The sequence below is a fragment of the Triticum aestivum genome, chromosome 2A (genome assembly GCF_018294505.1).
Source record: "Triticum aestivum cultivar Chinese Spring chromosome 2A, IWGSC CS RefSeq v2.1, whole genome shotgun sequence".
Lineage (NCBI taxonomy): Eukaryota > Viridiplantae > Streptophyta > Magnoliopsida > Poales > Poaceae > Triticum > Triticum aestivum.
In genome coordinates, this window is record NC_057797.1 from 592,715,147 (window position 1) to 592,787,235 (window position 72,089).

The 72,089-nt window shown below is 44.6% G+C and overlaps 2 protein-coding genes and 1 pseudogene across 5 annotated transcripts; 1 reads left to right on the forward strand and 2 right to left on the reverse strand.

Annotated features, from left to right (window-relative positions):
- The first annotated feature begins 23,376 nt into the window (after positions 1–23,376).
- On the forward strand, positions 23,377–26,179 carry LOC123191766 (proteinaceous RNase P 1, chloroplastic/mitochondrial-like; annotated as a pseudogene).
- Positions 26,180–34,704: 8,525 nt separating this feature from the next.
- LOC123189625 (uncharacterized) lies at positions 34,705–35,835 on the reverse strand. Of its 4 annotated transcripts, none has more exons than XR_006495912.1 (4): positions 35,579–35,832; positions 35,329–35,391; positions 35,025–35,232; positions 34,705–34,949 (listed from the first exon to the last, which is right to left on the reverse strand). XR_006495912.1 is itself a non-coding variant. In XM_044602082.1 (4 exons), the coding sequence occupies exons 2-4, from the start codon at positions 35,389–35,391 to the stop codon at positions 34,869–34,871; spliced, it is 348 nt and encodes a 115-aa protein (XP_044458017.1). In that variant the 5' UTR covers positions 35,492–35,830; the 3' UTR covers positions 34,705–34,868. The 4 variants fall into 4 exon arrangements, 2 of the variants coding, with proteins under 2 accessions (XP_044458017.1, XP_044458018.1); XM_044602082.1 differs by having other exon boundaries at positions 35,029–35,232; positions 35,492–35,830; XR_006495911.1 differs by having other exon boundaries at positions 35,025–35,391; positions 35,492–35,835.
- Positions 35,836–38,330: 2,495 nt separating this feature from the next.
- On the reverse strand, positions 38,331–48,155 carry LOC123189624 (probable E3 ubiquitin-protein ligase ARI8). The gene is made up of 15 exons (XM_044602081.1): positions 47,669–48,155; positions 45,679–45,803; positions 44,829–44,931; positions 44,188–44,278; positions 42,221–42,393; positions 41,804–41,908; positions 41,642–41,730; positions 40,908–41,015; positions 40,728–40,818; positions 40,558–40,647; positions 39,883–39,930; positions 39,706–39,777; positions 39,524–39,623; positions 39,319–39,445; positions 38,331–39,004 (listed from the first exon to the last, which is right to left on the reverse strand). The coding sequence occupies exons 1-15, from the start codon at positions 47,831–47,833 to the stop codon at positions 38,722–38,724; spliced, it is 1,770 nt and encodes a 589-aa protein (XP_044458016.1). The 5' UTR covers positions 47,834–48,155; the 3' UTR covers positions 38,331–38,721.
- Between the last annotated feature and the right edge of the window lie 23,934 nt (positions 48,156–72,089).

Below are 72,089 nucleotides of genomic sequence, written 5' to 3' on the forward strand. Positions count from 1 at the left end.
CACCACATTAAGTACTATTGCAAACCCATTCATATTTTATTATTGCATTATACCTACTGTATTCTAACTTTACCATGTCTTATACCCCCCGATGCAATCCATAGATTCATCAAAATAAGCACACAATGCAACGAAAACAGAATTTGTCAAAAACAAAACAGTTTGTAGTAATCTGGATTTTGATGATACTTCTGTAACTCCAAAAGTTCTGAAAAATTAGGAAAACATAGAAAATTTGAATATCAATCTTGTGTAAAAAATCCAAATTTTATCACACTTATGTCATTTTTAACAATTCTGCTACTAGGCGCAAAAGTTTCTGTTTTCCAACAAGATCAAATCAACTATCACCCAACATGATCATAAAGGCTTTACTAGGCACAAACACTAATTGAAACATAAAAACACAATCATAACTATATCATAATTGTGTGAACAGATAAAACAGAAAGAAAAGGAGAAAAAAATATTTTATTCATTGGGTTGCCTCCCAACAAGTGTTATTGTTTTATGACCCTAGCTAGGCATAATGCATAGATTCAAGTATTGTCATCTTTGGTTTTTGCCACCTTTGCGAGGGCTTTCTCAAACCTGGGAGGCTCTTTAAACTTCCCAATATTATCAAGAAAAGAGACCAACTTAAGATCTAAAATATCCAACCGCTTATTGCAAAGTGTAATCAAAGTATTCAAGTGATTGAGGTTTCCAATAATATGTTTGAGGGGTTCATTAGATTTTTCCAACTCAACCAATTTTTTCTGTAAATCACCCAATTTTTCTAATATTGAATCCCTTCTTATGTAAAAGTAAACCCCTTTTTGGTGGTGGAACTCCTAATATCCCATATATTATTTCATAGGCAACATTAGCATCAATTTCAACAAAATCCCCTTTAGCGGCAAAATCCAAGAGTTGCCTATGATGCAGGGTTAAACCTATATAAAAATTACGAATCAAAATATGTGCATATCCTTTTCTATTGCAGATGTGGTAAGATTCTATCAACCTATACCAAGGATCTTTCAAATTTTCTCCTTGCTTCTGTTTGAAGTATAAAACTTCAAAATCCGGTTACAAGGAAGGGGTAGTCATGTTGACGAGATCATCAAAGCAAAAGGCAAATGAAAAGAAGGCGAATAGAAATATTTTTTTGCTTTTCGCAAAAACGTTTTAGAAGTGGGGGAGATGAAAACGAGAGGCAAATGGCAAATAATGTAAATTGCAAGGAGATGAGATTTGTGATTGGGTACCTCATAGATGTTGATGATGTCTCCCCGGCAACGGCGCCAGAAATTCTTCCTGATTGCTTGTATCTGTGTTGGTATTTCACCGAAGAGGAGAGGATGATGTAGCACAACAACGGTAAGTATTTCCCTTAATTATGAAGCCAAGGTTATCAATCTAGTAGGAGAACCAAGCAACACTATGTAAACAGCACATGCACACAAATAACAAATACTTGCAACCCAATGCGTAAGAGGGGTTGTCAATCCCTCCGTGGTATTGAGATAGATTAAATTGTATGAGATTGGATAAATAGATCTAGAAAAAATGAAATAAAATAAATAAATAAAAAGTGCAGCATGGTATTTTTGGGTTTTTGGAACAATAGATCTGAAAACAATATGATAGGAAATAGACCTGGGGCCCGTAGATTTCACTAGTGGCTTCTCTCGAGAAAATAGCATACAATGGGTAAACAAATTACTGTTGGGAAATTGATAGAAGAGCAAATAATTATGATGATATCCAAGTCAATGATCATGTATATAGGCATCACGTCCAAGATTAGTAGACCGACTCCTGCCTGCATCTACTACTATTACTCCGCTATCCAGCATGCATCTAGTGTATTAAGTTCATGGAGAAACGGAGTAATGCAATACGAATGATGACATGATGTAGACAAGATCTATTCATGTAGGAATAGGCCCCATCTTTTTATCCTTAATGGCAACGATACATGTGTGTCATGTTTCCTTCTATCACTGAGAATAAGCATCGCAAGATCGAATCCATCACAAAGCACCTCTTCCCATTGCAAGAAAAATCAATCTAGTTGGCCAAACCAAACTGAAGTTTCAGAGAAGAAATACGAGGCTATAAAGATAATGCATATAAGAGTTAGAAGAAGACTCAAATAATATTCATAGATAGATCTGAATAAACTCACAATTCATCGGATCCTAACAAACACACCGCAAAAAGTCATTACATCAAATAGATCTCCAAGAACATCGAGGAGAACATTGTATTGAGAATTAAAAAGAGAGAAGAAGCCATCTAGCTACTGCCTACAGACCTGTAGGTCTGTGGTAAACTACTCACGCATCATCGGAGGAGCACCAATGAGGATGATGAACCCCTCCGTGATCGTTTCCCCCTCCAGCAAGGAGCCAGAAAAGGGATCTAGATTGGATCGCGTGGTTCTGGAACTTGTGGCAGCTAGAATTGTTTTTCATCGACTCTGCTAGGGTTTCTGGAATTTTTGGGTATTTATAGAGCTGAGAGGCGGTTGAGAGGACAACCGTGGGCCCCACTACCCACCAGAGCGCGCTAGGGGCCTCTGGCACGCCCTTGTACCCTTGTGGCCCCCATAGGCCTCCCCTCCTGCACTTCCTTGGCTCCCAAGTTATCTTCTGGGCAGAAAAAAATCTCCAAAAAGTTTCGCTGCGTTTGGACTCCGTTTGATATGGATATTCTATGAAGTAAAAAACAAGCAAAAAATAGCAACTAACACTGGGCACTATGTCAATAGGTTAGTCCCCAAAAATGATATAAAGTTGCTATAAATGAATATAAAACATCCAAGAATGATAATATAACAGCATGTAACAATCAAAAATTATAAATACGTTGGAGACGTATCATTACTCCCCTCACTTTACCACGGAGATGTGACCAAGTTTGCTACAGCAAACTTTCCTTGATACCTCCCATCAATCCAGGATCCTTCTAATGATCCATCACCTCCCGAGGGACCCATGATGTAAGGATAACGCGCTAGACAACATTTGCCACACTCTCGTGCCCTCCCCTCACCATGCCACGTGGTGGCCGCGTTGTGTGCATGTCTGTGCACGTGCTCTGGCCGCTGTGACTGTGCTCTGTGCGTTGGGTCGCGTCGTTCCAGCAGTGTTCGCGCGTCCGCTGGTGCCGTCCATCCTCCTCTTCCTCCCACGTATCTTGCTGGACCCCTCCCCCTCTTGTAGCTCCCTCGTCGGTGCTAGCCGCCGCGTGCACACAGGTGTGCAGTGCGCCGACCGCTCCTGCACACGCTCATCTTCTTCCTCCCCGTCCCTTGGCGCCGTCCTCTGCTCCGGTGGACCTCCCCTGCCTCTCATCCGTCGCTTCACCACCCACGCATTCGCAGCTCGCCTCCAGCTCCAGCCACGCGTCCGCGGCAGTGTCCAGCTCGCCCCCCCCCCCCATCCCTGGCTATATAAGCTATCCCTGACCTTGCCTCTCTTCACTAACCTCACTCACCACCTCCTAATTGCCCTCTGGAGCTCGGCAGTAAGGCCGGAGAGGCCATCTTCCCCAACTCCGGCGAGGCGCCTCGCCGCTCGGCCTCTGCTCTGGCCAGTCCCCCTCCGGTGCCACTCTGCCCCTGCCGACACCACCATCGACCTCACTGGAGTCCACTTACCCTCCCCAACCTCTCTTCTTCTCGTATCATCGCCGGACCCGCCAACGGCCGAAGCCCACCATCGCTGGAGACGACGAATCCGACGTCGTTCGACCACCTCCCAACGAGCCACAGGTACGGGTGTGCTCGCCATCATTCGCCCGTTTCATCCCCAGCGTCTCCCAGCTCCGATGTGGCCTCCTCGCCACCGTCCATCGCCGGTGATCCCCGTCATGCTTTGCCTCTCCCTCTTTCTCTTTAAAACCTGCACACCGGCCCCACTCGTCAGCCTCTCATTCCCCCTCCGAACCGTTTTTCTAGTGGAAGCGTATTCCCAGAATACGCCTTCGACGTCACCCTCTAGAGATTTTCCAGAAAATCATTTGAATTCATTTTTAATCTAGTTTGACCACAACTTTGACCTTGAATATCTCCTAAACTACAAGTCCAAATGAATTGATTCTTTTTGCATTGTTTTTATTTTGAGCTCCTTTATTTTCTAGTAGAGTTTGGTATTTTCATCTTCTATCTGGAATTTCTGGATAGTAGAAAATGCATTATGTGGTATTTATAAATGTCTACAAAAATATTTTCCAGAGTGTTTTGATGTGTGTTATGAAGACCAGGAGCATTTCCATCACTCCCTTGGAGCAAGGCAAGCCACACCCTCCAATTGCATGATTGCAATGCAATGCCATGGTTTATTTAATTAAATTTGCTTAAAATTTGCATTAGTTAAATATGATTTATTCATGGCATTTCTTGAAGTGATATTTTATCTTGCTATTGCCATGATGATGCTTGGATTTCTAGGACTAATGCCTTGCAGATTAGGATGATATATTGTCATTGGATTATTAGGAGCAATATTTATTTTTGTTATGATCATATGGGATATTATGTTTTGGAGTATGATTTGGACTTGATGCTATCATATTGATGTATGGTTAACTATCTTGCTATTGGATTAGTAGCATCATAGTCCTTGGATTCATCATGATTGTAGTGAATATGCTACCCTTGGAGTTTATTATGATATGACTATACTATTCATTGGATTATTGGATGGATATGGTTATAACTTGGATTACAGGTTGATATATGATATTGGAGTAACAGTTATCATAGATATTTCTTAGGGACAACTTCCATCATTTTGTTAGTCAGGTGCCACCAAATCAAGCTCACCAGTGCAGCCACACTTGCCTGGATGGGGAGGCCCTAATGCGTTCTATTTTCATGCCTCTCGTTGGTTCCTCCAACTAGGGAAGGTTATGTGCGCGCTACCATGATCAGGTAGGCGGCCATAAGCCTTGTGTGCCCAAGTTGTATGGATCCATTGTCCCTATTTGGGACCTTTTGTTTTGCCACGATGGTGGCCGGCCACGAAGGTGGCAGGTGTCCAGAGTGGCATCTGGGGCCACCCATGACTTAGCCCAAAGGGGAGTTGGTCAGAGTGGCCGGGAGAGTGTCATGCAATGGATTGGTTTTGTTGGAACACCGGTTGGTCCACCTGAATGGGAACACGAGGCCATGGGTTCTATGGTGTGGGTACAGTGTACTAACCTCTGTAGAGTGTTTAAACTATGATAGTCGCGTCCTCGGTCATGGACACGGTTTGTACTAGGTCACATCGTTCGATCAACACTCACAATGATGGAATGACTTATGAGATGACTTATATTTGTATGTGAGCAAGTTACAGTTGGGCAGGATGCCGATGATGATGTGGATGATCTTGAGGATGATCATTTAGTTTGCGATGTGATCATGCGGTGATCACTAGGAGGTTCTAATCACGAGGTGATCGAGATGATATATTGCTTGGCCAGATACTGATGTCTACTATGCAACTTTATTCTTGTAGACACGTGTTGGGCCTCCAAGCGCAGAGTTTTGTAGGACAGTAGCAATTTTCCCTCAAGTGGATGACCTAAGGTTTATCAATCCGTGAGAGGTGTAGGATGAAGATGGTCTCTCTCAAATGACCCTGCAACCAAATACAAGAGATCTCTTGTGTCCCCAACACACCCAATACAATGGCAAATTGTATAGGTGCACTAGTTCGGCGAAGAGATGGTGATAAAAGTGTAATATGGATGGTAGAAATATATTTTTATAATATGAATAAATAAAAACAGCAAGGTAGCAAATAGTAAATGGGCACAAAAACGGTATTGCAATGCTTAAAAACAAGGCCTAGTGTCCGTACTTTCACTAGTGCAACCTCTCAACGGTGCTAACATAGTTGGATCATATAATTATCCCTCAAAGTGCAACCAAGAATCACTCCCGAGTTCCTATTAGTGCAGAACAAAAGATAGGAATTGTTTGTAGGGTACGAGACCACCTCAAAGCTATTATTTCCGCTCGATCTATTCAAGAGTTCATACTAAAATAACACAAAGCTATTTTTCTCCGATAGAAACTTTGGGGTCTCTTTGTAGTTCTTTGTGTGGATTGAGCATTATGAATATGATTACGCTTTGGTGTTATTCTAGTACAAACTCTAGGATAGGTCGAATGGATAAAAACGTGCATCAACCCCTATGCATAGATTACCCCAATATCACCACGGGAATCCGCAAGTTGAGTGCCATAATGTATATCAAGTGAATCAATAAGATACCCCATTGTCACCTTAAGTATTCATACCGCAAGACATACATCATGTGTTCTCAAATCTAAACATTCAATCCGACATGACAAAACTTCAAAGGGTAAAGATTCAATTCATCACAACAAGAGTATAGACGGGAGAAACATCATATGATCCATATATATTAACAAAGCCCATGACATACATCACGAGAGAGAGAGAGAGAGAGAGAGATTAAACACATAGCTACTGGTACAAAACCTCAACCCCGATGGTGGACTACTCCCTCCTCATCATGGTGGCCGCCGGGATGATGAAGATGGCCACCGGAGATGATCCCCCCCCCCTCCGGCAGGGTGCCAGAACGGGTCTAGATTGGTTTTTGGTGGCTACGGAGCCTTGCGGCGGCGGAAATTCTGATCTAGGTTAACCCTGAGGGGTTTCGGGATATTTGGGAATTTATAGTGCAAAGAAGGGGTACGGGAGGCCATCGAGGTGGGCACAACCCACCTGGGCGTGCCAGGGGGCCCTGGCGCGCCCTGGTGGGTTGTGCCACCTCGGGGCACCCCCAGGTGCAGCTCTGGCCCAATGGATTCCTTATGGTCCAAAAAATCTCCGTAAAGTTTCGTTGCATTTGGACTCCGTTTGATATTGATTTCCTACGATGTAAAAAACAAGCAAAAAACAACAACTAGCACTTGGCACTAGGTCAATAGGTTAGTCCCAAAAAATGATATAAACTTGCTATAAATGATTGTAAAACATCCAAGAATGATAATATATTGGCATGAATACATCATAAATTATAGATACGTTGGAGACGTATCAGCATCCCCAAGCTTAATTCCTACTCGTCCTAGAGTAGGTAAATGATAAAAGAAATAATTTATGAAGTGTGAATGCTAGAAAAGTGCATAAGTTTGATCAATGATAATTTCAATCACTTTTCCTAGCATCATAACAGCAATTATTTCTTATAAAACTTCTCATGTTATAGTGGCAACCCATTCACATGTTAAGGTTCAAACAATGAATTCTCTTGAAACCCAACAACCTATGTTTTCAGTCACCAAGCAATTGCAACTCAACTTATTCAATAGAGTTTAAGTAAGAGCTCCACATACTCAACCATCATATAGTCTTCTATGATTAATAACACTCACTGCATACACATGAGCAAAACGTTTCAACCAGACACATAGAAAGATAGGGGCTTATTGTTTTGCCTCCCAACGTAATCATCTCAAGGGTGATGTCAACAATAATAACTCATGCTACCAATATTCAACTGGACATATGTGCCTAGATCTTTCCTCACCACATGATGCTTACCAAAAGAGAAAATAAAAAGGAATGGAGAGGAATACTTTGACTCTTTGCATAAAAGTAAATACTAAAAAGTAAAAGATAGGCCCTTCGCAGAGGGAAGCAGAGGTTGCCATGCGCTTATTTGTTTATATGCTCAATCCCTTAGTGCAAAAGAACGTCACGTCATATTGCCCCTTGTGATAGCAACCTTTATTATGCAGTCTGTCGCTTTTATTGCTTTACCATCACAAGTTCATACAACGCTCAATTTTCTCTTACACTAAATGATCTTACACTTTTAGAAGCAATTTTTATTGCCTTATTGCACCAATGACAACTTACTTGAAGGATCTTACTCAATCCTTAGGTAGGTATGGTGGAATCTTGGAAATAAGATTTGGGTTTAAGGGTTTTTGGATGCACAAGTAGTATCTCTACTTGGTGCGGAATTTTTGGCTAGCAAAGATGGGGGGCAAGCACCACATGTTGAAGGATCTATGACACTATAACTTCTATGTGAATATGAACAAACATAAACCATTACGTTGTCTTCCTTGTCCAACGTCAAAAATTTTGGCATATAATATTTTGATGGGGGCTCACAATCACAAAAGATTTCCATGATAGTGTATTTATATGTGAAAGTTCTCTTCCTTATACAAATTATTCGGGAATTGCTTGTATGACCAATATTGTGATTGTCAAGCCTCAAAAGATTTCACTTTCTAAACCCAATGTGAGGCTACCACTAGGCATGAAATGATTTCAACTTCATGACATTCAATTTATTCAACAATTTACTCATAGGATATAAGTGAAGCACAAGAGTAAATGACATAGGAAAGAGCTTCGTTGACGGGATGTGGATGCCGCTTACTTAGCCTCCATGGTAACTATTTGAGGACTCTATTTTATTTAAAAACTTTCAGATCTAAGTATTTCATTAAAACAACAAGCAAAACAAAATAAAATGACATTCTAAGAATATCACACATCATGTGAAGAAGCAAAAACTTAGGCTCAACCGATACTAACCGATAATTGTTGAAGAAGAAAGGTGGGATGCCTACCGGGGCATCCCCAAGCTTACATGCTTCATACCTCTTGAAATATTATCTTGGGATGCCTAGGGCATCTCCAAGCTTGAGCTTTTGTGTCTCCTTAATTCCTTTTATATCACAGTTTCCCTAAATCTTAACAACTTCATCCACACAAAACTCAACTAGAACTCGTGAGATAAGTTAGTATAAACCAATGCAAAAACCTTATCATTCTCTACTGTAGAAAATCAGTAAAATTATTATTCAACATTGCATACTAAATGTCTCTGCATATTTAATACTCCTATCCTCAAATAGAATCATTAAACAAGCAAACATATGCAAACAATGCAAACATAACAGCAGTCTGCCAAAATAGTACAGTCTGTAAAGAATGCAAGAGTATCGATACTTCTTAAACTCCAAATATTATGAAAATTTACCACACTGTAGAAAATTTATCAGAGCTTATTTTGCAAAAAGTTACAACATTTTATCACATTATGACTTTTCTAGGGAATTTTTGCAACAACGGTAAACTTTCTGTTTTCAAACAGCAACATGTATACTTGCGGAAATAAGCATGGCAAAGGCTATCATTGCCACTTTTATTGAAATAAAAGATGAAAAACATTATTATAAATAACAGCAAGCAAATCCTAACAAACTAAATTGATGCTCCAAGCAAAACACATATCATGTGACGAATGAAAACATAGCTCGAAGTGAGGTTACCGATAATGTTGGAGACGAAAGAGGGGATGCCTTCCGGGGCATCCCCAAGCTTAGTTGCTTGGATCTTCCTTGAATATTTCCTTGGGTATGCCTTGGGAATACCCAATCTTAGGTTCTTCTCACTCCTTATTCTCCTCATATCGATGTCTCACCCAAAACTTGAAAACTTCAATCACACAAAACTTAACGAAACTTTGTGAAATAGGTTAGTATGATAAAGAGCAAACCATTCCATTTTTGGTACTGTCAAAGACAAGATTCATAATTATTCTCACACAATGCTTACTTTATCATATCATTTCTACAATTTATATTAAGCAATATAAGACATAGAAACTAGAAACAAGCAAACTATGCATTGAAAACAAAATCTGTCAAAAACAGAACAGTCTGTAGTAATTTGTACTCAAACCATACGTATGCTACTCCAAAAATTATGAAAATTTAGGAAAATCTGATCAATTTGTCTATTAATCTTCTGCAAAAAGAATCAGAATTTTATCACGCTTCTGTTAAAAATGAGAATTGTTTTCCTGAGCGCAAAAGTTTCTGTTTTTTAGCAAGATCAAATCAACTATCACCGTAAGCCATCCCAAAGGTCTTACTTGGCACTTTATTGAAACAAAAGCAATAAAACATGATTACTATAGTAGCCTAATCATGTGAACACACAAAAACCGTAGGTAAAAGTGTTGGGTTGTCTCCCAACAAGCGCTTTTCTTTAATGCCTTTTAGCTAGGCATGATGATTTTAATGATGCTCGCATAAAAGATAAGAATTGAAACATGAAGAGAGCATCATGAAGCATATGACTAGCACATTTAGGTCTAACCCACTTACTATGCATAGGGTTTTTCGAGCAAACAACTTAGAATCAACTAGCATAGGAAGGCAAAACAAGTGCAACTTCAAAACAATCAACACAAAGAGAAGAAACTTGATATTATTGAGATATGTAAGAGCATAAGTTCCTCTCTCATAATAATTTTCAGGGACATCATGAATGGATTCAACAATATAACTATCACATACAACACTCTTTTCATGATGCACAAGCATAGAAGATTATCTCTTTATGGCATACATGTCATCATAATAATCATCATAGATAGCAACCTTATTGTCATAGTCAATTGAAACCTCTTCCAAAATAGTGGATGTATCACGAAATAAAGTCATGACCTCTCCAAATCCACTTTCATCAATGTTTTAATAAGGTTCAACACCCTCCAAAATAGTGGGATCACTACTACCTAGAGTTGACACTCTTCCAAACCCACTTTCATCGATGTAATCATCATAAATAGGGGGCATGCTATCATCATAATAAATTTTCTTATCGAAAGTAGAAGGAATCAAAGGATCATATTCATTAAGAAAAGCATCCCCAACCTTAGGACAAGCATTATTTCCAGCAAATAAATCTTCAAACATATCATACTCATCAAACATAGCATCCCTAAGCTTGTGGTTTTGCATATCATCACAAACATTCTTATCAATAGCATGAATGGCACCAATAGTATAGCAAACATTATTATCATATTCTTCCAAGCAAGTGCTAAAAAGATTTTCAAGATCATAAGGGATATCGTTGTCTTCCCAATCATAATCATCACAACAAGCAATAGGCATAACAAAATCATCATCACTATCATAATCCTCCATCAACATATTTGATTCACTTTCATGAGGCACGATGGTGATGGGAGCAACATTATTTGGGAGAGGTACATTTTTACCTCTATTCTTTCTTATTTTCTTCTTCTTCACCACACCATGTGTGGGTTTAATTAATTTTCTCAAGCTTCTTGTTGAAGAGATTGATTGGATAGGAAGCTCCTCCTCGTTACCTGATTCATCATAATAAACACTAGGAGGGTATTGGGAAATATTTTCCCTTTCATTGGTACTCTCTTCATATTCTATTGGTTTTCTTGACTTTGGATAGTTGGCAATATAAGGATTCTCAATGAAATTTACCGAACAAAACATATAAATCTCCTCTTGATCAAAATCAAGAAATCTCTCCGGATTTGGAAAACTCTTAGTTATATGTTTCATTTCTTCATACACCAAAAGAAGACTAAGCTCTTTATGATGCTCAAGGGTAATCAAGTTATCACAATTTTTGGATACGATTTGATCATGAAACAATTTGCATCGGAGATTTAAATGACCACGTTCATTGCAAAGTTCACAAGGATGATGAAAAAAATTACATCTTTCAGCATAATCATCTAGCCTCTCTTGCAACCTTTTCATTTCTAAATATTTACGCTTCTTACAAAATCTATCTTCCCTTTTTGGTGTGCAAAGGCACTCCCAATTCACTCCACAAAAAGTGACATGCTTATAAGAAACATTTTTGTCATGACTTGTGCAATCATCGTTAGCATTTTGGATATTCAAAGAATTCACACTAACAACATTGCAATCATGCTCATCATTCAAATAATGTGTGCCAAGAATTTTATTGACTTCTTCTAACAATTGAGCACAATTTTCCGAACTATCATTTTCAAGGAAGATATTATAAAGATGATCAATAATATGATGCAACCTCAATTCCATTTTTGTGTAGTTTTCTTTTTATAAACCAAACTAGTGATAAAACAAGAAACTAAAAGATTTGATTGCAAGATCTAAAGATATACCTTCAAGCACTCACCTCCCCGGCAACGGCGCCAGAAAAGAGCTTGATGTCTACTACACAACTTTATTTTTGTAGACACGTGTTGGGCCTCCAAGCGCAGAGTTTTGTAGGACAGTAGCAATTTTCCCTAAAGTGGATGACCTAAGGTTTATCAATCCGTGAGAGGTGTAGGATGAAGATGGTCTCTCTCAAATGACCCTACAACCAAATACAAGAAATCTCTTGTGTCCCCAACACACCCAATACAATGGCAAATTGTATAGGTGAACTAGTTCGGCGAAGAGATGGTGATAAAAGTGTAATATGGATGGTAGAAATATATTTTTATAATCTGAATAAATAGAAATAGCAAGGTAGCAAATAGTAAACGGGCACAAAAACGGTATTGCAATGCTTAAAAACAAGGCCTAGGGTCCGTACTTTCACTACTGCAACCTCTCAACGGTGCTAACATAGTTGGATCATATAATTGTCCCTCAAAGTGCAACAAAGAATCACTCCCGAGTTCCTATTAGCGGAGAACAAAAGATAGAAATTGTTTGTAGGGTACGAGACCACCTCAAAGCTATTCTTTCCGCTCGATCTATTCAAGAGTTCATACTAAAATAACGCAAAGCTATTTTTCCGTTCGATCTATCCTAGAGTTCATACTAGAATAACACCAAAGCATAATCATATTCATAATGCTCAATCCACACAAAAAACTACAAAGAGACCCCAAAGTTTCTATCGGAGAAAAGATAATAAAAACGTGCATCAACCCCTATGCATAGATTACCCCAATATCACCGTAGGAATCCACAAGTTGAGTGCCATAACGTATATCAAGTGAGTCAATAAGATACCCCATTGTCACCTCAAGTATTCATACCGCAAGACATACATCATGTGTTCTTAAATCTAAGCATTCAATCCGACATGACAAAACTTCAAAGGGTAAAGATTCAATTCATCACAACAATAGTATAGAGGGGAGAAACATCATATGATCCATCTATATTAACAAAGCCCATGATATAGATCATGAGAGAGAGAGAGAGAGAGATTAAACACATAGCTATTGGTACAAACCCTTAGCCCTGAGGGTGGACTACTCCCTCCTCATCATGATGGCCGCCGGGATGATGAAGATGGCCACCGGAGATGATTCCTCCCTCCGGCAGGGTGCCGGAATGGGTCTAGATTGGTTTTCGGTGGCTACGGAGCCTTGCAGTGGCGGAACTTCTGAGCTAGGTTAACCCCGAGGGGTTTCGGAATATTTGGGAATTTATAGTGCAAAGAAGGGGTACGGGAGGCCACTTGAGGTGGGCACAACCCACCTGGGCGTGCCCTGGTGGGTTGTGCCCCCCTCGAGGCACCCCCAGGTGCAGCTCTGGCCCAATGGGTTCCTTCTGGTCCAAAAAATCTCCATAAAGTTTCGTTGCGTTTGGACTCCATTTGATATTGATTTCCTGCGATGTAAAAAACAAGAAAAAAAAACAGCAACTGGCACTTGACACTGGGTCAATAGGTTAGTCCCTAAAAATGATATAAAGTTGCTATAAATGATTGTAAAACATCCAAGAATGATAATATATTGGCATGACTACTTCATAAATTATAGATACGTTGGAGTCATACCAGATAGCCAAGAGTGAAATGGTTCACCAGTTATTCTAGCATTACCATATCATGCTTAGTAGTTGCTTCCTCATCATAGTAGTGTTAATAATTTAACCTTTTAATGCTATGTTGTTGTCTTCTCTTGATGCTTTTGGTTGTTGTGAGCTTGCGAGTACATTCAAAGTACTCACCTTGCATGTCATGCCAGTTGCAGGTGATGCGGTAATTGATTTCCTGTCAAGGATACCGAGCGTGCGAGCTAAATTGTGTCCCAACCAGAGTCCCTGTGGAGTGGAGTTCATCACCGTCATTGTTGTTCCGCTTCTAGAAGTTATTCCGCTGCTACGAGTTGTTCCGCTGCTAGCTTAGAGCTACCTTAGCAGGCATAGTGTCGTTGTGTCGATGTAATCCTCTGTAACATCGGGTCCTTTGTGCCCTTATCCTTTGTAATAAGAGCCAATGTGTTCTATACCAAGCAGTGTCGTATTCTAGAAGACTTGATCTCTAGGCTGGAATACAGGGTGTTTCGGTCCCTCTGAGCCAGGGTGCCATAATTAATCATGGTGTAGTCATTTAAATTAATGATTTCCCTGTTATGATTGGCCTTGTCATTATTTTTATGCGTGAAGATCTCCATTGCACCAATCAAATTAGGTAGGCCATTCGTAAGGACCATTAAAGCTAGCATTAATGTTTTTTATGGAAATGTCAGATTTGATCTTTCATCAAAGGATCTGTTTATTAAACATTTCCCCAGGAAAAAGAAGATGAAGATATACACACGATACTGTATCACCCTAAACGCCAGGAGCTATAGACTATGTGCCAGCGCTCATGGTGACTCCGAGTTAGGTCAAATTTTGACACTTTGAACATGAGTTGGACTATTTTTATTGTATGGGAATTCCATCTGCCTCATATATAGATGAGATGTGCGGGCGGATTAAACAACACACAAACGTCACATCAATCTTCCACTTTATACTTTTATACTCCTTTGTCTTTTTTGGCATTGAAACAGGGTTTAATTGATTAAGGATCTGAAATCAACCTGTAGGGCAGTTCGCTATTAACTTAGGATGTTTCTCGACCCAGCTCCCAAATAAGTCAAGGGTGGAAGCAAGCTTAGTACATTCATCTGCTGAGTTGTTTGCACTTCTCCTAATATGCTAGGCGAAAAAAGGAATAGGTGCTTTAGACTGGTCATGAAATTAGGTATGCCAAGAAGAAACACATGGATTCTTTATGCCCAAAACCTTGATTCGAGTAACCATTTATTTGGTACCGCTCAAGGAGCGGTAACTGCAAGTTACCAAATCTTCTTGGGGGATTCCATCCACAAACTCTAATTTAGCAGAAAATGAAATGAAATGGTCGACCCATACATAGACGGCAATCCACGCGGATATATGCTGTAGAATATATTCCATAGAGAGCATAGTTCAATGGTAAAACATCTCCTTGCCAATGACAAGATACGAGTTTAACTCTCGTCGTTGTGATGCAATCATATCCCACCTTATCTGGGTATGAATATTTCTTGGTTTCACATTTGTGTCTTGTACATTCATAATTATACCATGCTTTCTTTAGGCCGTCCACAAGACCCGTTTTTGTACCGCCATACAATTACAACCTATCTTTGCTCAATGGCTACAAAAAGACAACACAAACATAAAAGATCAAACTCTAATTTAGTTATGGAGTGAGATGTTTTTCTACTTGAAAAAGGTTCGCTTCTTTGATATCCTTGAGGAGCATGTGTCATTATATGCACCAACAAATGATGACAATGATGAGGTGTTTTAAGAGAGTAGGAACTTCCATGCGAGGTGTAGAGGTTAACAACATCTAGACAGTCCTCCTGCATGGTGACGTGAGAGAGGCCTCAAAGATGAGCAAAACTATCACATTCATAAATACCTAGCATCTCGACAATAAGAGGATTAGCCACACTTGGCAGAGATTTGCACCAAGCACTAGCAAAGCTCACATGTTATCTAGCCACACCGCGAGAACCACCCTTTGAAATTCATAGTGATTAGGACCATAAGTTTTATCCTCGCCCATCCTCTTCAGGTGTTCCCAACATTGGCAAGTGGGTAACTTGCTTCGCTCCGCCAACAATTCAAGCAAACACGGAATTTCCTATGCCCATGTCACTTATTACAGAGGATCGAACACCCCACTACCATGCCTCCAACAGTTTTTGGACAGCCAGATCGAGTACATTATGGAGATAATTGTACACCAATCCCTATCATTGAGCATATGGTCCATTAGAATATATTTTCCACGTGTCTAGGTGCGTCTTGGGATTTTTAGTTGGAACCAATGCTGAGTTGCATTCTAGAAACTGTTCGCAAACCAATGATGCAATGCATGTATCAAGTTTTCATCCATAGCCGGGAACACTTTGGAACGTCCTATTTCTTTGATATGGTGGTATTTCAATGTGCAAAAATCTGGAAGGATGTCGAGAAGCACTCTCCACCAAAATAGGGTGCATGTATCAATTTTAAATTAAGCCCCGCTTAGTCACTATGGTTCAAGAAAACTAATTTCGAGGCTCTGCATCAGAGGATGCCACCATGCTTTTACACACTTTTACCTAACTATGTGATATGACACGTATAAAAGACTGTGAACCAGACCCTTTGAAGCTATGTCTATTTCCTTTCTCTTTGAGAGGAAAAGAAAAGGAATGGATTCTAGCTTTTCCTAGAGGAACTAGAACCTCATGGAGTTTGTGTTATAGCATGTTTTTATCTAAGATTTGTCCCCTGCAAAAATTATGCAACTCTATCTCAGATCATAGGTTTTAAGCACGAATACCGCGAGCCACTAGTGCTTGCATGGGACCGCATGAAGGAGGCTATAAGAAATTTCCCCGTCCATGGGATGGAAGAATGATTCTTCATATATTTATAGTGCTCTTAATCCCATGTCAAAAATTATTCTTGTTACAGCTGCAGGAGGTATCATTATGGGAAGACCGGCTGTGAAGGCCAGGAAATTATTATATGATATGCAAGAGAACCATTCCCAATGGCATGTGGAGAGGTCTACCACAAGAAAGGTTAGTTCTATCTCCGAAGAGAAAAATGAAGAGTTGGACACCAAGGATCGATGAATTAATCAACACCATAAGAGGTAAAGAAGAGATAAATGTGAATTCCATTACCAATACCAATGTTAATGATGTTACTCCCTCCATCCATATATATAAGGCCTAATACATTTTTCAAGGTTTTCCTTTGAGTATTTATAAGATTAATAATATATGAGATGTATAATGTGAAAATTATATCATTAGAAGCTCATTCCACATGCTAATTTGACGGTGTGTGAGGGAGTCCTGGATTAGGGGTGTTCGGGTAGCCGGGCTATACCTTCAGTTGGACTCCAGGACTACGAAGATACAAGATTGAAGACTTCGTCCCGTGTCCGGATGGGACTTTCCTTGGCGTGGAAGGCAAGCTTGGCGATGCGGATATTCAAGATCTCCTACCATTGTAACCGACTTTGTGTAACCCTAACCCTCTCCGGTGTCTATATAAACCGGAGGGTTTTAATCCGTAGGACAACTTCATCATACAACAATCATACCATAGACTAACTTCTAGGGTTTAGCCTCCTTGATCTCGTGGTAGATCTACTCTTGTAATACCCATATCATCAATATTAATCAAGCAGGACGTAGGGTTTTACCTCCATCAAGAGGGCCCGAACCTGGGTAATACATCGTGTTCCTTGCCTCCTGTTACCATCCGGCCTAGACGCACAGTTCGGGACCCCCTACCCGAGATCCGCCGGTTTTGACACCGACAGTGTGCTTTGTGTAACTTGCATGTCATATCTTATTGCTCTAGAATGTGGTCAAAGTTAGCCTCAAAAATGCATCATGCATTATATATATGGAGGGAGGGAGTAACTTTATTGTTTGCAACAACTATAATTCTAGATGAAAAAATCTTGGGTATGCTCCTAAGCCCGGTATCCAATTAATAATGGAGCACCTAATAATTTAATTGGAACGAGCAATGGTAATAGAAGTTCTTTGACGGAACTCTAAAAACTTTAGAACTACTCAAAATGAGCTGGAAAAAACATTTACTAAAATCTTAAAGAATCGTGATGGCTTACTCGGTCAAATGGCCGATAGGATTGTTGGACTCACTAACGATATGCGTGTTGTAGAATAAATGACTTGTAGCATGGAAGCACGTGTTGCTAAAACTGCAGAGAGCCAAAGAGTGATTCTAGCCAAGTTTGCTGGGAAGACGGAACCTAATCCAGTTGAGGGTGTCAAGATGATGAGAAATAGCGAAGAATTTTCTAGGAGCTCGGCAAGTGTTAATATCAGAACCTTCATATTTTGGAACAAACTTTGTAAAGATGTTGACTCTCAAGCATCTGCTCCCCGACGTATCAAACGACGAGGCGTAAAAACACTTTGTTGATCAAGTTGCATATAAGGTACGTGAATTGGATGCTAAAAATAAAAAGCTATATGGTTAGCTTCTGACCAAACAAGAGGATATATTCGAGACAACAAGTGATCTAGGTTCAGTGCTTTATGTGATCTAGGTGTTTGTTTTTGTACTATCCCCAAATCCGTTTATGATAATCTCAATCTTGGTTCGTTTGTTACTACTGAAATTAAGTTGAATATGGCAAATCCTACCTAAATTAATGATTGCCATCTCATTATTGTTATGCCTAAACATCCCATTGCACCAACCACACTAGGTAGGCTGTTCTTAAGGACCATTAAACCTACCATTAACGTTTTTGAAGAAAATATGAGATTTGAGCTTCCGTCAAATGGTCCTTTTATTAAACACTTCCCCGGGGGAAATAAGATGAAGATATACATAGGAAATCGTATAACTCTAAGTGTCTAGCTCCTTGGCGTCGAGGTGGACTGGGGACGACGCTGGAGCGTGGTGACGATGGTGGTGGACCGACGATGGTGCCGGAGCATGGTGATGATGGTGATGGATCGGCGACGGTGCGGGACTGTGGTGATGATGGTGGTGGATCGATGATGGAGACGGAGCTTGGTGATGGTGGTGGTGGCTCGGTGAGTGGGCCGGAGCATGGTGATGATGGTGGTGGCCCGACGAGTGGGCCGGAGCATGGTGATGTTGGTGGTGTCCCGCGTGGGCGGGAGCAGGCGCCGGCGCTGGCCCGTGATGGCGATGATGGCTTGGCGCCGGGGCAAGATGGCCATGATGGTGAGTGGGGCTTGGTGCTTGAGCCGGCGCGTGCTGGTGCTCCTTGTGCGCCAAGGAGAGCGCGGCCAGCGTGGCCAGCACCAGAGCCATCACCACAGCGGTTGGCGACAGAGAAGTCGCCATGGCGATAAGATTTGAGAGTGGTGGTGGTGGTGGTATTGCTATTGTGGCAGTCGGAGAGCGCGTCTATATATAGCGATGAGCATGCGTATTTGAAAGACGGGAGCGGGTCGTCGTATTTACTATAGCAAATATTCAATCTTCGCATTAATGCTTACTATAAAAATGTGATTTTGATTTATTCATTTCTGATTGTCGAATTCTCTACACAGGAAGGAAATAAATTGGTGCCATTTATTCGTATCACTGGCAGCATTACAGTATGAAGATATGGACATATGCCTGTGACCTGTCGAATATCGTGTGAGCCGTTGAGTATATATACGATATTTATATTGCTGCTGGCAGAATATCTCGACCATTTATTAGAAAATCATAATCATGACATGATTGATATTATACACATCAACCTGAAAAATAGAGGAAAAGATCTACGGTGCTTACAGAAGACTGGAGGCATCACAGGCAACTGTCGAGGCCCAAGGGGTTGTATGATTCGTCGAGGTGTTGGCTGGAGCCAACCCAAATGTATTGCACGTTGGATCAACCGATGGCTCTGGGCATGCCGTGCAACGAACCCAAAAAACTCCTTTAGGGTGACCTGTAAGATTGTTGGACTAACAACGGTGTGCATGCTTTAGAATAAAGAACTCATAGCATGGAGGCACATTTTGCAAAAAATTGCAAACATTGATTCTAGCCAAGTTTGCTGGAAAGCCGGAACCTAATCCCGTTGAGAGTGTCCAGACAATGGATGTGAGTCATTGGACAATCTTCTTTTTTTTTTTTTGCAAACACCCCCACTGCAAGAAAATGGCACATCCATGATATTGTGGCCCGAACGAAAATATTTTCTATCATGAAAATGACACTTTCATGATGATAATTGACAGAGAAAAAAACATGTGTCATCATGGATGTGGTGGACACCTAGTTCTATGACCAAAAATGGGATTTACGTCCTGAGCGGGCCAGAGGCGCATCTGCATGGCGTTTTTTGGGCAGAACCCGAGCGAGTCCATCACTTATTGAACCCGATCGATGGATCTCTCGTCTTACTGAACCCGGGCGATCCCTGCTGCTCTGGCGACACGGGGCGAGTGATACGTCTCAAACGTATGTATAATTTTTTATTGTTTCATGCTATTATATTATTCATGAAAGTTTCGGGAATTTCGAAAAAAAATGTTAGTTCTCTGGAACCACAGCCCCAAATCCCAAATGTGGTATTTTTATGCAAGTGCTCTGCACACGATTGCTAACACACGATTTGTGCCCGACGAGATTACAAATCACACATATTAAAGGAACTAGGTAATCCGATGGTGTACGAACGTTGTCTCCGATGGTGTACGAACGTTGTCGTGCGTGGAATCATCATGTGCATAGCAGTGCTCGTATTTTTATGTTATTTAGTCCACTCAATCTTTCTTCATACAACTTTCCTAATCCTCATCTATCCATGAAACGTTGTAGGCATTTCAAAACAGGAAGACGTAACCCATCCATGCTACGCTATTTTTAGTACACTATACAATTGCCGGTGCGTTGTGGCGTTGCAATGGGAGTATAATCATTCTACTAGTACAAATGCTCATTCTACTAGTACAAATGCTCGTGCGTTGCACCGGGCGAAATATTAAATATAACTTTACACCGGGTGATTCTTTTTGGTATGAAATAGTCTTTAATTAATTTTATTTTTTGTTATTCAGAAAAACATGAATATTTATTTTGTTTTGAGAAGGTGTTTTTTTATTTCAAGAATATTTTTTAAATGGAATCATTTTTACAGTGATGAACATTTTTTGGAATATAATATTTCATTTGTAATTTGTTTTGCACTATTTTTTGGGCTTGGCTCATTGAAAACTTGACCGACACACACACAGAGAACACGCATGAACTCGATCTTTCTTCCCGTTTCCCATTCTTCTTCCCCTCTGTTAGGATAGAGCCGATGCCTCCTCCCTTGTCCCCGTCGTTCTCGGAGGATGAGGGCAGGAAGAATAGCGCTTCTAGCGGCCGCACCATCGTGTCCTTCGCCCACACCGCCATATCAACCGGACCTTGGGTGGCTCCCTCTTCCTCCCTGTTCCCTCCCACCCATCTGGAGTAAGAAAGTGACCATGGTGAGCTTGCCATGGAATGTAAGCGGCTCCATTGTTCACATCATGTCAGGCAATGTCATTGTCAATTGGGGGAAATCCATATATGAGAACATCAGACATCTCATTTCCTTTTTCCCCACATCCCACATAAACCAGAGCTTCAGAATTGGAGTACCGCGAGCATTTTCAAACTTAATAGACGGTATAGAGATGGTACCAAGAAAATACTATATACAAAGATTTTCCCACATCCATGACAACAGAGCAGTCAGCTGACCACCTTAGAAAGTGCCTGACTAATGACATTTTTTCCACAACCAAAAACACCAAATAGCACCATGTTCCTCCAAAAAACTGAGGGGAGTGATACATCACACACGCTGGAGCCATTTCAAATTAGATAAGACTGGGATTTGATGGCGTTGGAAGGAAATGAAAAATCAACATTTGCACAATGTTTGGTTATGTAAGAGAAGAAACCATAATAAATAAAAACATGTGTTTTATTCTGGAAATTGAAGCTCGGATAATTTGTAGACAAACATGTCCTCTAAGAAGGTGTGTCCACACCGAGCTTTGATGCATCAGGTCTTCATGTACACACATGCCGTATGTGCGGCTTAATAACTTCCAAACATTAAGCTAGTAATTTAGTCCTCAAAAAAGTTATACCAAATAACTTCCTTACTTGAAGCATAGTTAATTACTTATTGATTCACTGAAATTTCAGCTCTATAAATGTATCCTGCATACATAGCCACAACAGTTTATGAAATAAAGTTAAGCAATGGTAGAATGAAAGGGAATAAATAAAAGATCATATAAAGTGATAGCATCCACTTAACCTGTAGGCTATGTTGACCCGCTCAAGCGATGTAATTTACTTTCCCATCAAACCAGATTGAAGGGCGACATGGTGGTTCATCAAATTATTCTCAAACACAATCTGTCAGAGTCAGAAAACATTAAAATGTGAACACAGGTTCATAATGAGAATCTAATTAACACTGCAATGATAGCATCTTCAGAAACCAAATTAAATAACAAACATTTTCAATTAACTACAACAACAGAAAGTACAAGTGTGTATAAGTAAGCACCTAGGTGGAATAGATGTTTGCATAACTACCTAGTAGACAACATATTTGCATCAGTAAGCCATGGTATAGAATTATTTGATTATTTCATGTATAGACATTCAGGCCCATGTTTTTCTTTCATTTTTGAGTCCATTATTGTAGAAAAAGGCTTATGATCTGGAATACTATGCTTTCTCGACACTCTTATCATGTCCATCTAAATCTCAATGAAGATGTGCGGTTTCAGCCACAACCATCTGTCATAAAAAAAACACCAGATGAATGCAGATGATAATGTATATCCTTGATCTATACAGGATATCTATAAAGACTGCAGCTTCATGTATTACCAAGTATGAAGTCTGTTTTTTGTGGAATATTCATGGTGGTGGAAGCCCTTTCTTTTCGACAAACCACATAAGATAGGAAACCAACCTTACTTCACCTAACGGTTAGCACCTAAGCCTTCCTCTGTCAATTTTATTGGCTATATATAGTTTCTCTGCACACATCTGCACAATTTAGAAACCTAATGTTCTGTTAAACACAAATTCACAGAAGCAGTCAGAAGGTCTGCCTTTGTTGAATGATATGTAGTCCCTAAAAGTTTCCACAGAAGAGGCAAATGCTAGAATCACCTCGCTCTGACACTTTACTATGAATCATCTACGAATCACTGGGCCGGAGAAGAGGATATATTTGATTGCCTAGATTCAGAAAAAAAATGATGCCTGATACTCACCACCATTTATAACTTCTAGTACATCGCTAGGGATTGGAAGGATCTACATATCCTCTTCCGTAATCCTCCAAGACCAAGAGCAAACTGACGGATTTCATTGAGCGCCTCCAGTACATGGCAAAGCAAGCAATCCAGCCATGCGGCATACCAACGGATTGAGCTTGGATTAACCTGACATGATTACTGTTACTCGTCACTTCAGAAGCCATGTACGGTCGCAACAAATTTTATAGATAGCCAAGAAAGATTCGGTGCTTGCTTGTCATGGTAATTCCCGAAACAACATAAATTTTGGGATTGAAGAGGTATCTCTGCTTCCTTACTCCCAAGATCGTACTTGTACAAAATGAACCCTGCAATGACGATGCTGATGAAGCACGACGACAGCAGCCCTAACCACGGAAACACAATCATCTTCTTTTGCCTGAGGTGTTCAACATCATGCAGGGGGTTCACGACACGCTGATGCGGGCGCTCCACCCACCTCCCCCTCCCCTCGGGTGCACCTGAGGCAACATGGCCCTCCTGGGGGAGAGGCAGGCGTCCGCGCTGTGCAGCATATCCATGGCGATGGCGACGCCCGGGCACCAATTGTGAGGGAAGGAGCCAAGCGAACGAGAGAAAGATGAGGAAGGGCTCGATCCGGAAGACCAGCCCGCACCAAGCCCCGCCGCCTCAACAGGAGCTCGTCTCCCTGCCCGTCGATGGCTCGGCGGAGCCTCCACCACCCCAGCCCGCACGGCCGCGCGGGACTCCCGCACCGACGGCAGCCCCAAGGGGCCTCCAAGCCGATGCTCGGCCCGGCACAGGGAGGGGGGCAGCCCGCGAATCTGTCGGTCAGGAGGTGGGCGGCGCCCTCCATCATCGCCGCCATTTGGGGAGGGACGCGATCCCGGTCGACGAGGTGTGGGGCGGGCTGCGCAGGGCAGGAGGTGGCGGCGGGATGGAGGTGGCGCTGGGATCGAAGAGGCAGGGTCGTGCGGGGCGCTGGGCTTTTCTTTCTTCTTTTCTCTCCTCTGTACCGGTTCGGGGCTGACTAATGATGAGGACTGCGGGTTTAATTATTAAAAACCATAGGATCTTTTCGCAAAAACGCGGCAACGGGAGAAAAACTTAACGTGAACCTGGTGGACAACCCTTTATATTGGACATGCATTCAGACCGGCTAATTTCTTTCATGAAATTTGGTAAGTGCATAAAAAGCAAAACGAACAGTATTAACTTTATAAAATCTAGCTTACATATTTTGTCCAATATGCGTGTGATTTCTTGTTCTTTTGTGTTTCGTATCACACTGACTATATAAATAATTAGTTAAGGTTGAGAAACTTTCTGCATTAGTCATATCAAATACTCGTTATAGTAGAAATAATCAAAGCATTATGAATTATGAATAAGCACATATCTTTACCTCTTTACCTCTTTACCTATATATATATATATATATATATATATATATATATATATATATATATATATATATATATAAAGCGCTGATTGCTTCTGGTCGTACGTCGTCAGCATTTTTGCAAAAACGTTCTTGTAGTTTCCGATAATTAAGCCCGCCGTCCCTACGTAAGTGGATCCAGGAAAACGTTTCGATTTTACAAATTAACCCCTACATTTTGTAATAATTCCGCCCGCACTCCTTTCTTCATCTTGCCCATAGGCTGGAAGGGCCCAACTCCGACCTGTCGTGCACGCTCACCGACTGCAGCCGCCGCGGCCGCCATGGCCGCCTTCGACGCGGCCGTCTCCGGCCTGGACACGGCGCCCGACCTCCGCCTCGCCGCGCACCAGTACGAGCAGCTCCTCCACTTGCTCGCCTCCGCGGACGCGCGCCGCGTTCCCCCGGCCGCCGCCGCGCGCCGCGTGTTCGCCCACATGCTGGAGGCCGGGGCGCCCCCGTCTGAGGCCACCATCACCTCGCTCGGCCGCGTCGTAGCCGCAGACACCGAGGGCGCGACGAGGCCTTCGGGCTCGTCTCCACCATGCGGCAGAAGTACGGCCTCGCGCCGCGCCTCCGGTCCTACAGCCCCGTGCTTGCCATGTTCCGGCGCGCCGGGGAGGCTGGAAAGGCCTACGCGGTTGAGGCCCACATGGCGGCCTCCGCTGTATCGCCGGAAGAGCCCGAGTTCGCCGCACTCCATGAGGTCAGCGCAACAGTTTGGGACGCAGACAAGGTGTATGAGTATATGCACAAGCTGCAGCGAGCTGTCGGCTGTGTGATAGAGGAGACCACCGAGGTCTTGGAGGGGCGGTTCCGGTGCGAGAAGGCGGCAACTGCTGGTAAGGCTGAGTGGGATGTGTGTCAGGTGAGGACGCCCTTGCGGCGAACGACGGTGGGTGCTATCAACTGGGGTGGCTTTGGACCAGACCATGGATGGTGCAGCGAGTGAGAGTTGGGGCAGATGGCGAGTGCGGTGGATGCAGATGCCGCCTAGGTTCTGTTGATATCGACAATGGAGGATACACAAAAGTTTGCTGACTCTATTTCTGGGCTGGCTCTTGAGAGGGAAACCAAAGCAAATTTCAGCCAATTTCAGGTTCATATATATCTATCCCTTAGGTTTGAGTCCCTAGCTAACTTGGAGCATTGCACGTTTTGTTAAATATAGTTAGTTTATTTAGTTTACTGGCAATTGTGATAAGCAGAGCCGATATGTGCTTGGTTTTATTTCGATTAGTAGCTGGCATGATGTGATTTACTAAGAATTAATTTGGAAAAACTAGGCCTGGAGATAAACCCCATCACAGCAACCGCTTGTCGGCCAGCAGACGTGATGAGGGGCTCGTCGGCACACCCATGGCACCGCTGCGGAGCTATCTTCCTCTTCCTCGCATCGGCTCGAGGTGGGTGGAGGAGCTCGGCGCCCATGACCTCCACAACGGCTCCATCGACGCGCTCCACTGTCTTCTCGCCGGCGCGGGTCTCCGCCTGCCCCCGCACCCGGACGCCGTCGAGTTCGCTGCAAGGAGCAATGGCAAGCAGCAGCAGCGGTGGCAAGTAGAAGCAGTGGGCAGCAGCAGCAGAGGGCAGAAGCGGCAGGCAGAAACGGAGGGCTGCTGCCGTGTCGTGATTTGGATGGAAAATTGGAGACCGTGTCCTCCAACACAATCAATGGAGTGCCCGACCCGGATTTTACTTGCCTGCTATAAGAAGGAAGGGTTCTCGGTCGGATTCTCCGTCAGGTTGCCTCCTTGGACCATAATCTTCATCAAATCCCGTCGAAAATGTCATGAAACGTCCAATGTCGCCGCCGAGTTCGCTGGAGGAAGAAGCGCCGAGTTCGCCGGAGGAACAAAATCATCTGTTTAGCCGTCCAATGTCACCCGCGGCGGCTGCAACAGAGGTATGTATCCCCTTGAAAGCAGCAAGCAGCAGCCTTCTGTCCTTTGCGTTCTCTATATAGATGTGTAGTAGTGACCAAGAAACAGCATGAACAAAATCGCAGCAGCAGGCTGCTGCTCTCCTCCCTGATCTCCCTCTATATGAAATAGCAGTAGCGCATGAATGAAGCATGAATTTCTGAATTACAAACAACGTACATATTTTCTGAATCCAAACCAAAATCAAGTATATACCGTAGCTTGTTGTATTGTTGATCCAACCACATGCTCTGTTTCTGCATGCCATGGAAGCTTTACTTTCAAATCCTCTTTTTCTGCACGACAATTGAAAATAATGCAGGAGTCGGAGAATGAACGGAATTGCTTTGAACTTCACAGCACTAAATTCCTAAAGGCAAAACTTTTTAGTACTACAGGATATACCTTCAGAGATTATGACAGTTCTAATAAACATATCTTGTTTATTGGTTAGCTGAGTTAGAAGTAGAGCTATTAAAAAATATTTACTCTGATGAGTGCACAAAATCCTTATACTCCTAGCTCTATGATTATCCTATATCTACTTCTCACATTATACATATGCTCCACTACAAAGGGGTCTAAATAATAGCATGATTTTTTTCACTTAAAGTTCTAAGCAACTTTACTGTGTGAATCTGAGAATCTCACTGAAACCTGTTTTTCATTGTGTATATTCAGCCTATCGAGTCGAGTTTCAGACTGATCATAAACAGACCTCAGTTTAAACTGTGATGCTGATTTGATTTGTGCTGCACCATCGTCCATATCTTCGATTTCAAGCAGTTCCATGGCAAATCAAATACATGTTTTCTTTGTTTATGACAGTACATGGTTCAGTCATCCACATATTCTAGAAACAGCAGATCAGATTTAACAACTATCTTAGGAGTAGCAGACACATATATATAATTTAGAAAAGAAAGTAGAGAAAGAAAACGACCAAAATTGAAACTATATAACTGGAGGCATTAGGCCAACTATTTCTCTGTTTCTTTTATGTATTTTGCATTATATTTCAGCTAATCAGCGATACGTGCCCCTGTGTCGGTTTATTTTTTCTGAAAAAATGGTAATCCTGGAGAACATACTGAAAGCTGATTTGTAACATTGCAGTGTTGCATTGCATATATTTGCATACGAGAGTTACTAAGAAATGTAATGTTGCTGAGAACCAAGTTTCAATATTCTGCTTTTTCTTCAGTTATCAATTAGCTTAATTGCATACACATGAATAGATATGCTAAATGCATCTAGCAAAATAGGATTAGGAGGTGTATTCAGTGGAGTGGATTATTTCGTCAATTTACTGTAGCAAATATAGCTGTTGCTGACAGTAGACATTTGTTACATATACCTGTATAATTTTGTCTTGCTGCTCAAAACAGTTTCACGGAAAACAAGCCAGAATCCGAAAGTGCTCCATAGTTAGTTCGCCAGAATTTCGTCGGTCGGTTCTCCGCTTCAAATATGTGGACGAAGAGGCTTGAAATCATGGTCTTTGGTTAACTCTTATTGAAATTAACTCTACTGTTGAGAGAGTCGTTACTGAAAGTAATCAGGAGTTCATTGGTGACATATTGGTTTTTCTTGCAATGGTTGCTAATTCCTACGAGGGCTTACAGGTTAACTCTTGTAATTTTCTTCTACCAAGCGTGGATCAGCTCCTGTAGTAGCTATCTTTAATTTGCAACAGGTGATATATGGCGATGAGATGGGCTTCTTCAGCTCTTTATTTGGCAGCTCTCTTCTGTAATCCCCTCTATGTTGTCATGAAATTTCAGCAACACAAATTTGTGATCCTGCCAATTAATCATGATGATTTAGAAAGAAATGTTACCCAGGACTATGTACTGTACTAATATTCGGAAAAATGTATGCTTGTATCTCTTTCAGGTCCGTGCTAGCTATTTATTTGAACATTCCGATAATATGTGCGAAAGGATGATGCCCATATTGACTAATTTTCTCTCTTTTGTAGGTCAAAAAAATGGTCTTGTGTGGGTTACAAACCAATGCTTGCTTGCGTACACTCTGGTGCTCCAGTTAAAGATCCAAAGCTATAATGTACTCCTTCCGTTTCCTTTTAGACTGCATATAACTTTTGTCTGAAGTCAAGGTATCTTTATTTTGACCAAACTTATAGAAAAAACATATCAACATTTACAAGGCCAAAAAATATCTTTAGATTCATTATGGAATTTAGTTTCATATTATGTATATTTTGTATTGTAGATGATGATAATTTTTTATACAAATTTGGTCAAAGTTTGTAAAGCTTGACTCAACATAAAACTTATATGCGGAGTAAAAAGGAATGGAGGGAGTATTGTGATGAGTAACCATCAGTTGGTGAAGCCATTCTCTTATGAATACTACTGCATCTCTCTCATCTCTTTTATTGAGTGAGCACTTGCGACGGGACATGCAGGAACAAAAACCACAAGAAGAGTACAAATGAAGTCACAACGAGCTGAGCAGAGTAGCTGGCGATCAAATGATTTCGGGTCCCTGCTAGCTATTTCTGATCTTGAAGCTATTCCTTCAGGACACATGATTACACTATATTACAAGTTGAAAAAGTGTGTAAAGTGGAAGTTAGTACTAAAGCGGATTGCTCTTTTTGAACCGCCAACAAATTTTAGTCATAATATGTGCCATTCAAGTGGAAACACAAACTAGGACGTGCAATTTTTTTTCCCGTTGCAACGCACGGGAAGCGGCTATGGCTTCTGGTCGTACGTCGTCGGCATATTTGCATAAAAGTCCTTCTGTTTCTGAGAATTCAACCCGCAGTCCTAATTTTAAGTGGGTATCTATAAAACGCTTCGTTTTTACAAAAATGACCCCGCATTTGTTTCTATTCAACCCGCAGTCCTTTTTGGGGCAGAAACGCGTGCGCCGGAGCCAGGGAGCTCGGCTCCGCGCCACGCGCTCGCCCGGACCCCGCCTTCCTCCGCCGCCTCGCCACGCGCTCGCCCCGACCCCGCCTTCCTCCGCCGCCTCGCCACGCCGGCCGGCCTCACCGGAGATCACCGCCGCCGCGACCAGGTCACGTGGCCGCCCCTGCCTTCTCCTCCTCCCTCACCTTCCTCCCTCCCTCTCACCATCTCTCTCCCCCTCTCATTGCAGTGCCACCATGGCCGCCCCGAGCTTCGCCGGCAGCCGCGCCGCCCGCCTCCGGCCACGACTCCGACGGGATCCGGCCGCCACTGCCCGGATCCGCATCCTCTGCTCCGCCGCGCCCCGGATCCGGCCACCACCAAGCCTCCCGCGTCGATCCTCCCATCCGCCGGCCTCCCCCTGCTCGATCTGGGTGGACGGGCGAAGTTTCTGACTTGCCGGGGCGGCCATGGCAGGGAGGCAGCGCTGTGCTCGGGCGCCCGCATCAGGCGGCGGCAGCGAGGCGGGAGGCATGAGTGCAGATGAAGGAGGAAAACATGAAGAGTCGGCCAGAGCGAGGAGTTCTCCGGCATCGAAGCCACGGACCACGGCGGCGCAAGCTTGCGAGGGGCGGCAGCCATGGCGGGGAGGCGGCACTACGCTCGGGCGTCGCATTAGGCGGCAGCAGCGAGCGGGATAGCACACGGAGAGGAAGGAGGAGAAAATGAAGAGGCGTCCGGGAGCGAGGACCTCACCGGTGTCTAAGTCTCTGCCGGGCGGGACGCGCAGGCGCGCGAGGGGCACGACACTCCTCTCCTGGTGCGTGCGTCCTTGCCGAGTTGGCAAAAATTTTCTTGGACGGACAGGGACGATCCCGTTGATGCCTCGCCGCTGGGATTGAAGTAAGCCGGCCGACATACCGATGCATCGGGGCTCCATCGAAATGTCAGGCGACTCATATAAGGGATTGGGGAGGCAAAATATTACACAACTTGGGAAGGTAGAAATCACGCGAGAGTTGCGCTCTTGGGGAGGGCAAGGATTGCTGGGCGCTTGATTTCTGGAAGGGGATTCGTGAGGGAATCGCTGATTTGGATTTTCGGGAGGCAAACAAGCAGCCTCGAGCATATTCCCCATGCCAGATGAAGAGGAGGATGGTGGAGGGAAGGACCAGCGCTGGTGGTGGTCGTATGGCAAGGGCGATTGGTGGAGGGAGGAAAAGAGTAGGGCGACTGCTTCCTTCTCTCGCATCCGCTTTCTCGCCCGTGTCACCGTGCCGTCAGGAGGACTCCGACAGTGACGATTCCAGCGAAGCAGCAGCGGAAGACGAACACAACAGAGACGCACAAGCAGGAGACCAACAGGCAGTGGCAAGTCTTCTCTCTGCCTTACAAGTTCCACGTGTACTAGCTTTTAGTGCAGGTGACATCTCTAGCTTCTACCTTACCTTGGATCGTTGAAAGTCTTAGTGCTCTCAACGTGTTCAATGAAATAACAACAATGTTGTGCTTTTCAGGTCAGTCGCCAACAGGGGACATCGACAAGCATGTACGTCGCCAGACGCGTCTCTCTCCACCTGCAGGATGATTTTCCGTGGCACGGCCTTCCTCAGGTCTGAGCACTACTAAGCAATAAGCATAACCTTTGTACAATCCTGTTTATGTCTGTTTTGTAAACACCTTGGGCGAACTGTATGTCTATCGCCGAGGATCTCAGGACTCCCATTAGTTAGAACTTAGAAATGATGCTCTAATACTACACTTGGCACACAAATAAGGAGCTGGCATATTAAAATGGTTACCCTTTGGAACTTTGGTCAGTATTTAGCAGTGTTCAATATTGAAGAGATTACTATTTAGCTTTAGAGTATGAGGGCATGTGTTTTTCATTATCTTTTTTACCCCCTGTCGGCGGTACTGAGTGGCTTAGCACTGATGCAAGACGAACATCAGTCGACTTACACTTTGACCGCAAGTCACTTGAGTGGTGTCACTAAAACAACCTGAGCAAGATTGGAGCTGATGGGTATTTGAGATTGTTGCTTTTTATGGGATTGCAGCCAAATAAATCTCTCGCCTTGTCAAGCAAAAGATTAGTGATCTCGTGCAAGATCTAAATGTTACCAGTGATGATGGCTCTACAGAAACGAACAACTGCGAGCACTCAGATTCTTCATTTACGAAATGTTCAACCAATTCGACCATGTCAGATGCAGTTTTGCTTGGAAGGGAGCTGGTATATTTGTAATTGATGTGTATGATGGCATGTCTTCTGAATGCAAGCTTCGTCTCAATAGGAGATCCTCCAACTTCAGTGTGAGTTGAGTTATAGCATTGCTTAATAATTGCTTGAATTTGACCTTCCATTTTATTTTGAAAACTTAAGCCTCCTCATGTAGGTATTGAAGTTTGACGGATTGGAGAATCAGATGGTAGTCGCTGGAGATGCAAGGAACTCCCATGCTTGCAGCGATGCACTTGGTGGGCATTCCTTGCATTTTTCCTGTAGAATCACGCGGGTACATGTATTTAATTATAGCAAAGTCACCATGTCTTTATCATGCCAGTATGCCAATGCCCAGAAATTAGATAACAGAGGGAAGTCACCAGCTCTGAAAGCATACCAAATATTTCAGTTTTTAGGCCACTGCTCAATTTTGAAGAGCTACTCCTTTGAACTAGATATGTGAGCTTTTTGTAAACTACAGGATATCATAGTTTGCTAACTGGAAAAAGAACTCTTTGATGTTGGGCATATCCTGTAGTACTTAAATCATTATTTTTTTACACATGTGATGCAAATCTTATTCGTTTAGAAAAATGGTGAATCTACAGGATTGGTATGAACTCAGAATACAAATTTGGGACATCTATTAACATTGAAAGAGAATGAATGTGAATACAATATGTGTGCTGGTGTCCTGGGATTCATCAGTTGTATCAGGAAAACCAAAGTAAAACAGGTACTCAGATTTTTTTTATTCTACATTTTCCAGATATAGCAAAGGTTGTACCACAGAAAGTATCGTGTGTGTGGCTGACACAAACTCCAAATGTGGCACCTCTTGTCAAAAGTTCACTGTATGAACGAGGATCATGTATTTGCTTTGATCTCAACCTTTGGATGCAGTTAGAAGGTTTCATCATAACAAAAATTGTTAGTTTTTGTAAATTAACCTCACCATTTTGATGATTGTAGGACATCATTGTTCTCCAATATGAAACTATAGAGAAGGGACCTGACGTACATTTGTGTAACACAGTTCAGTAAACACGTCTGGAGACTATTTCTTCTTCGAGATTGATTTACTTGGTGGTGCTATTGCCCATTTCCTCTTAACAAGACATGTGTGATGTTCCAGAAAAGGAGCTTATGTGTTGTCTGGTAGCCTTGATGGTAGTTTTATACATGTAGCTGAGGAAAGTGTGCTTGAAGCGCGTCCTGTTAAAAAATGGGAAGGGGACCTGTGCTGGTTTTGAGTCATACTTATTGGGTAGGCCCTTGCGATTTTTGCTCTCTCCATTGCCACGGCCTCGGTCGGGTTGTGATAAGGAGAATGAGATAGCGTTGATGTGGTGCTTCACTGCTAGCTGAATTTTGCCATTGCTGGTGCTAGCTGAACTTTGTGGTAGCTAAATTTTGCTATCGCTGCTGCTAGCTGAATTTTGCACAGACATAATGCTCATCTAGACATGTTTTTCCAGTAGAAGTGAGAAATATATGCAGGTTTTTATGCCAAAAGCTTTTAATATTTTTTCTCATAATGTAAGTAAACTGATGATGCATGCCATGGCTAAGGATTTAGTTCCAACAGAAGCAACACATATTCATCTTGCCTACTATCCCATCAGTGGATGTCAGTCTCATTTTTCTGATCCTACACTTGAGCTAAGAATTCATTGCCCTTTTTTTGAACAGGCTGCAGTAACCAGTTTGTCACTACTTCATTGGATATAATGGAGCATATCGTCATTGCGTATGCAAAAGCATGTTTCAAAATTTAAATTACCATGGCGCATTTAATTCTTTTGGAATACTAAACAATCATGCGGCTCTCTACAGATTTTAAAATTCATGGTAGGACCACAGGAGTATACTACTTTGTTGGGGGGAGATAATTTGTTGAACGGATAGCGTTGATGCCTTGCAAAGTTTCGCAGAGAACAAGCTATATGTGGATTTCTTCCAATTGCAGCAAGCTTCGAGCAAGCACAACTATACTCTGTAAATAATCTTCTTGAACCAGAGTTCTTTATTTTCTTTGTATTTTGACCTTTCCTTGTACTGCATTTCAATGTACTGAACACTCTCCTTAATCAATGGAAGCAACACCTGATTGCCTTCATATAAAAAGAACACAATGTGAACATGTACAAGGCGATGTATAGGACGAACAGAAAAAAGAAATACTGCACGAAGGTGAGTGCAAGTGTATGATTTACTAGAATTATTTTCTTGGCAGAAGTTACTATATTCTCAATACACAACATAAATAATTAGGGAATTCAAAAAAGGTCCGAAAATTAAAAATGAGAATTTTGAAATAAAATGTTTAATAAATCATCAAATGTTTGTCGAGTCAAAAAATGTTCGCGATTTTGTAAACAAAATATTTGCTTATTCAAAAAATGTTCCAAATTTTGAAAACAAATGTTCATGATTTTTTAAAAAGTTTGTTTATTAAAATATTGTAATGAAATTGAACAGAATTTTGCCAATTCAAAAAATGTTTATGAATGGAAAAATATCCTTAAAATTCAAAAACTGTTCGTGGCTTACAAAATAGTTTATTCATTCATTAAATGTTCGTTGATTCAAAAATGGTCATGCATTTCAGAAAATGTTTGGGGATTTCAAAAATTGCTCCACCAATTTACAAAATAATGTTCGTCGATTCTAGAAATGTTCACCGATTCAAGAAAATTATTTTAAAAAATGTTGACACTTAAAAAAAATGAAAATAGTATAAAATGTTCGTGAATCAAATAATGTTCTTGATTTTAGAAAATGTTTGAAAATTTGTAAAAGTGTTCACAAATTTGAAAAATGTTTACAATTTCAAATATGTGCACGAGTTTAAAAAAATGTCATGATTTCTCAAAATTGAGAGTGATACTGTATCTCGCCGATGCAGCAAAATATGGTCATGGCCATTGGAGATTATAAACTTTTCTCCCGTAGCAACGCACGGGCCCTTTTGCTAGTATAATTCAAAGAACATGCGAGATATCATGCACGAAGTAAAATGAGTAGAGGAAGCATCGAGACGGAGCTAGACGTGGCTAGCATGTTTGTGCTGCTGGAACTCAACACACGTAGTACTCCAACATCATCTGTTCACGCCCCTCCATAGTTGACCTACATGTCCTCCTGCTCCGGGAAGAATGCCTGCCATGGCCCGGAGGCAACCATCACGTTGTCGTTGACGTTGTACAGACAGATAGTCAGATGACCAGAGCACGTTGGAACAGTGTTGAATGCCGTGTCGTGGAAGTCCATGGCGTCCACGCCACTCCCTGTCGGTAGCGATTTGTGCTTGACGAAGAACACGATATAGTGCAAAAGAAAACAAAACAAAGGGACAAATTCACATTCTATCAAGAGAGCCTCGTTATCATTAACATGATCAGAAGGAAGATTCAAACATCAAAGTCACGTCTTTACGAAATAAAGCTCGTCATGCCCGAACTTGTACTGCCACTTGCCAAAGCTGATGACCCAAAGCCCTTGTCGCCGAGCCTGCATGGCTGTTCCCGTCAGCTCCACCGGTGTCGCCCAAGCGTTTTGCTCGCGCCGCTGGCTGCTTGAGGACTAATCACGTTGGCTCCCCTTTGAACCTGCACGGCTTAGGATTCAGAGGAATTGCCTTGTCGTAAAAAAGACACAAGGGATAGAGCAGGCCGGAGCATTACCTACCTGGCTGGCGTAGGCCTTGCTGCACACGACGATGCCTTTGACGAGGTGGCTGGTGCCCATGTCGATGGCCTTGGCGAGCACACCGTTGTAGCTCTTCATCCTTGGCGACAAGTAGTTCCAGTACCCGTGTGCAGAGCAAACCGAGGGACAGCAGCAACGTGGTGTCGGAAACACCATTTCACAAAATAAGTCCAGCTCCAGCAGCTAGCTCGGCTCAAGTGAAGATTGACCAAAATCATATCAAGCAATATGGAGCATCACTATACAGGGAAAAGGGGAAGGGGGTTTCATGACACGGACCTTCAGGTCATGGCGTGGTTTGCATATCTCCTCATTGTCCATGAAACGTTCCTCCCTGCACATCTAGAATAGAAGAACAGAGCTGAGTTTAGAGAGAGAGAGAGGGAGAGGGAGGAGGAGAGAGAGAGGAGGGGTGAACTAATCGGAGGAGGAGCTTGAGCACCCCATGGCCATGACCACTGGGCGGAGGAGCTCCATCCAGTGGGCCGAGCTACGTGTGGGGGCGAGGTAGGAGCAGGGGAGGAGTCACCAAAGCCGCGCCGACGACACGGTGAGGGCTTGGGGTGATCGGTGGTGGCCGGTAGCGGCGAATCCCGCCGGTGGAGAGGAGGCAGCGGGGCTAGGCGGCGATAGCGGAGAAGAGTAGCAGGGGCGGGGGGAGCCGCCAACGGCCGCGGCGTTCGTGGCGGCGCGCGGTGCCGGGGAGGGGCGGGGTGGTCGGCAGGAGGAGGCGGCGCGCTGGAGCTTGGAGACCGAGATGGGATCGGGAGGCAGATTTATTTTCCTTTTATCTCGACATACCGGTTCGGTTGACCTACTATACGTACTGCGGGTTGAATACACTGAAACACAGGGACCTGTGTGTAAAAACGCTGCGACGGTGAACCAAGAAACTCAATCCGTCCTTTATTATTACTAGCACAAAAGCCCGTGCATTGCAACGGGAGCTGTGTTTTGATTTTTGGTTAAAAAACGGATTTCAGCTAAATTTTGGCCATTTTCGCCTGGGATGGAAAGTACCGAAACCTTTCGGCCGAAAAATATATATTTTAGTTAAATTTCGGCCACATCGCTTCGCGAGTCTTCCTTCCCCACAACTTATAGTTCATTGACCTGTAATGCTCCTAGTATTACAATTATGTTGGTAGAATATTACAATTGTCATAATTAATCAAGCTATTTTAATGAACTAAACTACACTCATTTACTATATCCTTTTTTCAAATAATATATTTTGTAGTGCGGTATCCATAAACAAAATTTGAAATAAGCATGAATGAGTCAACCAATGTCGGTGGACGTGTTGATAGAGTGTCAGGTGTTTTCTGGATGCAATTTAGGAAACAAAAAAATAATATTGAAATTAGAGCACTGATATACACAATATTTGTCATCCGACTTCAGTACGGCGTTGAAGATCGGACCATAGATACATAGTGATGAAGCATCTCACACTGACATCAGACAATAAAAATGTCCTACACAGAACACTTTTTGGGAAGTAATAAATTTACCTAGATGCAATTGTTCCTCCATACAACACCACCTCAAGCATGTCCACCTTCAGGACCTTAAGCATATCATCTTCTTTCAGCTCGAGAACAACCACTTCATTGAGATTAGAATCCATATTTTTGATGCTAACCTGTGTGTGTATATTAGTCCAATATATATTGTCTAATCCTACTTGAGCTATATGGTTGATGTCCTTTTTTTCTTGGCTTTCCCGTCGTAGTTGAGTCCATGAAGGACGCAAACCCCGATCAACGCTGCTCGTCAGCTGGCGACCCTTCCACGTCGATGGCCCCTTTGAAGGCGCGCGAACAGTTCGGCCTTGGGATCCCTGAGCTGGGCCGTTGTGGTCGACAGTGTATTTTATTGCGCCTAGGGCAAGCGCTACAGCGGCCGCCGCGGGCTGCAGCTCGTCAGTTGTTTATGCGCTAATTAAGCCTGAATCCGTGTCGTTCGTCATCCCGATCCCAATCTCTCTCTTTTCCTTTCTCATCAATCTGATCTTTTTTCCTCGAGGTGTCTTGCCGTACCTGTAGGCCTAACTCTTTTCTTTTTCATCCATATTGTGTAGTCCCTCATTCCTTAATTTCTTCCGGCCATAGCAGCAATCCGTGCACGTCCGTTCTCTCATAGGAATCATCTGGCAGCCAGCTTCTGGGTATGTGCAAGTTTTACACGTATATTAACTGGTGTGGTTTGATATAAGAAGTCGAGGTGGTACTAATTCAACATTAGGGAACCCTATGTTAAAACACCAACAAATCCTAGCTCAACTGATCGCTCATATTAGGTTTGGTGTGGAGGTCGCAAGTTCGATCCTGCTTACTGCCAACTATTTTTTGCGTTGTTTCATACAGTAGATGGGCCCGCAAAGTTGGCCCATAGTAACGACGGACGAAAATCTTGTCCACAGCGGATAGATATAGATACACAGGTAAAATAGTACCACCTCGCTTATAGTTTTAAATTTAAACCGAAAGTAAATTCACATGAAGAAAGCGTATTGTGACGGTGAACCCGGAGATCCAATCCGTGCTTTATTATTATTAGGGATAGATTATTATTAGGGAGAGATTAGATTAGCCCGTGAGTGCATGTTCATTATTATATTATTACGCTAAAATCTTAGCAAGTTTTTATATGCAATCATCATAATTTACCTGCCATTTTATTGTTCAGAACTTGCTTGGTAACAACTTGATGACTTGCCAAACAAATATGGTTTTTATTTTGCTAAGTTAATAATACTTGGGACAATTGATTCTAATTTAGGGAGAATGAATGAAAAAAAGATGACATTTATATCTATACCAATATAAAGACCCAAAAGGGACAGATATAACTGATCTCGGCCATTAAATTAAGTCAATCCAATGACTAGACTACTCCAATGGTGAGCGTTCAACGTGTTTAACATGCAATTAATATCATACCAAATATTGCACTAATCATAAAATAAACACACAAATAATAGAATACCTAATATCCGTGTGCAATTAATATATTGCCTAAATATTAATGTACATGCGCATTTACTAGTGAGAGTAAAAAATCAAGAGAAGGAAAGAGTCAAACGTATATAAGGAAGGTTGGACGGAAGAGGGTGAAATGAAAACCTTGCGTTCTTTTTTAGTATATATAAAGATCATATAGCGGTATTTCAATGATTTGCAGGAATATAATTTAGTACTTTTACTACATTTGCCGGGTCAAGTCAATCCTTCCACATAAGTCCCTTCTACTTCAAGTCAATCCTTCCACATTAGCCGTTCAGTCCAAGAAACTCCCCCTCCTTAAAATTGTCAATGCATTATTGAAAGGTTACAACAGCATTACAACAGAAAAAACTTGTTCTCTGGTGGAGCACACACCTCCTAGTACACCCTACATCAACGAAACAAAACAGAGTTACAGATATAGTTTATGTACACAACGAACTGGATGGTGCCGCGAGGCGGTGCAGTCAGTCAGTGGGCAAACAATGCAGATACAAATCTCGTCCCTTTGTATGCAGCACTCTACTAATGCCTCCTCACTCCAGTAGCCCCAAATATCCTTAGCAACTGCAATTTTTGCATATGTTGGGTACCACGGCTGTATGACCTGAGAGGATTCTTCTCGATCGACGGAGCTGAGATGTTAAACAAGGACTGACTACTGCTATCGGTGTTGGTGGTCACAAGCCTGGCAGGCCTTGGCCGATCTGGGGTTTACATATGTACACTGATCACACGTCCAAATGTTGCTATCGTCCACACCACGGCTGGAGCTGCCTGATTTGGAGCCAGCAGCGGATGCCCTGTTCTTGCCAGTCTTGCTCTTGCCACCAAGGCTCTTAGAAGTAGTGTTCTTGATGCCCGTGCTTTGGCTAGTGGAAGGTCCAACGTCATTTAATCCAGTCTCCAGTGCCCGGACGAGATTCTCAAAATAATTGCGAGTCACGCTGTAAAATACCCCGCAGGAAAATGTCACAGGAAACGCAGCAGAAAGAGGTACTTAACTGATACTACATGGTTATGGATGACCAAGTCGTCAGTAGAAAATGAATAAGCAGTTCTGCTAATTCTAAAGTCGGCTGAGATTTTCTCAAGCACTTTTCACCAAACTGAAGATTTACTTCTAGATCAGTTGAGACTTAAGAAAATCTCAATCGGCTTAGACAGAGACATAAATGAATGAAGCAAAAAAAAAACACTTCATAGGTATGCATAGCATCACAGCAAAGGATAGAACATATGTAAAGGTGATCCAAATTACCTAGTTAATCCAGCCAACTTTGTACGGAAGTCATTGAAATCTTTTGAGGGGGACTCGGCTTCAAGGTATATTTGAAGTTCTTTCTCTGCACACTGATGCAGCCGCTCCAAACCTGATTCAGCCTCACCTATATGCATACACACAAAGCAGAAATCAGATGAGTAGGATATGCTTATGTATTATCGATGATAGTAAAACTACAAACCTTGCAGATATTCGAAAAACTGTCTTTTGGCATGTTCGTGCTCTGGGAGGTAATAACCATAAGCATATGTCCACTTCAATACCCTCCTACACTCAACAATCTACATTTCAAAATTAAACCCAGTCACGAGGAAGAAAACTTGAGACCTAAATTTGGGAATAATAACACCCGTGAAGTAATACCTGTAGCCATGCCTCTATGATGAACTTGAGCTGTGACTCAGGTTGACTTTGTATATCACTTAACTTTTCAAGCTGAGAAATATTTGCAGAATTCAGTCTTAGGAGTCCTGGACAGGCTGAGGTAAGCTATAATAAAAGCAGTGAAATGAACAGTGAGTGTCACATATATTCATATACCTTGTCATTCTGCAGACTCTGAAGGTCTCCTAATGCCTTTTGCCTTGACTACATCATGAAGACAAAAAGTGTCAAAGCAATCAGAGTTACGAGATTACGTGTTCTAACAGGTAAAGATATCACAGGAATATTCCTATCACCCTGTCTACACGAAACAGCACCTAAATCAGCATTGACTTGATATCGACATCTCAACACAAGGAGAAAAAATCCTTTATACAAGAAACTGCATTATTGTCAGCATTTCTACAATTGATTATAAATTATTAACAGGTTTAACATTGGACAAATAGGTGAAATTAAGAAGAACGATGCAGCACAATGCCACTTCCATGATATTTGGCGTGAAACAAGTTCGCTATCTCTCCTCTTTTTTAAAGAAAAAAACATAGATTGATCCTCTCAGGCTAGCCAATCAACCAAGAATTCTATCATCTCAGGCAGTTCAAAACTAACACTTCAAAAAATTCTAAACAATTATCTTGCACACTCAACAGAAGTGCCTTATATTTATTTGTCCCCCAAAAATGATGCAAGGATGGCAAAGCAAAAGACAAAAATGGCAAAACCTAGTTAAGCTAACAGAATAATTGTCTACTTCAAAAGGTACAAATCGTCACTATGAATCCTAGTAATGTTCTGTACATGCTGCTTTTTTCATAACGAATAACTTACTGACTGATTAGCTGCCCATCGTTCATAATAATGTGTATATCTCTCAAGGGAGTTCTTCGCCATTTCCCTTCTCCTTTCAGATTCATCATACTGTGACCACAACAAAACAGATAGAACATGTTATTATATCTTTAGGTAATGAAGTGAACATCTAGGATCAGAATCACTACCGCTCCTTCTTGTCTTGCTGCCTCATAACGGTTACAAGCATAAAATCCACCAGTCCTCTCTCCATGCTCCGACCATGAACCAAGACACAGCCTACATTACAATAGTGCAAATATCATTTCAGCTATAGGAGATTTCTAGTGCAAAAAAACATAACACAGAAAAGAAGACTGATTGTATACCAGCAAAACTCAAATTTACATGGAGGTGTGCATGTGATATGCATGCATCCCTGGTTTTTCTCAATAGGCCGCTTGCACTTAGGGCAAGGCTTTGAGTTAGCCAGTATCCTGAAACCATACCCAGCAGTTAGGAAGATAACAGTACAGTCCACACCTTAAAAAAAGAGACTAAAAGATACTCCCTCTGTTCCATAATAGGTGTCGTGGTTTTAGTTCAAATTTAAACTAAAACTACGACACTTATTATGGAACTGAGGGAGTATAATTTTATCAGATCCATCATACAACTGGCCAAATACTTCAAATTTTTACAACTCCAAACATTAATGGTTTTAGAAGATCATCATGTTATTACAATAATAATGACATCCAAGCTAAAAAAACTCTCCTCGACCCTATCTCTCTCTTCACCTACCTGGTTGGCTAGCATGATCACCACAGCAGGATGCAGTGCGTCCCACCAGGAGATCAAGGACGATTGTCCAACTACCATAAAAAATAACAATCCACGTTATCTAGCTAAAGCTTACAATATCCGCAACACACCCCATCTCATAATAATAATCATAAGACTCTGCACATGCACAATATTGAAGTGATCAAAATGGATACAAGGTGATATAGTGGTACAACTTGGGTGCGGGGGTAGACTATCATTGATTAGCATGCCAAGTGTCGAAAATAATATTCTAGTTCCAGATTGAGAATAAGCAAAGTAAGTCATCCTACAGTACCAATTCATATTCTCAGACTCTGCGCTGTTCTTGAGGATCCACTTTGAAACAGTGGCACAGTCTACTGGACGATGAGCTTCCTCAGTGCACTGCAAGATTTATTTCAGATAGTTTATATTCTGCCTATTATGAGATAAACGAATTAATCGGTCAAATACTCACATTCCAACAGAACCCATATGAACAATTGCAATTAACATCATAGCTGCCACTGCCCACAACAAATTCTACTGCATATTCACATCCAGGAGCAGGACACCACTTTGTCTGTTACACATAGAAATGCCTTTAATCAACAGTATAGTAAAATAAAACATTTATATTATTAGTTCAAGAGTTGGCTAAATATGGCAGTTGATCGTTCTGTTGTCATCCATTACAATTACCAATTAACTACACCCTTTCAAAATGTGAAAACAATTGCATATAAGAATAATGGTTGTTGAAAAATATAAACACTACCAAAGTTCAATATTCACATTGTCAACAAATAAATATCTTCATAAATCTGAATATCAGCTCCACATCATTTCGTTGTCCATGGTTACAATACCTCTATATCAAGCTATAGCAACTTACCTTTCGATTATCCTCAATGTAAGATCTGCGAAGATATCGCCCATACTTTTCCTTATCCTCTTCATTAGCCAGCGAATTAATCATATCTTGTCCAACTGCGGCAGCACAGGACGGATCAGGACATCTCAACATCAGACATCCTGGACCATCATTTATAGCAGTGCTAATGTAACCTGTCAATACACATGAAACTTTAAGCAGTGACATCATAATATCATAGGTCAATTATATAGCTATTAATGCAAAAGGGTAAAACAGAGTACAGAGAAACACCACCAATCAATCGCACTGAAACTTCTATACGATGAGTCTCTAGTGTAAGTGATCAGCTTCTCCATTTAGGACTAGATTGTTACATCCACAAGCAATGTGGACCTTTCCACGAAAAAGTATAGCAAATCTCATAAGGATGCAACTCATTTACAGTATAACAAAGATGTAACTGATGCTAATCACTTCAAAGACCTTAAGCATGGTGAACATTTGTTTAAGCAAGCTTTTTAGGTAGCCATAACATCTGTGAAAAGAACATCTGAGAAATTGAATGCACAGAAGAGCATGCCATGCCAGCAAGTAAAGTGGTTGCAGAAGAATGTAATTACGAGGTATCGTATCATTAACTATCACCACCCCAGTATGCGGCTACAGAGAAATGACAGTTCATGGTTTGTTACAATATGAGAATGAAAACAGAAAGCATGATTCCACACAACAAAGAATTTAGGGTGTGTTTGGTTTCAGTCATGAACTGGAATGACACGGCACATGGGTCGGACCTGTTCCTGGGCCTTGTTCTACCGTTTGGTATACAACTGGAATGGAACCCACTCGTTCCCACCAAGTGAATATTCGGCCCAGATCCGGAACGCAGTGATACCTCCAAATCAGAGGAATCACGCGGAATCGGTCGCGCACTCCTCTCCCTCTCTCATGTGACGCCTCTCCTCGTCTCTCTTCCTCCCTCGATCTGCACCACCAGGCCTCCTCCTTCAATCTGCGTCGCTGGCCACTCCCACCGCATCCTCGCGCTGGCGCTACTCGTCGTTGTGCTCGGAGCCGCCCTGGCCGCGTCCCAGCCGGGCGCACCTGAGGCGTCCCATTCGACGTCCTTATCCTCAAGGCATCCCCTCCAACGACGGCAGCCGGGATGGCACGGATCCAGCCTTCACCAGGGCAACGAAGGCGGTACGACGACAACGGCAAGCAGGAAATATGCGCCCCCCCCCCCTATCTGTCTTTCGGGTGGAGTACAGGTAGCAGCAGATCGCGTGGCCGTTGGCTTGTCTGCCTTCTGTCTTTCGATGGTGGCGGAAGGGTCAGTAGCCAGCTTGCTTGTGGTGGCCACACCTGGGCAGCAGCAGCAACGAGGAAGGAGCGGCCGGGGCAGCAAGCAGCGCAAGTAGCAGAGAGGAAGCGGCAGCGTTGGCAAGCATCAGCGCCGGCAAGCACAAAAGCTGGGACAAGTGAAGCAACTGGTTTTTCCTAGCTTGTCATTCCTTGATTAATGCTTCATCTATGTGCTCTGTGTTGAGATTCTGACAAATTTTGATGCCATTAGTACTAGTGTAATCCAGATTTTGGGACTTGATTAATATTTTTTGTCTATTCTTGGAAACAATTTAGTGATGATAAATTTTGTAGACATCAGATTATATGTGGACGATAAATCATTGTGCAATTGAAATGTATTTCGCATAATTTTTGTTAAACATAAAAAGGTTGTAACTGTTCATATTGTACATTTGCATGTTAGAGATACTCTCCAAATCTATTCCATTCCAATTCTCCAAACTAAACGCTGAAATATAACCATTACATTGCACATTTTATCCCCAACCAAACACAGAAACAGAACCAACCCATTCCGGTGGAATGGAACAATGACATTCCATCCCACTTCGTTCTTAAACCAAACACACCCTTAAGGTCCATATACAGAGGAGTGTTTAAAGAACAGATTGACCAACCTCTCCAGCATACACTACAGAAAGGATGTCCACATGCGGCAGCACTCATTGATGCATGGGGGCAATTTTCGAAACAAATTCCACATGCCAGCTGTTATGAAGTGAACAAACTGTATAAGTTGAATATTCAAGAGCATCAAATGTTTTACATAAGCTTTTGTAGAAATTAGAAACCATTGAAAACAGGCAAGAGAAATGGCATAAAAATGGCACATGCGCATGACGCTCACAATGCATAGCAAGTGCAAAGCTACTATTTTCTAATGCATGTACACTGCAAACCTGCAATGATAAAAGCATGTCAGCCGATACCTTTTTCAAACAATCTGAGCTGGTGGCCATGCATACTGATACAAGTAGGTGCTAAGATACTGGGAAGTGGCAAATATGAAAGCCTGTACCAAATAATTGACTGACTACAGTAAGTGTGTTTGTATTTTATATGCTTTATGTACACTTTTTTCAGCATCCACAACTCATCCTACAAATGGTAATGGGGGGAATAGAAATATTGGAAACACTGGGTAGCTCAGAAATGCTTGTACCACAGCAATTCCCAACAACTACTATATGGCTCAAAAAAATGAAATATACTTAGTGAAATGAAAAAATAAGTTCGATTAATTGAGGTAGTGATGTACTTCTCTGTCATTTGGCATTTCAATGCGCTTCTCCGGAAAACCAACAACCTTGCGAACACGTTCTTCATCAACGAACCATTCATCATGCACCTTACTAACACTCCTGTGGGGAAAAACATTAAATGAGAAAGTGGAATTAACAACCGACATAAGATCACAAGGAGATATGAAGTACATATATATGGGCAAGTAGCATTTGATGTATACAGCTATGACCACTTCAGCTAATAGGCTAAAAACCAAAAGCAGTGAAAATAAACTTCCATGGATGAACTATCCATGTGCCAGAACATGAGTTGGTCTTGAGGTCTTATGGGTTTCACCTCTAGCCTACCCCAACTTGTTTGGGACTAAAGGCTTTGTTGTTGTTGTTGTGGATGAACTATTGCAAACATAACTTGGTATGGAAAAATGACACGGATTCCTAAGTACCACTGTTTTTACCATAATAAGTTGTCCTAACTCACAAAACTAAATGTTATGGAAATGTATTTCGTGACGAATCTAATTATGGAGTCAATCCAGAAATTTTTATATATAGGACAGTCAAACTTAAGTGTTAACAATCATGGATTCCAGGACATCTTATTTTTGCAATACGGGTAAGATAAGGATAAATAGCAACTCGATAACCCAGCTTTGCAACACATCTACACCTTAATAACCTGCTGCACGCATATACCTTTTGTGTCCGAATCGGTCAAACATAACTATAGCAATACAGAAATGTAACTTGGGTCTTAGAGTACAAGAATGTAAAAGCCACGGTGATATCCAAGTATCTAACAACCCCAAAAAAGGAGCAGATCACTATAGGGCAAGGTGAAAACAATAGGGCAATGGTTGTTACCAGTTATAGCTGCGAAGAAGAGCACATGCTTCCGACTTTGAAATTGAGAGAACAGTTGAAACCCTATTTATGTCATCCTCTTGCCGCTGCTTTATACCAGCTTCACTCAATATGCAGTAATTTTGCTGGTGCACAAAACAAGTGAATGACGATAAGAATAGCAGGGCATGAAGGTCGAATAAGCAATGAGAAACATTGAGCTGAGAGCGATTAATTTCACAAGTCAATATAAATAGTATCAAATGCAACCACTTAAGCAACACATTATGATTACTAAATAAATTAAAACTATTGATGACCAGAAAATTCTAATGCATTATTTGAAGGTAGAACAGTGCAATTCTGACTTGGCAAACAACCTAACCTACTTTTCTAATGCAACTTTGAAGATTGTTGTCCAAGTTTGGCCTAGATGTAGCTTCTCTGAGAGACCAGTTTATTTAATTTTACAGGCTTATGTTGGAATAGACAATGCTTTTTTAGGAAGCCAAAAGCTGGAATTTGGCTTTCAGAGCACATTATTTAGTTTGTTTCATGTTTGTGAAGCTGGAAGCACAACAGAACAGTACACTTAAGGAACAAATAGTAACTTATCAGGCTATCCTTCCATAAAACATTCCTTATACCTCCAACACATATAGTCATATACCAATCAAAGCAGAGATTGATATCAAGACAGATATCGGAAAGCAACTGAAACTTCTTCACAAGAACTTGGTTGAGTGCACAAGGCAGGGTTGGGCCGGCCTAATGACAGGAATTTTCGATGGTCAGACAGTTGATGGATCAGCAGACAGCAATGCCACTCATCTATGACTATGTAACATGTAGAGTAAAGACAGCAACTAGTGGTGAAAATGGCCAGGGCAATGGATTACCTCAATGGCTGGAAGCTTGGAAAGGAGGCAGATAAAGGTTTCAGGGGAGGGGATAATGACAACTGAAAAGCGAGGTCTGTGTTGCTGGGTCAATAAGGAAGGTAGTGGTATGGAGAGAAGTGGAACACCAAGGAACCACGGAAGCTACTCAAGTTTGCCAGATAATGAAGCTACTCAAGTTAGGAAGTTCGTCGACTAAAACAAGAGGGAAACCCAGGGAAAAGAAGTAACTAACAGATGAACCACTATATCCTAGTGCCATCATCTCTGTTGATGTCCGCCCATAAAAACTTTGCTTTGGAACTGGGAGGAGCTCCGCTAGATTTTGGCAACGTGGTGTGGTACAGCAGGTCAGCAATTCTTTTTGCCATTGTCAAGTTCTAAGTGCCCCATACATCAATAGGTTTTGTACATGGATATGTGGGATAAAAATGACTAGCATTGTGTAGACATCCAAAATTTAGACATTGAAGAATTGCATGGCAGCTCATATACTCTGTGATTTGGCATTTAATTAGTAGGGTACATGCATACCGCCCTAGAGCCTACCTTGTTTTGGTCCATCATGACTTTTTTTTTCTTATAACATCATGACTTACCATTTGCTAGTAATTAAACTTTTATGTGAAAAGTTATAAACTACATCCCAAACAAAGTTGTCATCGTAATTCACAATATTGCATTATCTCATTATTTATTGTATGTATACTTTTATGAATTTAGTATTTACTTGTCTAGGACAAAGTATTGGCAGTCAGGTGGCCAAAATGTATATTATTCGTCAACAATGTTGACTGCGTTATTTATAATCCTGCATCCACCACTGCTCTCACACAAAAAATAAATATTCCCCGGAGGCCCTAGCTTGCACCAACACATATTTATTGAGGATGACGGCGATTGCAAGGGCAAGGCCATTCGCCCGAGCCACAGCCCAGTCTACTAGAGAAGGAAGGCCGTAGCAGCTAGCATAGGAATATCAATCTCATCGATCGTCTAGATTCACGAAACTACAGTTCCCGCACATTCCCACATCAAAAAGATGGAAACACGAGCTACGCGATTGCGCCACTCCAAGCACACACCCATCCTGGGCGGGAAACCGAGATCACCTGCTGCCGGTGAGAGAGGAGCTCGGGGGAGTCGTCGGAGTCGTGGTCGGCGAAGTCGTAGTCGGCGTCGCCGTCATCGCTGGCGGCGAGCCCGGCCTCCCCGCCGCTGTAGAAGTCGTCGTCCGCTGAGTCGTTGGCGTCGTGCATGTCGTCCTCGGAGTCCATCGCCGCCCCGCCGTCGCCAGCGCTCGCCTCCGCTCGCCGCCGGAGCCTCAGGAGCAGCGCGGATCGGGCGGATCGGAGCGGCGCCCACCACGAGGAGGGAGCAATCGGGCCCGGGGCGCGGGGGCGCGGCGGCGCCCGCGCTGGTTCGGGGCAGAGGCGGGGAGGGAGAGGAGGATGCGCCGGTGTCGGGGGGGTGGGGGGAGTGGGGCGGAATGGGGAGGACGGATTGGTGGGAATGGTGGGTCGGGTGGATTCGCTCGCTCGGCTGCTGCCTACACACGAGAATAGCTAGGAATGCAAGCTTTTTCCTCTCGTTTTCTTACTCCTTTCTCCCCCACTTTGCTTTCGGTTGTTTATCCCTTGTCACCCGTCCTTGTGCGCGTAGTGTTTTTCTTACAGTTCTTTCTCTCCGTGTTTTCAGTTGTCCGTGGGATTTTCTATTGACTTCAGATTCAAAGCTCTTTGGATAATCCAATAAGGGCATCTTCAACACGAACCCTTGATAGACCGTGCGGTTCGGATCGTATCGTGTCATCCAACATGGGCCTATATCGGTTCGTCGGGTGGTCCGAATGTACTTTTTTCCACAAATCGAAAACAAATTAAGAGCTTTGCAAGCGTCCGGATCGCTGACCCGCCCGCGTCTGACCGCCCTAGCCCATCCGAAACAGCCACTCGTGCCAACGCGTGTTCTCGCCCGGCAGTTGCCGCATTCATGCCGCTAGAGAGCAGCCGCTCCGGCATTGACACCTACGCAGGACGGGCGTGACCACTCACTATCGGTATTGAAGCGGCGCGACAGCCGAGTAAAGCTTGGTATTAAGTAAGCAGTGATATCCAACATGCATCGCAAGGTATTAAGTTCATAACAAACAAAATAATGCTTGAAGCGTGATGACATAATGCAGACAAAGTAAGATCAAATAATATGGCCGAACCCCGTCGTTTTAACCTTAGTAGCAATAATACAAATACGTGTCTTGCAAGTCGCCGCCAAGGACGATGCATGCAATATCAAATCAATCATAACGCCTCAGCAACTGCCCTGCGGATATTTGACGCTCTGTAAGGTTTGTGCAATCCTCATAGAGTATCGGGGGCTGTTATGCACAAGGCCTACTCAAACTCCAGCTAAAAGCTAAATCCGTTTTGCGGAGAAAAGGCATTACTTGAGTCACCTCAAAGCATGTTAAAAGGCCTTGGACAGCATCGCTCAGTCCGTGTTGACGGATCGAATGCTCTGTAGAACCGCACCCATAGGGCGCGATGTTCGGCGACGATGACGGAATTGTTCACTAGCTCCTCCGTCGCGTCCGGCCAGCCTGCTGTCGCCCGATTATTGGTGTTCGGCGCGGGCGGCGGGACCTCGGCTTCCCCTTCATTGGAAGGCGGGATCGGCTCCTTCAAGGTCCTTGGGAGCTCCGGTGCGGCTGATTGGGAGGGCCCTGAAAGTCCGAACCCCCTCATGTGTTCGCCAGGAAGGACGCATCCTCGTGGTCTTTGGTGACCGAGGCCTCGGCCATGATCTTGTCGCCGCCCTCCCCCGTGTTCGGACGGGGAAGGGTCCTTCGGGACAGCACCTCCCTGTGCTCTTCAGGGACCAGGGGAGGTGCGGAGCGCGACGCGGATCCGCTGTCCGCTAACTCGGCAGGCAGAGAAGTCCCTCCCAAGGTTGGCTCGGTAGGGAGGCCGCGCGGTGGGCCGTGATATCGCATAGTCAGTTTCTGTCAATGAGGGACGGATAAAATGAAGTAAGAAATGTTGAGGTTCATACCTCATCGCGGGGGGCTTGACCCTGGGATCCTTCTCCGGGACCTCTTCGGACGCCACTGACTCCTCGTCGGAGTCCGAACTGTCGGGCAAGACCAACTTGGGTATGCATTGCCTCTTCGAGGCCCGAGGAGGGTGCTCCTCCTCGACGTCTTCGGACGCCGCCGGGAGGAGGCACTTTCCTCCTCGTCTGTGTCCTCTTCCCCGTCCTAGGCAGACGGGGCCGCAGTGTCTCTGGCCTTGGTGTCCGGACGACCTCTTGAGCGAAGGCCTTCCCTGGCCTCTGGCAAATCTATCTTCTTATTTCCTTTTTTCTCTGGCGCCTTGTAAGGCTCCACGACCAGCAGCTCCTCTAGGTGAGCTATCCGAGACTCTTCAGGCAGCGGAGCCAGACTACTGATCTTCTTGGCCTTCTCAAGCCAGCCTTATGGAGGCAACAAAAAGAAACTTAGATGGAACTTTGTGCAGTATGAGCGTCCGAATATAAATCGGGCAAAAGATATGTTACCTTCTTTGGGGGATTTGCGGCGTCGAGGCCGATGTCTTCTTTCTCGGTCGGCCACTCCTCCTGGGGCTTGAACAACAGCTTCCACACCTTGTCATGGGTAGTGCCAAAGAAGTATTGCACGGTGGCCGGGTCCTCGGGCTTGTAAGACCACATTGGAGTGGCCCTCTGCTAGCAAGGAAGGAGGTGGCGGCCGAGCATTATCTGGACCACATTGGTCAGCTTGGCGTCGGTCTCCATCACGTTAGAGATACATTTTTGCAGCATCTTCACCTCGTCGGCGGATCCCGAGTCAAGCCCCTTCTTGGTCCACAAGGTCAATCTCGCTGGGGGTCCGGATCTGAATTCTGGAGCCACCATCCAGGGCGCATCCCGTGGTTCCGTAATATAGAACCACTCTTTTTGCCACACCTTGAGGTGTCGATGAATGTGCCCTCTGGCCATTGAACTTGGGTGAGCTTGCTGATCATCGCTCCACTGCAGTCCGCCTGGCGTCGCCGACTACCTTCGGCTTGACATTGAACACCTTCAGCCACAGCCCGAAATGCGGCTGGACTCATAGAAGGGCCAACGATGATGAAGGCCGAGATGTGGAGAAGGGAGTTGGGGGCTAGATCATGGAAGTCCAGCCCATAAAAGAACATCAAACCCCGAACAAAGGGGTATAGAGGAAATCCCAGCCCCCGGACAAAGTGGGGGAGGAACACTACCCTCTCTCCTGGCTTGGGCGTGGGGATGACCTGACCCTCCTCGAGGGCCCGGTGGGCGATGTCGACCGACAAGTAGTCGGCTCGCTTCAGCTCCTCAATGTCATTGTTGGTGACAATGGAGGTGTCCCACTTATCGTAGGCACCAGATCTGGCCATGGCGAGAGCTAGGGAAAAGCCAGGAAGGGACCCTCCGCAGAACAGTGAGGCAGGGCGCTGGAGCTCTGGAGATTGGAAAGCGACAGCGAGAGGTGGAAGAAGGCGTAGGATGGTAACTGTAGTTGTTCCCCTTTTTATGGGCCGCAGAGAAGCCAAAGGATCCTTTTTCCCCGCCACGGGCCTCTCCACTTCCCGTTATACTCGCGACGTTATGCGTGGGTGGGACAATTGAAATCATTGATCACATCCCCTAATAACTGGGGCATGATCTCTGCCTTGATGAGACATGCCAATGGAGGGGCGGCCTCGAGCCGCATGTCGAGAACTTCCAGCCGTTCGGTGTTATGACCAGACGCGACCCTTCACCAAAAAGTTGCCAAATGAGGACACTATTCACAATGGAGCGCCTTGGCCTTCGGGGCTAAGTAAAGCCAAATGCTCCAGATTTTGAACACCACACAACTTCGAACATGCACAGGGCAGGACGGAGAACACGCCTGATACGTCTCCAACGTATCTATAATTTTTCATTGTACCATGCTTGTTGGGGATATTACTATCAGTTGAGACCCGCCCAGGAGGGGCCGGGTCAGTTTCAATGGCGGGTTACGCAAGAAGCCCAGTAAACATTCAAGATCGTAGTTTATTAAGTTTTATAGAAGGCCCAAAGGCCTGGGGCCGGCTTAAGGCCCGATATTGTAAGTAAACCGCCGTATGTAAGGAAAGACTTGTAAAGAAAGGCATGTAAAGGAAGTCACCGAGCCGGACACGATTATGAGCCGGCCGGGACTCTGTAGGCCACCAGGCGTCAACCCGTGTATATAAGGGGACGACCCGGTGGCAGTTTAGGGCAAGAAACAACCAAGTCGATAACCAAGCCGGCGAGTTGAGCCTCTTGGAGATCGAAACCTCGGCAATACCAACACAACTAAACATAGGCTTTTACCTTCATCGTAAGGGGCCGAACTAGTATAAAACCTCTCATGTCCTTTGTCCCGATTAACCCCTTTAAGCTTCCTAGTTGCGATGGCCCTACGACTAAGTCCTTTCCCTAGCACATCTGTCGTGACAATTCCACGACAGCTGGCGCCCACCGTGGGGCCAGCGCACGGTGGATTTGAGTTCTTGAAGGGCAACTTCGAAGGGCTCAAGGGATACGCTGTGGGCCGGATGACCAAGAGTGGTCGCGGCAAGCTCTACATCAACGACGAAGGCTGGGGCCCCGAGGCCGGCTCGATCGAGTACGGGTAACGAGTCCCCTTCGGCGGAATTCACGTCTTCATCGGCCGGATCGGCGAGTCAGGCCCTGAGCCGGACGTCCACACCGACCTCATCGAAATGGCTCAGCGCGTCGGGTCCGCTCGTGTTCAATTTGTCGTGAAGCATGCCTTCGTAGGCTGCATCCATGGCGGTGAATACTCCGAAGGATCGATGGAAGGCAGGGAGATGGCCATCTGCTCTGATACTGCATCATCAACAGGTGAGACGGACTCGTTGTACCAACTGCAAGACGACATGCTCGGGGGCTGTTCCGATGGCAGCAGTATTCGGGACCCCCTTGAGCCACAGAATTGGGCCGGAGTCTTCATGGCAGGGACGCAGCCCGGGCAGAACTCCACCGCAGCGACAGCAGCAGCCACTGGGTCGGCAGCTTCCGGGTCAGGAGACCCCACGCGCCCCCCGGCTTAGGTTTTAATGGACCTCATGGATAAGCTGACGACTCTGCTAACCGCTGCGGTAGAACTGGCGGATAAAGCCCAGCATGACGCGGAAGTAGCACGCGTGCGGGAGGAGATGGTGCAAGCTAAGGAAAATCTAGCCGCGGAGGAGACCCGGATGGCAGCAGAATGAACAGCTTTGGATGCTCGCGCTCAGCAGCTTCAAGCGGAAACCTTCCGGCTCTTGGTGGATCTTAATGCATCAAATGAGGTGATGAGGAGGAGGCATAAGAAAACTCAATCGCATCTGCCTCTGACGCTGGATCCGAGGAATCTGTTCCATACACCCGGAGCTGGAGGGAGCAACCCGCCAGAGGCAAACCGGGTCACGATGCCCGATGCACCAGTTCAGCCACGCACCATGGAGCCGCCTCGCATGAATACGGCTCCTCCTTGTTATGTATCAACACCCTCGGGTCACTTCTCTAACCCTGTGGAAAATCTCATCGCAACGTCAGCTCGTTTGGCAGCTCTCCCAATGGAAGGCGACTCGCCAGCGGCAATCGAAACCCGGAGGGTAAGAGAACTACTTTAGACAGCCTTGGCCCAACAGGATGCATACTCATACAGTCGAGATAGGATTAATTCAACTCCTCGCCCAAGCCGAAGCCCGAGTTACAATAGGCACATGGAGTCTGCAGAGATGTCAAGTAATGCTCAACGCCACCATCGGCCATATCGGCATGAGGCGGTGCGGGCTGGAGCCCTTAACTTGGCGGATTAGGAGAGGATTCGTCAAGAGGTGGAACGGGCAGCTCAGATAGCAGCAGAGCAGGCGGCTCACCAAACCTTTCCGGCTTATCCAGCAACCTCGGTTGAGGCAGGAGTGGCTACAAGAACTGGAGGCGTACCTTGCCTGGTCCCAGCCATACGCAATGAGCGGTTGCCCAAGGATTTCAAGGGACCTTGTAAGGTACCTAACTACACGGCTGCTTACAGCCGGGGGCTTGGATTGAGAGTTATGAGATGGCTATGTAGCTGTTGGAGGTCAGCGATGCTGCAATGGCCAAGTATTTTACCATGATGTTGGATGGAACGGCTCGGACCTAGTTGAAAGGATTACCACCCAATTCCATCGGCTCATGGGCAGAGTTGAAGGCACGGTTCATCCAGAACTTTAAAGACACGTGTAAGCAGCCAATATCGATTGTGGACCTGACCAATTGCAAGCAAGAGGATGGAGAATCTACAATCCATTGGGTGCGCCAGGTCAAGGAGATAATACATTCATCTGATAAGATGGACGCCGGCTCAGCGGTTTTGATGTTGGAGAAAAATTGCCGTTTTGAACCTCTGAAGCAGAAGTTGGGGAGGCTTAAACGTGACTGTAATGACATGGGAACGTTGATGGCGGCTCTTGTCAAGTATGCCGATTCTGATACCACCAAAGACCCGGTGTCTAATGAAGAAAAGGCAACAAAGGGAAAGAAGAACGGCAATGGCAAGGGTCACCAGCATAACCCGACGAATCAGGGAGGTAATAAGCATAAGGCTGATGAGTTTGTTGCTAATACTAATGCGCAGGGTGGTAATCAGCTGCGCAAGGGCAGACAACCCCCTCGATCTGGCGGGTCAGGCCCCACCCTTGAGCAGTTGTTGAATGAACCTTGTCCAAGACACGACACCTGGGAGAAGCCAGCCACCCACTTGTGGAAGGATTGCACGATCATGAAGGCATTTAAAAATTCAAATGCATTTGATGGGGGTCACGACCTGGGTGGCGGCTCAGGTGGAGGCGGCTTTCAGGGCCCGGACGCCGGTTCAAGCGGAGGAGGTTTTCACGATCAGGGTTATCCTGGTCACCAGGGATCAACAACAGCAACAATCCGGCTATCAGAGCAACCCGAAGCAGTTGAGTAGCCGACAGTATCATGTCTTTACTACCAGTTTATGTAAGAGAGACCAGAAACTCCACAAGAGGGCCGTCAATGCCATTGAACTGGCAATTCCATGTTATCTACGTTGGTCAGAGCAACCTATTGTGTGGAGCAGAGAGGATCACCCGCCCCGGGTTGATAATCCGGGTCACTTGGTTTGGTGGTGGCACCTCAAGTTGGTGGGTACAAGTTTACTAAGGTGCTCATGGATGGAGGCAGCAACATCAACATCCTCTACTATGAGACGTTCCGCCGAATGGGATTGACATATAAAAATCTTAAACAATCCAACACTGTTTTTCATGGTGTGGTACCTAGTAAATCGGCATATCCAGTTGGTAAGATCGAGCTGGAAGTAGCCTTTGGGGATGAGTATGACTCCAGGGCAGAAAAATTAACCTTTGAAGTAGTTAAGATCAAAAGCCCATATCATGCTCTGTTTGGGCGGCCGGCTTATGCCAAGTTCATGGCTCGAGCGTGTTACGTATATTTGCAGCTCAAGATGCCAGGTTACAAGGGCACCATTACAGTCCATGGAAGCAGAAAGATAGCTTTGGAATGTGAATAAGGTGATGCTGCCTATGCTGAATCTGTTTGTGCAACGGAGGAGTTGAAATTCTATAAGGATCATGTTGACCCGACGGACATGACGTCATTAAAGAAACCAACAACAGAGCATGAGTCGGAGTTAAAATTCAAATCAGTTGATGACACTAAGATGGTTGACTTTGTGCCTGGCGATTCATCCAGACAGTTCATCATCAGCGCAAACTTGGATCCGAAATAGGAAAGCGCGCTCATCGAGTTTATCCGTGAGAACCGGGACATCTTTGCATGGAAACCTTCAGACATGCCGGGTGTCTCGAGGGAGCTCGCTGAGCACACTCTTAATATCGATCCAAAGTTTAAACCTGTCAAACAGTTTCTCCGGTGGTTCAATGAAGAGAGGCGCAAGGCCATCGGAGAAGAGGTGGCCCGGCTCTTGGCAGCCGGGTTCATTGTGGAGGTCTTTCACCCAGAATGGTTAGCTAACCCGGTGCTTGTACTCAAAAAGAATGGCACCTGGCGTATGTGTGTGGATTACACAGATTTGAACAAGGCTTGTCCGGCTGATCCTTTTGCTCGTCCCCGTATTGATTAGATCATTGATGCTACGGTGGGTTGTGCACGGTTGAGTTTCTTAGATGCTTACTCCGGTTATCATCAGATTAAGATGGCAGTCAAGGATCAAGAGAAGACAACATTTATAACTCCTTTTGGGGCTTTCTGCTATGTGTCTATGCCTTTTGGGCTTAAGAGTGCCAGGCGACTTACCAGCGGTGTGTACAGAATTGTCTTCACAATCAAATTGGGCGCAATGTTCATGCCTATGTGGATGATATAGTGATGAAATCCATGGAAGAGGAAACCTTGGTCACAGACCTGAAAGAGACTTTTGATAATCTTCGAGTTTACAAGATGATGCTTAACCCGGCCAAGTGTGTTTTTGGAGTGCCAGCCGGCAAGCTCTTGGGTTTTCTGGTGTCTAACCGAGGTATTGAAGCTAACCCAGAGAAAATCAAGGCAATTACATCTCTAGCCAAACCAACCTGCGTCAATGATGTTCAACGACTAGCGGGTCGTGTGGCCGCTTTGAGTCGGTTCATAAGCCGGTTAGGGAAAAAGGCTATGCCTCTGTATCAGTTGATGAAGAAAACAGATGTTTTTGTTTGGAGTGATGCTGCGAACGCCGCTTTTGAGGATCTGAAGGCATAACTGGCTGAGCTGCCGGTCCTAGCTGCTCCAATTGAGAAAGAGCCGCTATTGTTATACGTGGCTGCCAACTCATGGGTTGTTAGTGTGGCTATGGTGGTAGAGCGCAAGGAGGCTGGCAAAGAGCATCCGGTTCAGCGGTCGGTTTATTATGTCAGTGAAGTGCTAATTGAATCTAAGCAACGGTATCCACATTGGCAGAAGCTTGTTTATGGGGTGTTCATGGCAAGCCGGAAGCTTAAGCATTACTTTCAGGGACATCCAATCACTGTGGTTAGCTCTGCTCCTTTGGGAGACATTATTCAAAACAGAGAAGCCACGGGGCGAGTTGCCAAGTGGGCAATTGAGCTTGGGTCTCATGGGCTGAAGTATGTTCCACGCACTGCAATTAAGTCTCAAGCCCTGGTTGACTTTATCAATGACTGGACAGATATGCAGATGCCAGAAGAGAAGCCAGACAACACATATTGGACTGTTCATTTTGATGGATCCAGGCAATTGGAAGGCTCGGGGGCTGGAGTTGTATTAACTTCCCCACGAGGTGATAAATTTTGTTATGTGTTACGATTGATGTTTCCATGCACTAACAATACAGCAGAGTATGAAGCATTGCTCCATGGTCTTCGAGTGGCAAAGGAGATGAGCTTGAGCCGGGTCAGATGTCTTGGTGACTCAGATCTAGTGGCTCGGCAAGTATCTGGCAAGTGGGATTCCAAAGACCCTCTCATGGCGGCTTATCGCCGAGAGGTTGATGCTGTTGCAGGTATTTTAAAGGTTATCATGTGGAACACATTGACCGTCGAAAGAACGAAGCAGCTGATGCTTTAAGCTGGCTGGGGTCTCAGCGTAAGCCAGTACCACCCAACACCTTTTTAGATGTTTTGCATAACCCCTCTGTCAAGTTGCCCACAGAAGAAGATTTAGCTGTTCCTGACCCAGAGGCACAGTTGGTGGCGGCTCTTCATGTCATGCCAGATTGGACGGTGCCATTCTTGGCTACATGACCCGGGGAGAGTTGCCAGCGGATGAAACTCTGGCTCGGCAGATAACCCGGCGATCTAAGTCCATGACGATTTCGGATGGAGAGTTATTTCATCGCAGTGTTTCTGGAGCGTTTCAACGGTGTGTTTCCCCCGAAGAAGGTCAAGAAATCCTTCGTGAGATCCATGAAGGCGATTGTGGTCATCACGCCGGGTCAAAATCTTTAGTGGCCAAGGCGTTTCGTCACGGTTTTTACTGGTTGACGGCTCATGCTGATGCAGAAGATCTGGTCAGTAGATGTGATGGATGTCAAAAATTTGCACGACGAGCGCATGTGCCGGCTCAAGAGCTATGGATGATTCCAATCACTTGGCCGTTTGCAGTCTGGGGGCTTGACATGATGGGACCTTTCAAAAGGTCTAAGGATAAAAAGACACATCTCTTGGTGGCTATTGATAAGTTCACCAAATGGGTTGAGGCAGAGCCTATGAGTAAGTGTGATGCAGCCATGGCAGTTCAGTTCATGAAAAAAGTAATCTTCCATTTTGGTTTTCCACACAGTATTATCACATACAATGGCACTAATCTATCCCAAGGGGCTATGGAAGAATTTTGTCAATGAGAGCACATCTGGCTTGATGTTTCTTCTGTAGCTCATCCTCAATCCAATGGTCAAGCTGAGAGCCAATCAGGAAATTCTGAAAGGGCTAAAACCCCGGCTTATGGTTCCTTTACAGCGAACGCCGGGTTGTTGGGTAGAGGAGTTGCCTTCAGTGTTATGGAGCATCAATACTACACCCAACAGGTCTACGGGTTACACACCTTTCTTCATGGTTTATGGAGCAGAAGCAGTATTGCCCAGTGACATCCATCATGACTCGCCCCGTGTGGCGGCTTATGCTGTTATATTATCATTCTTGGATGTTTTATAATCATTTTATAGTCATGTTATATCATTTTTGGTACTAACCTATTGACATAGTGCCCGGTGCCAGTTGTGGTTTTCTGCATGTTTTTTACATCGCAGGAAATCAATATCAAACGGAGTCCAAACGCAGCGAAACTTTTTGTGGATTGTTTTGGACCAGAAGACATCCAGTGGGTCAGAGAAGCACCTGGGGGTGCCCCGAGGGGGCCACAACCCACCAGGGCGCGCCTAGGTAGCCTCCCGCACCGCCTCTTTGCTCTATAAATACCCCAATATTCCAGAAACCCTAGGGGAGTCGACGAAAATCAATTCCAGCCGCCGCAAGTTCCATAAACCACATACCCAATCTAGACACCATCACAGAGGGGTTCATCATGCCCATTGCTACCTCTCCAGTGATGTGTGAGTAGTTCTTTGCAGACCTACGGGTCCGTAGTTAGTAGCTAGATGGCTTCCTCTCTCTCTCTCTCTCTCTCTCTCTCTCTCTCTCTCTCTTTTGATTCTCAATACAATGGTCTCTTGAAGATCCATATGATGTAACTCTTTTTGCGGTGTGTTTGTTGGGATCCGATGAACTTTGAGTTTATGATCAGATCTATCTTTTTATCCATGAAAGTTATTTGAGTCTTCTTTGATCTCTTATTTGCATAATTGCTTATAGCCTCGTATTTCTTCTCCGGTATTTGGGTTTTGTTTGGCCAACTTGATCTATTTATCTTGCAATGGGAAGAGGTGCTCTGTGATGGGTTCGATCTTACGGTGCTTGATCCCAGTGACAGAAGGGGAACAGACACGTATGTATCGTTGCCATTAAGGATAACAAGATGGAGTCTATTTCTACATAAATAGATCTTGTCTACATCATGTCATCGTTCTTATTGCATTACTCTGTTTTTCCATGAGCTTAATACACTAGATGCATGCTGGATAGTGGTCGATGTGTGGAGTAATAGTAGTAGATACATGCAGGAGTCGGTCTACTAATCTTGGACGTGCTGCCTATAATGATCATTGCCTAGATATCGTCATGATTTTTTGAATTTCTATCAATTGCCCAACAGTAATTTGTTCACCCACCGTTTGCTATTTTTCACGAGAGAAGCCACTAGTGAAACCTACGACCCTCGGGTCTGTTCTTTATTATATTTGCCTTTGCGATCTATTTTTATTTGCTTTTATTTTCAGATCTATTAAACCAAAAATACAAAAATATCTTGCTGCACTTTATTTTATTCGGCTTTTGAGCTATCAAATTGTTACAACTTTCTCACGTCCTTTTGCCAATTTCTAGCGCCGTTACCCGAAAGGGATTGACAACCCCTTTATCACGTCGGGTTGTGAGTATTTGTTATTTGTGTGCAGGTGTTGTTTATGTAGTGTTGCTTGGTTCTCCTACTGGTTCGATAACCTTGGTCTCATCACTGAGGGAAATACCTACCTTTGATGTGCTGCATCATCCCTTCCTCTTTGGGGAAATACCGATGTAGTTCTAGTAGACATCAAAAGGAATTTCTGGCGCCGTTGCCGGGGAGGATCAAGTCAAGGTAGTCTCCCAACAACTCGCCAATTTCTGGCGCCGTTGCCGGGAAGACATCATCAACATCTACCATGCTCCTAATTACAAATCTCATCTCCTTGCAATTTACATTATTTGCCATTTGCCTCTCGTTTTCCTCTCCCCCGCTTCACAAAAAAATTCCTTTTTTCGCCCTCTTTTTCGTTCGCCGTTTTCTTGCCGGATCTATCCTTGTTCTTTCTCTCTAGTCGTAATGGCTAGCGTGTCTACTCCTCCTTTGTCACCAGATTTTGAAGTTTTATACTTCAAGCAACGACAAGGAGAAAATTTGAAAGATGCTTGGTATAGGCTAATGGAATCTTATCGTGTTTGCAACCTAAAGGGAGACGCAAAGATTTTACTTCGTAATTTTTACATAGGATTGGCTTTGCATCATAGACAACTCTTAGATTTTGCCACTCAAGGGAATTTTATCGAGCTTGATGCCAATGCTGCCTACAAAATTTTAGAAGGAATTCTGGGGGTTCCACCTCAAAAGAAGGGGTTTTCTTTCACCCTAGAGGGAGTTCAAATGCTGGACAAACTTGGTGAGGGAGTCCTGGATTAGGGGGTCTCCGGACAGCCAGACTATATCCTTTGGCCGGACTGTTGGACTATGAAGATACAAGATTGAAGACTTCGTCTCGTGTCCGGATGGGACTCTACTTGGCGTGGAAGGCAAGCTAGGCAATACGGATATGGATATCTCCTCCTTTGTAACCGACCTTGTGTAACCCTAACCCCTTCTGGTGTCTATATAAACCGGAGGGTTTTAGTCCGTAGGACAACATACAATCATACCATAGGCTAGCTTCTAGGGTTTAGCCTCTCCGATCTCGTGGTAGATCAACTCTTGCAATACCCATATCATCAAGAATAAATCGAGCAGGACGTAGGGTTTTACCTCCATCAAGAGGGCCCGAACCTGGGTAAAACATCGTGTCCCCTGCCTCCTGTTACCATCTGCCTTAGACGCATAGTTCGGGACCCCCTACCCGAGATCCGCCAGTTTTGACACCGACATTGGTGCTTTCATTGTGAGTTCCTCTGTGTCGTCGCCGTTTGGCTTGATGGCTCCTACGATCATCGATAGCGATGAAGTCCAGGGTGAGACTTTTCTCCCCGGATAGATATGTGTGTTCGGCGGCTTCGCACTGCGGGCCAACTCGCCTGGCCATCTGGAGCAGATCGAAAGTTACGCCCCTGGCCACTAGGTCAGGTTTGGAAGCTTAAACTACACGGCCGATATCCATGGAGACTTGATCTTCGACGGATTCGAGCCCCTGCCTTATGCGCCACGTGGTCACGATGAGTACGATTTAGCTCTACCATCGGACAGTGTTCAGGAGATCGCACCGGCAGCCACTCCGAGCCTCAATTCGGAGCCAGTTGCACCGTCCATGGACGGGTGGATAGACCCCGTCACGGAGGCTGTATCCTCAGCGGCGATCGAGCCGAATATCGACCTTACCCTTCACGAGAGCCGTGTTGCTGAACTACCAGATCCTTCTCCGGCCACAGACTCCGAACCTCCTGCGCTCGTTCCTATCGAATCCGATTGGGCGCTGATCATGGAGTTTACCTCCGCGGATATTTTTTAGCACTCTCCCTTCGGCGACATACTGTACTCATTAAGGTCTCTCTCCTTGTCGAGAGGATCCTGGCCGAACTGTGTCTGGCAGGATTGGGATGCGGATGACGAAGAAATTCTCCACCCACCCACCACCCACTTAGTAGCCACTGTCGATGACTTAACCGACATGCTCGACTTCGACTCCGAAGACATCGATAGTATGGACGACGATGCGGGAGACGAAGAGGAACCACTGCCCACAGGGCACTGGACAGCCACCTCATCATACGATATATACATGGTGGACACACACAAAGAAGGCAATGGCGACGAGACAACGGAGGATGACCCCTCCAAGAAGCAACCCAAGCGCCAGCGTTAGCGGCGCCGCTCTAAGTCCCGCCAAGGCAAAAGTGGTGATACCGGCACAGGAGATAATAGCACTCCGGACAGTGCCGAAGACGGTAACAATCCCCTCCAGCAAGATTTAGGGCAGGAGGATGGAGAAGCCAGCCCTCCTGAGAGAGCGGCAGATGGAGAGGCAGAGGATGATAATTGCATGCCTCCCTCCAAAGACGAGGCAAGCCTCGACGATGACGAATTCGTCGTGCTAGAGGATCCCGTCGAACAAGAGCTCTTCAAGCGCCGGCTTATAGCCACGGAAAATAGCCTTAAGAAAAAGCAGCAGCAGCTTCAAGCTGATCAAGATTTGCTAGCTGACAGATGGACTGAAGTCCTGGCGGCCGAGGAATATAAACTCGAGCGCCCCTCCAAGAGCTACCCAAAGTGCAGGTTGCTACCCCGACTGGAGGAGGAAGCACCAAAACCTACATCCCCGGTGTATGATGCGGCTGATCGGCCACCTCGTGGCCGCGACAGAGAAACATTCCAGCCAAAAGCTCAGCCCGCACCCCGACGCCATTCAAATAAAAAGGCATGGGGAAATACGCCAGACCTACGAGACGTATTGGAGGACAAAGAAAAACATGCAAGATCGATCTATGGATCACGAGGGCGCGCCACTATGCGAGATGATAATTGTCACACCGGATACAGTAAAAGTAAGTCCGGCCGGGCCGAACATAGCGGGCAAGACTCATTTGAGCTGCATCACGATATAGCCCAGTACAGAGGCGCCGCACACCCCTTATGCTTCACAGACGAAGTAATGGATCATCAAATCCCAGAGGGTTTCAAACCCGTAAATATAGAATCATACAACGACACAACAGATCCTGCGGTATGGATCAAGGATTTCTCCTGCACATCCACATGGCCCGTGGTGATGACCTACACGCCATCAAATACCTCCCACTCAAACTCAAAAGACCAACTCGGCATTGGCTCAACAGCTTGCCAGCAGAGTCCATTGGCTGTTGGGAAGATCTGGAAGCCGCATTCCTTGACAACTTTCAGGGCACTTATGTGCGACCACCAGATGCCGATGACTTGAGCCACATAATTTAGCAGCTAGAGGAATCGGCCAGGCAATTCTGGGCACGGTTCCTAACAAAGAAAAATCAAATCGTCGACTGTCCGGATGTAGAGGCCCTAGCAGCTTTTAGGCACAACATCCGCGACGAATGGCTCGCCCGGCACCTTGGCCAGGAAAAGCTGAAATCTATGGCAGCCCTCATGACACTCATGACCCGCTTCTGTGCGGGAGAGGATAGCTGGTTGGCTCACAACAATAACATATCAAAGAACCATGGTACTTCGAATACCAAGGACGGCAACGGCAGGTCACGCCGCAACAAACATAAGCGCCGCATTAACAGCGACAATACCAAGGATACGACAGTCAATGCCAGATTCAAAGGCTCTAAACCCGGTCAGCGGAAAAAGCCATTCAAAAGAAGCACTCCGGGCCCGTCCAGTTTGGACCGTATACTCGATCGCTCATGCCAAATACACGGCACCCCCGACAAGCCAACCAACCACACCAACAGGGATTGTTGGGTGTTCAAGCAGGCCGGCAAGTTAAATGCCGAAAACAAAGATAAGGGGGCACATAGCGATGACGAATAGGAGCCCCAGCAGCCGAACACCGGAGGACAGAAGAGGTTCCCCCCCACAAGTGCGGGCGGTGAACATGATATACGCAACCCACATCCCCAAGAGGGAGTGGAAGCGTGCGCTCAGGGACGTATATGCGTTGGAGCCAGTCGCCCCAAAGTTCAACCCATGGTCCTCCTGTCCGATCACCTTCGACCGTAGGGACCACCCCACTAGTATCCGTCATGGCGGATTCACCGCATTGGTCCTAGACCCAATCATTGACGGATTTCACCTCACTCGAGTCCTTATGGATGGCGGCAACAGCCTGAACCTACTTTATCAGGACACAGTGCGCAAAATGGGTATAGACCCCTCAAGGATCAAACCCACAAAAACGACCTTTAAAGGCATCATACCAGGTGTAGAGGCCCATTGCACAGGCTCAATCACACTGGAAGTGGTCTTCGGATCCCCGAATAACTTCCGGAGCGAGGAGTTAATCTTCGACATAGTCCCGTTCCGCGGTGGCTATCATGCACTGCTCGGACGAACCGCATTTGCGAGATTCAATGCGGTACCACACTATGCATACCTCAAGGTCAAGATGCCAGGACCTCGGGGGGTCATCACAGTCAATGGAAATAAAGAGCGCTCTCTCCGAACGGAGGAGCACACTGCGGCCCTCGCAGCAGAAGCGCAAAGCAACCTCTTAAGGCAATCCACTAGTCCGGCGATTCAAGATCCGGACACATTCAAGCGCGCCTGGAGTAATCGGCAACAAGACCGTCTGGCACGTTCCGAGCTTGCATAGCAATGCGGCCCCCACCCCAATCCCAGCTACACGGTGAAATCCGTGCCACACGTACATAATTACGCATTAAAAATACCATGGGCACAGGCGGGGAGGGGGGCACAACTACGGCATGCCCCAAGACGCGGCTCAATCGCACTAGGGGCTCCCCGCTTTGTTATTTTTCTCTTTCAGGACTTCAATCTCTGGAAACCCTGTCCGGCAGCATGATTGCCGGATACATGATGCAGCAACCAAGGAGGCAGAAAGCTACGTCGCACTGCGGAACTCCCAGGTGGATTACGATAATGAGTGAAATACTTACTCTAATACCATTCATCAGCTCACCCTTGGAGGGGACATGTCATATAGTCCTACTTTTTTGCTTATCGCACTACCTGTATCATTATGCTTTAACGCACCTTTTTGAATAAACAATGCATAGCACTAAGACTATTATTGCATTCTTCCTTTTTTCCATATATATGTTCATTCACGACATTCAGCATCCATACACTCTGGTACGGCTAATACGCTAGGGGCTTAAGCATACCCCATAATATGGCGTGGTAAGTCTGAACACTTTCAACAGTGCGGCACCCCGAACTTATAGCATTACATGCATCAGCTTCGAATCATGTCTTGGGTCAATAGTTGGGTTTGCCCGGCTCCCATGTTTTGGTACCTTACGTTCCGCTATATCGGCTAAGGTAGCACTGGGAGAACTACTGCGATTGTGCCCCAGTTCTGCTGGGCTAAGCACCTCAGTAGAGAAAGCTAAAACTGGCTGTCATGATAAGGCGAGAGAGTGGTCGCTATTCGAGAGGTTTTCGAGTCCCTAAAGACTTATGCCGCTTAGAGCGAGGAGTCACCTCTGTCCGACTTAAGGCATGTATCACGCCCCGAATTCGGCCTTCCAAATACCAAGGGCTTCGCCGAAATTTAAAATTATAGAATTCTATGGCTAAGTGAGAGTGATAAAGCATTATAGTCCGATTGCCTTGTTCGTTGTGCTGAGCACCTCCCTGGAAGGACCCAAAAATGGGAACAAGAGTGCTCAGATTTATCCCGAACACCCCAGCACTCGTGGCATGGGGGCAGAAGCCAACGACTAGCCATCTCTCAGATTTGATAAACAGCCGAACAGAAGGTAATATTTTAAATTCAAACAAGCGTTGCATAGCGCATATGAAACAAGTTTTCATCATACAGGATCACACGAGCAAATTTATTCAAATATTACATCCTTTGCACACTCGTCCGCTACGATACGGGTACCCTTCAGGACACCCTCATAATACATCTCGGGGTTGCGATGTTCCTTGCCCTGCGGTGGCCCCTCCTTGACCAGCTTCACAGCGTCCATCTTGGCCCAGTGCACCTTCGCACGGGCGAAAGCCCAGCGTGCGCCTTCGATGCAGACGGACCGCTTGATGACTTCCAGCCAGGGGCAGGCATCTATAAGCTGCCTCACCAAGCCGAAGTAGCTGTTGGGAAGGGCGTCGCCAGGCCACATCCGGACTATAAAGCCCTTCATGGCCTGTTCGGCCGCCTTGTGCAGCTCGACCAGTTGCTTCAGCTGGTCGCTCACGGGCACCGGGTGTTCGGCCCCAGTATACTAAGACCAGAACAACTTCTCCGTTGAGCTTCCCTCTTCGGCCTGGTAAAACTGTGCGGCATCCGACACACTGCGGGGCAAATCTGCGAATGCTCCTGGAGAGCTCCGGACTCGGGTAAGTAACAAGTAATTTACTTTCACATGCTTGCTCTGCATAAAGAATGCCTTACCCGCCGCTATCTTCTTCATCGCCTCAATCTCCTGGAGGGCTTTTTGGGCTTCTGCCTTAGCATTCTTTGCGCTCTCGAGGGCCGCGGCAAGCTCGGACTCTCGCGTCTTCGAGTCAAGCTCCAGCGCCTCGTGCTTCGCCACGAGAGCCTGGGGCTCTTGCTGCACCTCGCCCACTCGTGCCTCTTGCTTTTTCCGCTCGGCGCGCTCCTTGGCCGCTTTCTCTTCGGCCTCGGACAGCGCCTGCCTTAGGGTCGCCACCTCAGTCGTGGCCCCTGGCAAATTCATGATGATCCTATCATTTTGCAATCGCATCTTTTTTTATATATCTATAAGACAAGGTAATACTTACCTTTGTTCTCCTCGAGCTGCCTCTTGGCAGGGCCGAGCTCTTTCTTGGACCCCTCGAGGTCCTGCTTCAATGCGGCAACCTCCGCAGTCTGTGCGGCAGAGGCCAGCAGCAAAGCCTGCATACGCATATAGACATACTTATGTTAGACTTATGCGATATTGTTTGATCCTCTATTCGGCTTTTCTTTGTGAACACCAAACAGAGCATCAGGGGCTACTGTCTATGCGGTAATATTTTTCCTATATTTTAAATACTTACCTCAAAGCCTGTTAGAAGGCTGGCACAGGTGTAAGTGCATCTAGTGCCACCCCTAGTTGGTTTTGGAGTATTGATGACAAACCTAGTTGAGGGACTAATGTGTTTGTGAGAATTGCAGGATAACACAAGTAGAAGTCCCTCATTGATTCGGTTTTCCTACCAGAGATGACCCCTAAAAATGTATGAAGACATTGATGTCAAAGGTGGTATATGAAGATATTCACATTAAAGACTATGACAAGAGAAGACATCGCATGAAGCCTATGGAGCTCAAAGACTTAGATCTTTCATAGTTCTTTTTCTTCTTCTTTGTTGAGTCATAGGAACCACCATACTGTTAAGTGGGGTCCAAGAGAACCAGTCAGAATGACTGAAGTGATGCTTAACCAAAATCTATGTCTTCGAGTGAAGACTATGAGAGCGAATCTTGTCCAGAGTCGGACAAGTCAGCTTTGCTTGTAGCCCAAGTAAAGTTGCCGTGTGAGTTTGAAATCTGACCGTTGGAACACGTGTTAGTTCCTTAGTGACCCAGGGTCATTTCGGACAAATTAGGTCGGGTTGCCTAGTGGCTATAAATAGCCCACCCCCTACAACCAAAAACGGTTGGCTGCTCAGAGTTAGTGTACGGCTTTTGTCGTTTGAGAGCAACCCACCTCGAAGCCCTTGAGAGAGAATTCCTTGCGAGGATAAAGCCCTAACCACCCAAAGCCAAAGAGAATTAGGCATCACTTAAGTCTTCTTGTCTGTGTGATCTGAAGACTTATTACACTTGAGGACTGTGAATCCTCCAGCCGGTTAGGCGTCGCGTTCTGAGCATCCAAGAGACATTGTGGATTGCCGGTGAACGAAGTCTGTGAAGGTTTGGGAGTCTACCTTGAAGACTTACCAGAGTGATTGGGCGAGGTCTATGTGACCTTAGCTCAAGGGGAATACGGTGAGGACTGGGTGTCCTGAGCTGCGTGTTCAGGACTGGGTGTCCGGGACTGTGTGTCCTCAGGTTTAAATACCTAGCCGCCCTAACCAGACGTACAGTTGTCACAGCAACTGGAACTGGTCCAACACATCATTGTCTTCAACGAGTCACTGGTTTCATCCTTCCCTTCTCTTTACATACTGTTACTCCTTGTGAAGTCATTGTATGATTGCACTATATTTTATCTTCACTGAGTGACTGCGAGTTCTGTTTGGTTTCATAATATCTTCCTACCTGATCCTTACTACATTGCTGCTATTAGTCATTGTGCCTTCACTCTATTGAATACTTGACTATGGCTTGCCTAGTGTAGTCTACCTTCCGCTGCAGGGTAATAGGTTTATTTCTATCGTTTGTCTTCATAACTTCCACGTTTTGAAGACTTCCATAAAAATCGCCTATGCACCCCCCTCTAGTCGATATAACGCACTTTCAATTGGTATCAGAGCAAGGTACTCCCTTGTTCTGTGTGATTCGGTTTAACCACCTGGAGTTTTAGCTATGTCGACTGCAGGGATAATCAAAGTCTCCGCTGTGTGCCCCGTCTTCGATGGAACTGAATATCCCTACTGGAAGAATAAGATGCGCATGCATCTTGAAGTCATTGACATCGACCTATGGTATGTCATCAAGAACGTCGTTCCCAAGGCTGGAGAAGGTGTCACTGCTGCTGACATCAAGAAGTTCGTTCAACTGGACTCTACTGCCAAGAATATCATCTGTGGTCATCTGACCAAAGGACAGTATGGCCGCGTGAGTGCTTTGGAAACATCTAAGCTAGTCTGGGACTGGCTCTCCAAGGTCAACGAAGGCGTCTCAACCCAGAGAGATCAGAGAATCAGTGTCCTTCGCAACCTCTTCAACCGCTTCAAGAGAAATGACAATGAGAATGTCCAGCTCACATTTGATCGACTCACTGACATCACGAATGGCTTCAAGCCCTTGTCGCTACTGAGATCACCAAGCATGAAGTCGTCAAGACACTACTGAGATCACTTGACAGTTCATTTGACACCCTAGCCCTGATGATTCAAGAACGTCCTGATTTCAAGACACTCGATCTGTCTGACATACTTGAGAGGCTCAACACACATGAGTTTCAGCTTTCTGAGAAAAGAGATATCTACGATCCAAACTATGGGCGAACTCGTGCCTTGAAGGCAAAAGTTGTCTCCTCATCCGAAGAAGAATCTGACAGCAGTTCTGATGATCCTGAAGACATTGGAAGGGAACTTGCTATGCTTGTGAAGAAGTTCCAAAAATTCACCAAGAAGAAAGGCTTCAGAAAGTCTTCCCGATCAAGCTCAAGGAATGATGAAGCTTCTGCTCATGACTACAAGAAGAAAACATGTCACAAGTGCAAGAAACCTGGCCACTTCATCTCTGAGTGTCCACAGTGGGACAATGAGAACAAAAAGAAGAAGAAGAGCAAGGAATATGACTCTGACGACAAGAAGAAGAAGAAATACTCAAAGTCTTCTTCCAAGTCTTCTTCAAAGTCTTCATCACACAAGAAGAGCTCATCTGGCAAGGCACGTGCGTTTGTTGGCAAGGAAATGGATTCAGAGGAGGAGTCCGCTTCTAAGGAGGCGGAGGTGGAGTCTGAGGAGGAGTCCGATTCTGGCGTCGCAAGTCTGGCTACAGCATACGTTGCCAAGTCCATCTTCAACACTGAAGACAATGACTTCATCACCGACACCGATGCAAATGACATGGACTACTCCGCTCCTACCTACTGCTTCATGGCACGCGGTGCCAAGGTAAACACACGCACTACTCACTATCAAACATCTAGTGACGATGACTCTGATTGTGGTTCAAAACCTAGCTACAAAACACTTGCTAAAATTGCAACTGAACAACAAAAAGCCATGGAACATATTCAAAAACTGTTAGACAAAAGCGATGATCTGTTAGGCGCTGAAATGACTCGATCTGAGTCCTTAATTGAAGACATAAAAAATCTTCACGTTAAGTATGAGGAACTTGAAAGTCATCATGAAACACTCTCAACAACTCATGAAAAGCTTTCCTATGATTATCTTCAAAGGAAGCAAGATCTTGAGAAATTGAGAGCGGCTCATGAAGATCTTCAAAAGAAAAATGAGTCACTTCACGCCAAACAGATCAGTTCTGCTCAGGAAGGATTTGAACCACCATGTCTTAAATTCATTGAGCGTGATAATGCTACTACTGTTGCTGAATGTTCTACTGCTGCTACTGTTGCAATATCTTCAACTGTTGATGTGGGAACTAACCCCTCTGCTGAGGATTCCACTGCTATTGCTGATGAGAATGCTAGGTTGAAGACATTGCTTGAAACAGGGATGTACAAAAGTCTTAAAGGGCATTAGACACTATGTGATGTCCTCAAAAAGCAGATCTTGAACCGAAACCCGAGGAAAGAGGGTGTTGGGTTCGTAAGGAAAATGAATGCTGATGGCTCTTACTGGAAACCTGAGCAGTACCCCAAAACCACATGGGTTGCTGCAAAGGAATCTTTAGCAGATATATCCAATCTATCTGGCTTCTCTTGTGCAAATACCATTGTCATTGATGAATCCTTTGATGCAAACTATAAACTGTTTAAGAATCAGAATGGTGAAGTGTTTGCCAGGTACATTGGTACTAACTACAGGAATAGACCGCCTATGAAGAAGATCTGGGTTCCGAAAAATTGTCTGGAGAATCTTCCTGTGAATGTCATCATGACACCACACGTGAAGAAGACAAACCTCAGACCACAGGCTTCATACGGTCCAAAGGCTTCATATAGACAGAGGACTCACCTGAGTCGCACTAACGCAAATGTTTTGCAGGGAAACCATACTCAGGCCTATGAATATGAGCGCGGTTCATCAAACCGCCATGTTCATAAGATCAAGAACTATTCTGCTTATTCTTATGAGTACTATAGTCTGCCTGCAAGACTTTTTGCTAGGGCTCCAAAGCCAAAGTTCTCAAATGCTGCACTTAGACTTATTGCTTCTAATCCACCCTTGAAGATGTGGGTGGCTAAGAAAGCTTAACTCTCTTTTGCAGGGAAAGGTCTCCAGCAGAAAACCAAAATCGTCTGATGCTATTGCTGGGGACCTTAAACATCTTGTAGGGCGCAAGATCAAATGCCCGAATGGTCTTACTATGTACTTCGTTCATGAATCGCTTGCTACTCTCCCTATCAGTCCTAATCTGGATCTAAGCTTTCATAACCCACTGGTTCATCAAATGTTTTTGCTTCACAATTTTCTTCGTGAAGCCTATCCCCCTAACTGCACTATAGGGTACGACACCAGCGTCTTCAGAATGGATTATTGATAGTGGGTGTACCAACCACATGACTGGCAAAAGAAGTCTTCTTATGGACTCAACCTTACGGCCATCCGACAAGAGTCACATCACATTTGCTGACACTAGTAAAAGTAAGGTATTGGGTCTAGGTAGAGTTGCAATCTCAAAGGATCAAAACATGGATAAAGTCATGCTTGTTGAATCCCTTGGCTTCAACTTAATGTCCGTCTCAATGCTTTGCGATTTGAACATGATCGTAATATTTGGAAAATATCGCTGCCTTGTACTAATGGAATCTGACAAGTCTCTAGTGTTTGAAGGGTATCGGAAAGATGATTTGTACGTGGTAGATTTTTCGGCAGGACCACAACTTGCCGTATATCTTCTAGCAAAGGCTTTAGAATGCTGGCTCTAGCATCGGAGGCTAGGGCATGCTGGCATGAGGAACCTCCACACCCTTGCAAAGAAGAAGCATGTCATAGGCATCGAGGGCATCAAGTTCAAGAAAGATCACTTATGCGGTGCTTGTGAAGCAGGGAAGATGACAAGGGCCAAACATCCCTCGAAGACAATCATGACAACCACTCGACCCTTCGAACTGCTCCACATGGATCTTTTCGGTCCCACTCATTACTCAACTCTTACTACTACTGCTTGCCTCTATGGCTTTGTTATTGTTGATGATTATTCTAGATATACTTGGGTGCACATAATCCTCTACAAGACTGAAGTGCAGGATGTCTCCAGACGCTTCGCCAATCGAGCAATGAACAATTATGGCGCCAAGATAAAGCACATCAGAAGTGACAATGGCATTGAATTCAAGAACACTGGCCTTGATACATATCTTGATACCTTGGGCATCACACATGAATTCTCAGCCCCATACACCCCACAGCAGAATGGCGTCGTCGAACGCAAGAACAGAACACTCATTGAGATGGCCCGAATGATGCTTGATGAATACAAAACTCCAAGAAAATTGTGGCCTGAAGCCATTGATACCGCATGCCATACAATCAATCGTGTTTATCTTCACAAGCTTCTGAACAAGACATCTTATGAGCTCCTTACTGGCAAGAAGCCAAATGTCAGTTACTTCAGAGTATTTGGTGCCAGGTGCTGGATCAAGGATCCACATCACACTTCAAAATTTGCACCAAAAGCACATGAGGGTTTTATGCTCGGATATGGAAAGGATTCGCACTCCTACAGAGTCTTCAATCTCTTTCATTATAAAGTGGTTGAAACAGTGGATGTGCGGTTTGATGAGACTAACGGTTCAC

Coding starts and splice junctions, on each gene's coding strand:
- LOC123189624 (XM_044602081.1), bottom strand. CDS start 47,833: ATGGACTCCGAGGACGACATGCACGACGCCAACGACTCAGCGGACGAC. Junction 41,731..41,803: donor CATATGGGTTCTGTTGGAAT/GTGAGTATTTGA, acceptor TAAATCTTGCAG/TGCACTGAGGAAGCTCATCG. Junction 39,624..39,705: donor TCATAGAGGCATGGCTACAG/GTATTACTTCAC, acceptor TTTGAAATGTAG/ATTGTTGAGTGTAGGAGGGT.
- LOC123189625 (XM_044602082.1), bottom strand. CDS start 35,391: ATGTGCAGGGAGGAACGTTTCATGGACAATGAGGAGATATGCAAACCA. Junction 35,233..35,328: donor AACCACGCCATGACCTGAAG/GTCCGTGTCATG, acceptor GAGCCGAGCTAG/CTGCTGGAGCTGGACTTATT. Junction 34,950..35,028: donor GCAAGGCCTACGCCAGCCAG/GTAGGTAATGCT, acceptor TAAGCCGTGCAG/GTTCAAAGGGGAGCCAACGT.